The sequence below is a fragment of the Syzygium oleosum genome, unplaced genomic scaffold (assembly GCF_021117445.2).
Source record: "Syzygium oleosum isolate NSW1041296 unplaced genomic scaffold, Sole_v2.1 Sole_v2.28, whole genome shotgun sequence".
NCBI classification, from domain to species: Eukaryota; Viridiplantae; Streptophyta; class Magnoliopsida; order Myrtales; family Myrtaceae; genus Syzygium; species Syzygium oleosum.
In genome coordinates, this window is record NW_026607512.1 from 2,341,691 (window position 1) to 2,412,277 (window position 70,587).

General features: G+C 40.4%; 4 protein-coding genes and 1 long non-coding RNA gene across 10 annotated transcripts; 2 read left to right on the top strand and 3 right to left on the bottom strand.

The window, feature by feature from the left end:
- The first annotated feature begins 4,327 nt into the window (after positions 1 to 4,327).
- Positions 4,328 to 6,863, top strand: LOC115675299 (ribosome production factor 2 homolog). Its single transcript, XM_030597903.2, has 7 exons — positions 4,328 to 4,395; positions 4,485 to 4,559; positions 4,729 to 4,932; positions 5,573 to 5,818; positions 5,901 to 6,143; positions 6,240 to 6,305; positions 6,539 to 6,863. Exons 2-7 carry the CDS (start codon positions 4,491 to 4,493, stop codon positions 6,656 to 6,658), a joined length of 948 nt encoding a protein of 315 aa, XP_030453763.1. The 5' UTR covers positions 4,328 to 4,395; positions 4,485 to 4,490; the 3' UTR covers positions 6,659 to 6,863.
- Positions 6,864 to 12,131: 5,268 nt separating this feature from the next.
- Positions 12,132 to 16,976, bottom strand: LOC115675298 (heat stress transcription factor A-3). Of its 5 annotated transcripts, none has more exons than XR_008814649.1 (4): positions 15,941 to 16,973; positions 13,931 to 15,058; positions 13,597 to 13,667; positions 12,132 to 12,379 (listed from the first exon to the last, which is right to left on the bottom strand). XR_008814649.1 is itself a non-coding variant. In XM_056303680.1 (4 exons), the coding sequence occupies exons 1-3, from the start codon at positions 16,550 to 16,552 to the stop codon at positions 13,611 to 13,613; spliced, it is 1,542 nt and encodes a 513-aa protein (XP_056159655.1). In that variant the 5' UTR covers positions 16,553 to 16,973; the 3' UTR covers positions 12,132 to 12,379; positions 13,597 to 13,610. The 5 variants fall into 5 exon arrangements, 3 of the variants coding, with proteins under 3 accessions (XP_056159655.1, XP_056159654.1, XP_030453761.1); XR_008814648.1 differs by having other exon boundaries at positions 13,578 to 13,667; XM_056303680.1 differs by having other exon boundaries at positions 14,186 to 15,058.
- Positions 16,977 to 22,654: 5,678 nt separating this feature from the next.
- On the top strand, positions 22,655 to 23,823 carry LOC130135177 (uncharacterized). Its single transcript, XR_008814655.1, has 3 exons — positions 22,655 to 22,945; positions 23,022 to 23,551; positions 23,666 to 23,823. It is a non-coding gene; the product is annotated as an uncharacterized LOC130135177 (long non-coding RNA).
- Positions 23,824 to 23,981: 158 nt separating this feature from the next.
- LOC115665143 (protein ROS1A) lies at positions 23,982 to 36,720 on the bottom strand. 2 transcript variants are annotated; one of them, XM_056303696.1, is made up of 21 exons: positions 36,560 to 36,720; positions 36,028 to 36,124; positions 35,363 to 35,936; positions 32,785 to 34,437; positions 32,287 to 32,685; positions 31,526 to 31,616; positions 30,050 to 31,436; positions 29,891 to 29,970; positions 29,574 to 29,658; positions 29,408 to 29,499; positions 29,264 to 29,332; positions 29,137 to 29,173; positions 28,935 to 29,017; positions 28,105 to 28,548; positions 27,709 to 27,745; positions 27,574 to 27,631; positions 27,286 to 27,425; positions 27,128 to 27,193; positions 26,936 to 27,050; positions 26,824 to 26,862; positions 23,982 to 24,515 (listed from the first exon to the last, which is right to left on the bottom strand). In XM_056303696.1, exons 3-21 carry the CDS (start codon positions 35,919 to 35,921, stop codon positions 24,394 to 24,396), a joined length of 5,556 nt encoding a protein of 1,851 aa, XP_056159671.1. In that variant the 5' UTR covers positions 35,922 to 35,936; positions 36,028 to 36,124; positions 36,560 to 36,720; the 3' UTR covers positions 23,982 to 24,393. The 2 variants fall into 2 exon arrangements, with proteins under 2 accessions (XP_056159671.1, XP_056159670.1); XM_056303695.1 differs by lacking the exon at positions 36,560 to 36,720 and having other exon boundaries at positions 36,028 to 36,319.
- Positions 36,721 to 58,277: 21,557 nt separating this feature from the next.
- Positions 58,278 to 66,382, bottom strand: LOC115675266 (delta(14)-sterol reductase-like). The gene is made up of 7 exons (XM_056303571.1): positions 66,234 to 66,382; positions 64,627 to 64,674; positions 61,809 to 61,929; positions 61,673 to 61,719; positions 58,989 to 59,136; positions 58,807 to 58,880; positions 58,278 to 58,714 (listed from the first exon to the last, which is right to left on the bottom strand). The coding sequence occupies exons 1-7, from the start codon at positions 66,380 to 66,382 to the stop codon at positions 58,558 to 58,560; spliced, it is 744 nt and encodes a 247-aa protein (XP_056159546.1). The 3' UTR covers positions 58,278 to 58,557.
- Between the last annotated feature and the right edge of the window lie 4,205 nt (positions 66,383 to 70,587).

Here is a 70,587-nt window from a genome sequence, read left to right on the forward strand (position 1 = left end):
TATTTGGAGATTGTTCTTTACTTGTAGTTTGTTAAGATGTCATTTTTCAATTATGGAGGACAAACTTAACATGGTCTCCATAAAGAAAAAATTGATCCTGTTTTGGGCGCATGATTGTCTCCTTTTTTTGTCATTTCTTTTCTTGTCGATTCTTAAGACTAATTCAAGTTCTTGCTAAAGACTACATTTGAATGATTCTTGACTTTTATTTGTATGGATTGCTAGGTATTATAATAGCCGAGTACTTCAGAAATATGGGCTACAATGTCAGTATGGCGGCATATTCAACATCTCGTTGGGCAGAAGCACTTCGTGAAATCTCTGGACGATTGGTGGGTATTTCTTCATTAGCTTCAGGAAAGCACCATTTTCTGAAAGCTGCAGATGTTGTTGGCAAGCCTTCCTGTCCATTGTTACGATGGTTTTCTTTTTTCCAAACAGTTTCTGAACTTGTGATGGCTTTGTCATCTAATATGATACTCTCAAATCCCCCGCGGTGTCCAGCCCGGCAACTACTTCTCCCTCTCACCGGCACGGCTTGCTGAAGAGCAATTGTTTATTTTCCCTGCAGAAGTACGGATCTGTGCTTAAATAGCAATTACTGCCATTCTTAGTCTCCACAATGTATGATCGCATCGAGCTTGGGGCTGTTGTGCCTTGCAGAGAGTTGTTATTCAAAGCGTATGAGCCCGATGTTGTCGAGCGGCTCAGTCCTTTAAAGCACAATTCTGTTTTGGTTCTTTTTTGTGCAATAATTTTGGATGCAATCCTGTCCCCGGTCTTTTGTATTACGAAATAGTTTTCCTCTTTTGAGCAAAGTTGATAATCGCAAACCCAGAGTCTGCTGCAACAAAACTTTCCGGCTAATCATGTCAGTTATGGTTCTCCCCCCAATTATTTTTCAGGGGTGAATGATGTTATTTAGTGTTACGAACTACATAGGAATAGAATTCCTCTTATGTTCCGAAGTTCCAATTGCTTTTGGTCAATGTCTTTGTTGGGCATAATGAGGAAGGAAAATTTGGTTAGAAGAGAAGAAAATGCTACCGACATATTATATCGAAGAATGACAGATCTGCTGAAACAAGTGATGCAGATCCGAACGCGCACGAGTTTCACAAATCTAAAGGCGATTGTTCGATTTTAAGCGCTTGATTGCAATGCAGTTGCGATGATAGGGTGCACATAGATCATATGGGTCCCTTGTAGAAGAAAAAGTTTGGATGTGCAAATGATAGAAATGTTTAGGTTATGGCATTATCTTTTTGTGAAAATGCCATTTCATGATTAGACCACAAATTTGTGAAGATGGCAGTAACATGGGCATATTTCTTTTGAAATTCACCCAAAATTTACTCTCGACCCTCAAATTAGTGCATCCATCGCCCATAATTTGAACAATAATAATGCCAAAAAAAATAAAGCATTTTCACAATAAAATAATGCCATTGTGTCCATTAGAGCCGTTACAACGTAATGTTTTGACCACGTACTTGTCTCTGGACAAGTAGTCCTAATAAAATAACAAAAAATAGACAAACAAAAAGTAGCAAGACATTCACTTTCTCATTAGTGTTCTTGAGTTAATCTTTCAAATGCTCAAGCAAATGCTTAATGTTTCTCACGTCATCTTCAAGTATTGCAGGCGAAGCCTTTATGATAGAATAAAGCACATTGCTTATAGGCAAACACCAAGAAAAGAAATCACATGTTTTATCCTCACAATTATAGTAGAGCTTGTGTTTGTTTCTTGAAGATTCCGATATTCTCACGGCAGCACGCTTACCACACTTACACAATTTATTTTTAAAGGTCAATCCGCTCTAGTTACTCTCATTCACACTCGATGAAGACACCATATATCTGCAAGATAACAATTTTATTTCTCATACAAGTGAAAATACTAAACAAGAAATAAATCTAGCCACTCCAACACCATATATCAAGACAATATGAGTTTCCTATCCAACAAAAGACCCAAAATGGGAATCTGATTTAGGTACACAGTGAACGGGGACAGCCACACATCAACATTTATTTTCTTTTTTATTTCTAGATATCCTTAAAGGCAACAACCTACTTTTAGCACCTCATGGGGGCATCACAGCACCGAAGCACTACCATTCTCATTAACTCGATTTCAATCTCTTGTAATTCAGTCCATTGGATGAGATATAACAAGACATACACGAAAGACATTATGCCAACAAAGCAAAAACTCACTAATGAATAGATGGTTCGACAATGATTCGTAATTTATGTGGAGAATAGGACATGCTTTCGGTCTAGCAATGTCAAAACCTCAACCATTCTTTTTTTTTTCGGATAGAAAGATGTCATAACCTCGGTCATACCTAGCTCGGTCATACATGCTTTCGGTCTAGCACTACTCTATCCATTCATATGTGATGCAGTACCATTCATTCTAAGAAGCTCAAACACTCAACAGCGAGTTATGATTCATGCGATGCAGCACACCATCCATTTCGATGCCACCAGATAAAGTACAGCACACAATTCATTCTGATGTATCGAGTTACACTAACACTACCCTGTCCATTCGGTCTAGCAATGTCAAAACCTCAAACACTGAACAGATTTGGCTTAGGCATTTTTTCAAATACAGGGTGAGCAGCGAGCTAAGGAACAAATATCGACCCATTCGGATGTCAAGCTCACACCAAGAAATTAACAAGTAGTAACAAAATCAGGTCTGGCACGAGAAAGAAATCAAATGGAGTAAATATTCACCTCTCTCGAGGTTGGCGGAGGCGAGGGCGTGCGGCAACGTGCTTTGTTGACGACGGCGAGAACCGTAGGGCGTTGAGGCGAAGGGTAGGGCGGAGGCTAGGGCGAGGCGTCGGCGCGGAGGTGACAGACCGCACTCGTCGGAGGCAGCGAACCTCGCTCGTGGGAGGCGACGGCTCATGGGAGGCGACGGACCTAGCTCGTAGGCAACGGCGGACCTCGCTCATGGGAGGCGATGGACCTCACTCATCGGCGTCGGCGTCGGCGGAGATGACGCCCACAGAGCAAGTCCAGGCGGAGGTAAAGGGCGTCAACGCCTAGGACAGCGGCTAGGGCATCGACGTTGGGCTTTGTCGTCGGGCTTCATCGTTGGCGTCGACGGCTAGGGCAACGGCTAGGGTGTCGGCGTCGGCTAGGATGGAGGCCTCGGCGTCGGAGGCTAGGGCGAGGCGTCGGCGACGAGGCAACGGACCTCGCTCGTCGGAGGCGGCAGACCTCGCTCGTCGGAGGCATCATCGGCATCGGCATCGGCATCGGCATCGGCATCGGCGTCGGCTAGGGCGTCGCGTCGGCTAGGGCGTCGCGTCGGTGTCGAGGTCGGTGACAAAGTGCAGAGAGAGACTCAAATCTAGAAATTGGGTGGGGAGCGCAAAGGGGAGAGAGAGAGGGCCCTTGCTTTTTTTCAAAAATTCTCAGTTGTCTCGTGGAGCATGACACGGTGGGCCCTCTCACAACACGTGTCGCGACCTCAACGACTCGGATCATTCCACGCTGGAATCACATAGGTATGTAATATTTTCTCCCAAGTTTGAGGTTTTTTTTTTTATAAAGAAATTCTAACATTTAAGTCTAGTTTAATGAATTGTCCGGTCATCATTGACGTGGACGGAACGTGGACATGATGTTGATGTGGTCGTCCACGTCAGCATTGCCATTTTCAATTTTAACTAAAAGACTAATTTGGATGACAAAACACTTCGTTTATGGATCAAAATGGACAAAAAAGAATAGAGGGAGGAGATTTTTTTTATTTTTGGTCAAAAAAGGGAGGAGATTGAACAAATTGAAAATACATGAGGATTAACATTGCCGTTATCTATTATTTACAAATCTCGAGAGAGTAAAAAAAAATAAGAAATGAACCATTAAAGTTCGCGAGCCGTATAAGTTATGCCGTGTTTAAGTGGAAATATTTGAGGTTCGTTTCTTTAATGAGATTTGGAAATTTATAATGAGAAATATTTTTGAGAAAAAAAATTCAGAAAACTAAAGAAAAAGATCCGAGCTAACGTTCGAATTGGTCCGGACTGAACCGAGTAATTTCGGTCCGAGCCTCTTTTATTCTTCTTTTTCTGGGCCGCACTCCAGACGAAGCCGAGAAAAACCAACAGGCCGGACCGAGAAAGCCCTCTGTGCCCGTCCAGCCCAGTGGGCCATAATGGGCCGGGCCTAGACACGACCGAACAGGCCCATCGAGTCGGGTCCCCAACCGGGTTTGATTACCCGTTTCCCGGATCCACACCATCTTCTTCCTCCACGATTGGCAAAACCCTAGCAAAAGCAGGCGCTGTCTCTGCAACTTCTGCTTGCTGCTTGCTTCTTGCTTCTGCTTCTTCCCGTGCTTCTTCTTCTTCCTTATTGTCGCAGGTACGTACAAGCTCGTCTTCTTCCTTGTCTTCTCCCCCCATGTTAAACGTGACGAAGGGCTTGACGGAGCTTGCGGTCTCATTTCGCAGGTAACCATGATGAGGATAAAGACCCCGAAGAAGGGAAGAATCAGGCGAGAGCTCGAGAAGCGCGCTCCGAAGCTCGTGAGTCCCCCCCCCCCCCCACCTGAGCAGCAGCTCTTCCTCTCGTTCTCGGGTTTCTTTCGTTCATCAAAAGATATAAAAAAAAACCCATAAAGTTCGGATTTTTTCTTTACTATGTTTCGTGGGTGCGAACTGAACGACAAGTTTTTGTTGGGTGACGATGTCGTAGGTTGAAACTGGGAAGAAGACGCTGATATTGCAAGGCACGAAGACCAGCGGGTTGCTGAACACTGTGCTGACCGAAATCTACCACCTGAAGAGGGAGAGCTCGGTGAGGTACACCCGAAGGAACGACAACGTTAGGCCGTTCGAGAGCGGCGGGGAGACTTCCCTGGAGTTCTTCTCTCAGAAGACCGATTGCGGCATGTTTGTGGTGAGTTTGGACTCTGGCGCTTGGGGTTCAAATTGTTTGGTTTCTGTTCTTTTTGTCTAGCCGAATCGAAGCGCAAAGTGCTTGGCTATTCGAGCTTCGCGCCTGCGCTCGATGGATTGTGCTGGTTTTGTAGTACTAATTAGCGGTTTATGCGGAGATTTCGGGAGTTGATGAATGTTTCTCCATTGCCTTTTAAACACTATAAGTTGCTTCCTTGAATATAGGCTCTGCAGCTTCCTTTCTTTCGATCGGACATCACAGCCTGCCTTACCTTTTTAATTGCTTGTTTTATTTGTGTAATAGCGAGTCTGATTCAGTCCACATCAGCTTGATGAAGCGCCAAAGTTGCTGATCGATCTTAGCTAGTTGTCTCACCTGTTGACTGCGCATTGTTGCTTTGTCGAACAAGACGCACCTAATGTCTGCAATGTATCTGGGATTTCTCAGTATTTCAATCGGGCTTGGCCATTTCTGATTTTTTTACTAGCTGGTATTAGGAAGTTCAGATGCTTTATGCATCTGGTATGGAATTAAGAGTGGGCTTAGCTCTGTTCTGGAAAAGAGACTACTATAGACTGATCATCCGTCTGAAAGATATGTTTTCGGCCTGATGGTGTTTAGTGGCTTTCTTTGACCGCAGTTTGGCTCTCACTCCAAGAAGCGGCCAGACAATCTCATTCTAGGGCGAATGTATGATCATCACATCTATGACCTTGTTGAAGTTGGGGTTGAAAATTTCAAATCTATGGAGTCTTTTGTATATGATAAGAAGCTGGCTCCGAAGATGGGTTCTAAACCTTTTATTGCATTTATTGGAGAAGGATTTGAGAGCGTTGAAGAATTGAAGCATTTGAAGGAAGTTCTACTTGATCTGTTTCGAGGAGAGGTGGCTCTAATATCTTTGGAGTTTTTTCTTTCTAAATTCAGTAGAGATGTCGTCAATGAGATTTACCATGTTAATTATGCAGGTTGTGGAGAATTTGAATCTTGCCGGCGTAGACCGTGCTTATGTTTGCACAGCTCTATCTTCTAATCGGGTCTTTTTCACGCATTGTGCTTTGCGACTTAAGAAGTCTGGCACAATCGTTCCAAGGATGGAACTGGTGGAAGTTGGTCCCTCGATGGACTTGGTATTACGTAGGCATCGGCCTCCTAATGACAGTTTAAGAAAGGAGGCCATGAAAACAGCTGCAGACAAGCCTAAAAAGAAGGTTGGCTAATCACATGTTCTTCTCGAGTTTTATCTCCTTTATTATTTTCTAGAGGAATGAACCGACATGATGATATTGAATGTACAATCTTTGCAGGAAAAGAATGTTAGCCGGGATGTTATACAAGGGAAGATCGGGAAGGTTTATATTCCTGATCAACAGGTGAGTGCTTCTATCATATTATTGAGTTTTATAATGGTCTTATGGAACTGCCATGCTATATTACCCCCACGCATCCCCACTCTTTCCTGTATTCCTCCCTTATGCTCAATGTAAAAGAAGAAACGGAAGTAGAACAAAGAGGAAGGGCTAGAAAAAACAAAGTTTAGGGCACATAGACATCCCTCACTTTCCTGTTGTGATATATTTGTGTTTGTAAATATGTTTTTTTGTAGCTTGGAGACATGAATCTGCCTAATAAAGCAAAAGGAGTGAAGAGAGAGCGCCGCGAAGCAAAAATGAACAAACAAGCGAATGGACACGCATCAAAAAAGCAGAAGGGAGGTTCTGACTAATTTGTTTTGCTTTTTCGTCTTTAGTTGCCTTCCTTGTGTCGATCATTTTTGTTCTAGTCCCGTGCCATTAAAAGAGGCGCCTGCAATTTTGTTCTCTGTATTTGATGATTATCAGCTTTGCTCAGGTAAATGAGTTATGTCAATCGAATCCTCCTGTCAGCCTGACCAGATTCTTTTTCTACGCTTATACAATACATTTCTTTTTCATGGCGCTTCATGTGCCTTCAGCAAATTCCTTTATCCACTCAAGCGAAGAGAGGTAGGTGGCAGGCCCTTTACCTTTATGTTTACTTCATCTCCCAAAATGGGATGCATGTTTTTTCATCCTCCATGTTAGTAGATTGGGTATTAGCGACTGTAGTCAGTTCTACATTTCCTAGCCCTGAGTCACTGGTAATGTATGGCAAGGTGCTCAATGCAAGTACATGAGGTTGCATTTGGGACTCAGACACGAATTTTTCTTCTTCGGGTGGTAGCAGTAGATGTCGTTGCATGAATCCTTCGACCAGGAGGCTAGTTCATCTCTTGGTGTGAGATGCCTTTGTATGCACGGAGCAGGTGATCTCGATTAATAGCTTGCTCATGCCCTGTTGCCGTTTTTGCGAGCAGCCATGCCAGTGGCAAACAGACAAACGCAATTGAGCCTGAAAAATTTGGGTTACTGCAACTTGTCTTCATCCTGAAGTTCCAAGAAAAGATCATGCCATATACTTTCCAGAGATGGGCGCTTTCACCATTTTTTGCATTGCTTTAGCTGGGAAAATTTCCGAAGGGTTTCGGGGGTAGGGGTTTAGGGTTTAGAATTTATGTTACGCTGAGCTTGTTTTCTAAAATAGCCTTTTTCTATTTTTGTTCCCGAGAACAAAAAATTAGATTTTTTTTCTTTTGATTATATTTTAAATATATTCCCTGGCCACTGATCTATTCCGGGGAATAGAAAAAATTAACTGATGTAGACAAACGAATTTCAGTTTTTTTCTTTTTCTGTTCCAAAGAACGAAAGAATAAAAAACAGAAAAATAGAAATGTTATCAAACCAAACCTTAAGATAAAAGACTCTGCGCTCCATTGGTACCTTGGCTAAGCTATTCCTATATGCATAGAATCCTAAAACGGTCATCTTCTCTTCTCGGCTAGTGAGCTCGTAGTATATCTCGAATCTGTTCATTTTGTTTGTTGCTTTGAACCAAGCGACAAATACACATGCATGTGAGGGAGAATTATCAAAAAAGTCATAAACCTAATATAATTGTGCCAATTTAATCGTCAACCTTTTTTTAGCCAATTGAGTCATAAATATTTTGCATTTGTGCCAATTCAGTCCATCCGGCCATGGCTTTACCCTCGCTGACCCTTACCTCGTATTGGCCTCCGAGGTCCGATGATCAGGAAAGGAAAAAAAAAAGAAAGAAAAGAAAAAAAAGGAAAAAAAGAATAAATAAAAAATTTGAAAAAAATACTGAATATTATTTAAAATTACCCATGTCAGCCGGCTGTCCCATGTAGGACGACTGACGTCCATGTCGGTGATTTTCCAGTCAAAATTAGCTAGATGAAGACAAAAAGTTTATGACTCAATTGGTAAAAAAATGGTTTATGACTGAATTGACACAATTGCAATAGGTTTATGATTTTTTTGGTAATTTTCCCTAATGTGAGTGTTCATGTAATGGCAAATGCATATATAAGCTAATCGTGTCTTTCTTTCTTTCTAGATCAAATATATGGACTAGATCATTGATGGTGATTTGTGATATGTACAATTTTGTATCCCATTGAGAAATGAGATACTCTAAAGGGTAATGATATTTCCACAATCAAACTGTCTTGTTCACAACTTTTTCAAAGTCAATATTATAATTGATGTAATTTATCCTTAAACATGTCGATGCCTGCATGTTCTGTCCCTCTAATCTCCCTTGTATCTTTGTCTTCCTCAGGAAGAAGGACTACCCTCTGTGTGTTTTACATTTAAGGAATACCGAAATCCGTATGAAGTCTCAGATGAAGCAGTTTTTCCTCTTGCTTAGGAGATGCAGGATAATGATATTTCCACGATCAAAATATCTTGTTCACAACTTTTTCAAAGTCAATATTATGGTTGGTGTTATTTACCCTTAAAGCTCCACAATCTCCAATGAAGATTCTTTGATAGTATGACAGAAATAACATATAATAATTAGACAACAATCAATAAAGTCCAAGTGTTTTTTTTTCTACTTATTATAAATTATTGGTTATTAATTATATTATATTATAGTTTTAAGAAACATGTCTATCTATATCAATATCATAGGTGATTTTTATTTTAATTTTTTTCAATCGAAAGCTTATTTTTGTAGTTACATTTCATATCTATAATAAACTTTTCAAAATAAACTATAAACTCCCAACTAATATATATGTTTCAATAAAATTTTAATAAACTTATTCATTAAAATAAAGTGAATATATTTATTGAGTTCAATTTATTCACTTACTGAAATAACATATGATAATTTTATGCAATTATATGTTTTAGATTTTTTTTCATTTCTTCGTTTTAAATTAGTAAGATATCCCATTTTAATAATTTTATTTTTATTTTGACAAGATTTTTTATTTGGAATGTAATTGTTAAGTGCAACCTATTCACATAATCAAATAAAGTGCATTAAAACTACAAATGATTTATCTTATGAGAAGATTAGTTTTTATGTTGTTTGAATTTTCGTTCAATTTACTAAATTACATTTTTTTATTTGTTCAAAAATTAATTTTATTATAGTATTTTAAATAAAGTGAAATTTAATTATATTACGTGAAACTTACTCATGTCATGAAGTAAGGTGTATTAGTAAACAAATGAATAAGGTATAATTGAAACTACAAAATGAGACCTCTCATTGTAATTTCAATATAACTCCTTAATTTTATTATGATAAACTATTTTTCTCATTCCCAATAGACAAATATGGCCTTAGTTCCTTAGAAAAGCTCGTTGTCATTACTAATTTGTACATATGTTTTTGGCATTACTTAATTTAAGTGTCCGAGTCAGCTTTTGCGCACTTCAACAAGTCCATCTCCCCCAACATCGATCTGGTACTTTCAAGTTTTTACTCCTAAAATGCTGCCAATAAGACTTGAACCCTAGACCAAAAGGGAATGAGCCAAGTCTTTACAATCTTAATCAACACCTTGTTGGTTATACCGTGCTTTAAGAATAAGAGTAAGCATGTCTTAGTGTGTATTATGGGGCGTAGATTGGTATCAAAGCTTTATTTATATATTCTGTTATATGTCAAATACTGGGATAAGAACGTCATAAGTGAGTGTCATAACTTTGTAATTGATCACGTGAGTGCCTTGATTTTTTAAAGAAGACTCACTTGAATGATATAATTTTTCAATTAGATCACTTAAGTGGTATAATTCTTAAAAAGTGTTCACTGCAGGTGTCATGTCACGAATTACCAACACTTGTAGTGAATGCTTTTTGAAAGTACACCCAAGACCACATGACTAAATAAATTCTAGAAAGTTTGGACTTACAATAATACAAAACACCTTGGACAGGGTAATACGATGGCATGTACACGGCTTACAAAATTAAGTTCTAATAAATCAGTGAAAGAGCCAAAAATATAACAGAGGGGGTGAAATTTTTTATGTACTTGACTTTCAAGTTTGGCTTAATATTAGTTGTTATTACGTAGGAAAGAACATCGGATGATAAATCAATACACAAAAGTGTAACAACAGGTAGTTTTGTGTTTTTGACTGACATTAAAATACGAAAGAGCATTATTGGAATAATTTTAGTTAACGAGTTCTTTTAAGTTTATTTCATGAATTTTCATCGTGTTCAAAGACATTAAAAATTCGTTACTACAACATTAGTAATTCACTTAAAATATGAAAAATTAATTCCATCAAATTTCGGAAGTTCTTATTTGCATAAACCATAAGTAAATCATATTGATAAAAAAACACGTTTATCTCTTTGCTTTCTGGCAAAATCACTTTTTATATTCTGGCCGAACATTTATAAGTCATATGACTACTATTTTCATTTCTTTCCATCACTTATTCTCGAGTGATTTTACAGTATGAAAAGTACATTCATGGATGCACTCAGAATTTTGCGAATCTAGCCTATTGACCATGAATGTCCACCTAAGAAAATAATAGCGTAAATTCAAGTTTACTTTTTTCAGTAATTTCGAATTCTACACTTAAATATATGAATGCTTTTGCGTGTTAGCTCAGATTGCTATAGTATGCTTCGGATTATTACATGCTAATTCCCGCACATATGTAGTTAATAATATCGACTTCCTTTATAATGTCTGGGAGCCAAGAGAAATCTGCGATAATGCGCAAGGATTCGAAAAATAATTTCTCGTAGCTAGGGTTCACAAAACTCACAAAAGAGGATCGTATGCCAAATATCTGGATTGAAATGTTATTATTCCTGCATAAATGTGATCATATGCCTTATTTTGCCTGTGTTTGTCAGTCTCTAACAAAATATAATCAATTAAAGAAACCCAATCTTATTATATCGAAACTAACTTTAATAACATGAACTGTAGACATGAATGTAAACTACCTGCCATTACGATAATATTAATCCATAGGTAGACAGGACTTTATACTTCGTGAGACCGACTCATCTTCTCGTAACCATGCTTCACTTGGCTACACTTTTACGGGTATGGTTGATTTGGTTTTAGTTGGTTTTAAGTGTTTCGGGTGAGTGCGAAAATTTAGGATTTGGAGATGGGCATTTTCGAAAAAAAAAATCACATTTTTATAACTAAGGATACAAGGATGATTGCTATGTAAGTAAAAAGTAGTCTTCAAAGTGTATTTGATTTTTTTCATGAATAGAGGTACGTAAGTAGTCAATGGGTGAAATGCGAGGTATTCTTTTCGATATTTTCCTAATAAAAAAGTGTAGCTACCGATCAGACGTGACGCACTTCATAAAATGAAAATGGATTTAAATAGATTTTATTAGTAGATATAACCAAACATTGCTTTTACTTAAGAAACGTTTAAAAAAGAAAGACACAAATTAAATAATTTCATTGTTTGTAGGGAATGGATTCTTCTATCTATTTCACGTGTTAGCATAGGTGGAAGTTGAGGCAATTTTAGTTCAAATTTCTTACAAGAACATCACACCTTCTTACTTCCTATTTATACAAATTTCCCAACTTAAAAATCACTTTTTTGTATTGTTATTGTCCCAACGTGCTACCTCGCCATGTTCCAAACACTGCTATGAAAACTGCTAAGAATGGTGGCGTTTGACCCCTGCGAAAGATGGGGCTATTCTGTATTTTCTTCGATCGTATCTGAGTTGTCAAATACGCGAGCCTGAGACCCACCTGATCTAATAGCACTCCAAGATGAGATTAGGAGTAACTCGCTACCATCAGCCTCAATAGCTTCATAACTGGCTTGAGAATCAACTACCAGTGGATCAGTAAGAGGGTAAGTCCAAATAAATTTATATCGAATATAGTGAGTATGCAGACTGCTTTTTTTCGCTCTCTGTCGAGCTACACAAAAATATGCATCTAAACAATGGTGGGCATGTAAACTGCAAAGTGCCATACTCAAAGGTGGACCAAATAGGTATGATCTTCATTGATGCAGCTGCACTTACGCCGTAACACATGATTCTGATCAGGAAATTTGTCTAGATTGAAAGATCATCTTCATCAGAACCTGCACAAAGAGAATACAAGCTTGCTTACATAAGCTCGGAAAACGAGTTCACTGGAAGAAAAAATCACAGGGAGCATGGAGACTTCTGTTAGTTCGTATGTTAGTAGGGAATTTATAAAAAAGAAGAAGAATGCAGAACGAAGCGCTTTCTTGCCAAAATAATTCAAGAAAAACACAGCATATAAAAATAATTACCTCTAATAGTAACACTGCGAGACGATAAAAGTCAAATGAAAGTTACAAACTAGCTTCAGAAGCCAACCTTCCTTTTCATTCCATGTGACCATCCTAGCAGTAAACAAACTTTCTCAAACAAACTTTCAATAGTTCCCAAGTAAAGAAATGTTCCTACGACGGTTTCCTCTGTTGTGGGTCCAACATAGTCATGTTCGAATTACAAGAGTAGACTCTGAAAGTTTGATTTGCAGTTAGCAGGTCATCATAGCAAGTTGGGGCACAACAGAATCACTTCTTTATATATGTTAACCTCACAAAAATCTGTATGTAGGATCTTGGTTTGAATATCATATTATGTCATTGCCAACCAAATAACCAACTAATACTCCCTTTGAATTGGCTAGAATTGTACCTTCAGATGGATTTTTGTGAGCTAATGGATTCATTTGACATAGTTGGATATATATAAGTCTGCAACCTTTCGAAGAGCTATTTATTCAGTTTGTCGCCTCTCAGATTCCCTCAAGCCAACTTCCATTCAGTCAGTTTCGATGACGTATCAGCTAATGTGACTTCTTGGTTACTACAGCCTATCTAGTCTCCATCAAGTTGAGGAATATTTGTTCAGATAACACAGACTATTAGCCAAGCCAGCATTCTCTTGTGTGTCTGAACAATTCTCTGTTTGGTTGGCTAATCTCAGTATCTCCCTATGAGGTCTTCCATCTCATTTCAGTTGCCTATCCAGTAAAAAGTATTTCAGATATGAAACGGGGCTCTTTCAATCACCATAATCAACTATTGCAGTGTTTAGATACGGTTAGAACTGGAAAGAGCAATCACCTCTCGTGTCATATGAAAGTACCATGAACACTTGTATCCAAGTGCCCAGTTGATAAAATTGCCTCAATGATCAAATTTCAGTGGGTAAAAAAGGGGTGCTAGTATGTCACATCACCACGAAAGACTGATCTTGTAAATTGGGGCAAAGGATCAAGTGGCGTGAAGAAGATCAACTCACCAAGTTCATGAACCATTACCGTGCAGTCCAGGTTCAGAAAAAGCAACCAAACTCCTGCGGAAGTGTCCATCTCCATCCAAGTTCAGGTACCTGCAATTTTCACAACTTAGAAGAAAAGGACATTGTGAGCTAAAGAAAGCCCTGCAACTCTAGTGCAGCTCATAAGGACATAAACTTATGTAAGAGAATCGGCTGAACCAGAAACCTTGCAGAGAACCAAGACTCGAATCAAGAAAGAATGGAAGCTTTTACTAATCAATAAGTGTCTATACTTTTCATCTAGGAACATAGTAGCCATCAACTAACAATTACTAAAATCCATTTAGTCATCAATTGGCAACATAAAGTGCAACCTATGGATCCATTTTATTATGTATATCATCTTTATGCTGGCCAGCTCGACCCTCACGCTCGTCATAGGTTGATTCATCGGCCGGCCACTTATCAATGTCTGAACGCCCAGAAGCTTGCATTGATCCTAAATCCCATGTATCAGATAGCCCACCAGTAACTCCCACTTCCAGTGCATCATATTGAGCAAGATTACCCCATACCACACCGCTAGAACTAGACATACCAGCACTCACGTCAAAACCCATGCCCCATACCTCCTCTTGCTTAATCATGCTTTCGAACCCCGATGAGAAATCTGGAAACTTCTTCCTCTCTGCCAAATCCTCTGGGAAAGAGACAAAGTACTGAGGAGTGAACTCTTGCCCTGGGCTCTCAATGACACTCTTCCCCTTGAATTGAAGATCAGCTCCCAAGCTTGATGACCCCTCTCTGAGAAGATCCGGAGTTTTGAGATAGCCGTGTCCAGATGCTATATCACGCGGCGCCGATGTTTCTCTTGACATGACATCCTCAACTTGAAGCGGAATGTTCTCTTCACCTAAACCTGTGCCAGTTGAAACTTCAGGGAGATGTTTAGGGTTTTCGACAGGAATAGGATTCAAAGTAGGAAATCCGGAAGATGCATCAAGAGTCCCCGTATCATGTCTGTACTTGACTATCTGCCCTTCCGTGGAGGGAACTGCTTCAACATCCTCTGGCTGGTGATGCTTGAGAAACTTCCTCCTCACCCTCGAAGGACCGATTTCTCTCTGTTCCTTCTTTTCCCTCAAGTGCGCTACAAAGGAGGGGTTTTGAAGCAATTTTGCCATGAACGAAACCATTTGCTTTTGTCTTTGCTCAGCAGCTTGAAGTCTCTGATTTACTGCTTCTGCATGATGAGCTGTTCCACGGTGCTGCTGCTGCAGTTCAACTACCTCCTGCATCAACATACTCTTCTCCTTCCTTAACATCTCCACTTCAACTTCCAACCCAGGTTTCGCTGCTTCACTGGAAGGTCCAAAGTAGCTTCCAATCTGCTGTGTCTGGAGCGACTTGCGTCTTTGAATGTTCTTTAGAAGTTGCCTCTTCCCTCTCTGAAAAGCTTCATTAGCAAACTCCCATCTATCAGTGTCAATCTTGCGGAAACCCTGAACACATTATATGAAAATTCAAGAATGAATAGGGAATGGAATGTGTAAAAATAACCAAAGGACCAAAAGGAGGAATTATAGTCTGTAAGTCTAGCATGCATCATTCATGCACACAAGCCGAAATGAACAGCCTTCCTAAACAGGAGAAGCTGCACTACGGTACATAGAAAATTTTTTAGCTGCATAAGGAATAAAATGTAACACATCATGGGAACCTATACATTGACCGATTACCAACAATATACCAAAACCTGAGAATTTCTACCTGCAGGAGATGAATGAAATCCCAGTTTCAGAGAAAACTTGCAGGAGACATTCTTTCATCAGGAGTAGCAAGACAGAAAACCAACCTCAAAACTTAAGGATGAGCGAAGAAAGAAGCTTCTTGCATAGTTTCATGTCTAGAAGCACCTAAAACTAGCACCTAAAACTAGCAGCAAACCTAAGGGGGGAAGTCTGAAGGAAATACCATCAAACAAAACAGCATGTGGGAAGCATTACAAGAATTGCTAAAAATCGAAAAGATGCGGAATAAGTTAACATAATCTATAAGAAAAGAACTAGCATCCAGACGATTAAAGAATTAGAAACATATGTAAACAAATTACTCATTAATTTTAAAGTCATTTACAAGCTCTCATTAGAGATTACACCATCAAGAATGCCTCCATTATACAGTAGAACTACAACTACGTCAATACGCGCCGAACCTGATTTACAACAAAGTCGAGCAGGAAACAAAGGAAAAGGCACAGCGGTGCAGCAAAAGATGAACAAGAAATACATCAAAATACAAAAGCTAAAAAAGGCAGAGGCAAAAAAAGCATTTACAAAGAGAGAACGGCAGCCAAGAGAGGCCGTGTTCCAGCAAATACCCACATAAGTATTTAGCTGCCGAACAAAACTGGAAAAATTGTTGTGCTTGAAATTCCGTGGGAGTATAATCCTGGCAAATTCGACGGGGTCCCACACCACAAAGCTCTCGCCGCTCGACCCCCATGATATAATCGGATCCAACGATCGGTCATCGACCAAATCGAAGGTCTTCGAAAGAAACGGCGGGAGTGGAGTACCCTGCAGGCACTCCAGAGGCTGAGGAGCACCGACAGCAGTCTCCATGTCACCGCCTCTCACCGGAAATCCCGCCTCCTCTGTTTCTGCTGCACTAGTACTAAAAGGAGGCCCGACAGGGGTTGTTTCAAAAACAGGTTCCGGTTTTGACTCGAACAAGTCGAATGACGAGGACGGGTTCAGAGGAGAGAATGCCTCGAACTCCATGAGAGGCGAAAGAGAACCCGAGAAGCCGACGTTCTCCATATCGAAGAACGACCCAGAAGGCAATGCCTCCGAACCCATCACGGACGGCAGCGTTTCGGACTCCAACGCAGCCGACGACGATGACCCAGCACCAGCAGGAGCCTTGCCTTCACCTCCTCCTCGCCCAGAAGAACCAGGAGGAGGTTCCGGGCATCGCTCGTCCTCTGGGTCCATCGATTCTTTCGCCTTTGTCAGCGAGAAGCACGAGACAGAGAAAGAGAGACACACACTGAGCGACCAAATGTGTGCGACGACGGAGAGACGAAAGTGGTCGGCGAGCGGAGCGTGCAGGGGAGCTTATATGGGTATGGGGGGCACATGCCGACAAGGTGCTCGGGCAAAATCCAAGGAGAGAAACAGTAAGGCGGTGAAGGGAAGCTGCGCTCCATGTGACGGCAGGGGAGGGGGTTGGTGGTGGGGCTACGGTGGCGCGTGTTGCGTTTGCTTCGAATTGATTAGAGAGAGGGAGGGATAGAGGGGGCACCGACCTTGACCTGAACCTGGGGAGAGCTTCCAGGTAGTTACGCCCGTTAGGATTTTGTGTTATCTTTGTCTCTCTGTTCGTGTCCTGCGTGTCTTTTCTTGTGTGGTGTCGGAGCGAGGTGGGTGCAAGAGAACCAGTTGGTGCAAGAGAACCAGTTGGGGCCTAAAGAAGATATTTTTGTCCAGTTGGGTTTTTTCTTTACTATTATTTTTATCTCTCTTTTCCTTTTTTTTGGGATGGTGCTGAGATTGCGATTCATAGTGACAGGTGTTCCTCATATATTAGTTAAATCCAATTAAAAAATAAGAATTAATATCACGAAAAATCTCAAATTGATATACTTGTGATAAATTTACCCCAAACTAATTTTTTGACTATTAGAAACTCCAAACTGGTACACCCATGATAAATTTACTCTAAACTAATTTTTTGACCACCAAAAATCTCAAAACTGGTACATTTATGACAAATTTACCCTCCATTAAATTGGATTAATACCTACACCTGCTGTTAAAACTCCAAACTAGTACACCTATCAACTGTTACGTGTCATCCGACTAGAAAATTTGACTTTAAAATTTAATGGAAACTAGAATAGGGTAAAATTGTCACGGGTGCACCAGTTTGGGAGTTCTTTATGGTCAAAAAAATTAGTTTAGAGTAAATTTATCACAAATGTACCAGTTTGGAGTTTTTCGTGGTATTGACCATAAAAATAAATATATTTTTAATTAATTTTAGAATAAACTTATTACACATTTTCATAATACCATAAAAAAATCTCAAACTCTTTATCCATGCCGCATTTCTCTTGAACTAACTTTTCTATCATAAAAAAAAAACTCTAAACCGATACACGTATTTTTTGTCACAGAAATCCCAAATCAGTACGCTAGCACCACATTTACCCCCAAATTTATTTCAAGGTCATACAAAATCCCAAATCACCAAAATCTTAAATCGAGAAATATCAATTTTTCCCTAAGGGCTCTCTCGGGTTTGTTTGGTGCAATATGGTATGGATATTATCAGTTTGAGATTTTTTTGTAACACGAAAATTAATTCGAGAGGTACATGCGGAACAAAAATGATAATGTAAGATTTTTCGTGATATTATTTTTTTTATTAACGTCAGAAAATATCAATTCAAAGCGTGTTCACATTGCCTTATTATGATTAGTGAAAATTGCTTAGCGAGCAAGGCAGCGGACCGGCCAATGAGAGAGGAGGCAATTTCTAAGTTGGAAAAGTCTGATGGGAAAGCGGGTCAGACATTACTTGATTACCACTACTCAGCCAATCGGGGCGCGGTCTTGTACGCGGACTTGCGTCAGCAACAAACCGATATTTTCTTGTCACCCTATTAGGAGCAAAGTGACCACATTTCATTCTTTTTCTAATCTAATAAAAAGATCGGGAGAGAAAGGGTCGGCAACCCTCCCCTTCCGATCAGGAAAGGATTCAGGCTCCGTTCATTTCGCGAAAACTGAAATGATTTTGAAATTTTATTTTTTTAATGTGACAGCTCGTGTCGGTTAAAATAATTAATCAATTAAAAGAATTTTTAATATTGACGACAATTTTATATTTATACATTTTCGTGGGCAAGAAAAAAATGCTTGTCACCCTATTAGGAGCAAAGTTACCACATTTCATTCTTTTTCTAATCTAACAAAAAGATCGGGAGAGAAAGGGTCGGCAACCCTCCCCTTCCGATCAGGAAAGGATTCAGGCTCCGTTCATTTCGCGAAAGCTGAAATGATTTTGAAATTTTATTTTTTTAATGTGACAGCTCGTGTCGGTTGAAATAATTAATCAATTAAAAGAATTTTTAATATTGACGACAATTTTATATTTATACATTTTCGTGGGCAAGAAAAAAATTCTTGTCACCCTATTAGGAGCAAAGTTACCACATTTCATTCTTTACCTAATCTAACAAAAAGATCGGGAGAGAAAGGGCCGGCAACCCTCCCCTTCCGATCAGGAAAGGATTCAGGCTCCGTTCATTTCGCGAAAGCTGAAATGATTTTGAAATTTTATTTTTTTAATGTGACAGCTCGTGTTGGTTGAAATAATTAATCAATTAAAAGAATTTTTAATATTGACGACAATTTTATATTTATACATTTTCGTGGGCAAGAAAAAAATTCTTGTCACCCTATTAGGAGCAAAGTTACCACATTTCATTCTTTACCTAATCTAATAAAAAGATTGGGAGAGAAAGGGCCGGTAACCCTCTTCTTCCGATTAGGAAAGGATTCAAGCTCCGTTCATTTCACGAAAACTGAAATAATTTTGAAATTTTTGTTTCCTGAATGTGACAGCTCGTGTTGGTTGAAATAATTAATCAATTAAAAGAATTTTTCATATCGACGACAATTTTATATTTATACATTTTCGTGGGCAAGAAAAAAATATTTTTCAAATTATTAATTTTTCGCGAAACAAATGCACCATGAGTATTCAAAAGAATATCCGGGATGGTGAACCTCTTCAATGACTTCACGCAAGAAAATTCAATCATAATATATTATGGATTTTCATTGCTGGTTCGCGATATATTACTGTTTACTCTCTATAATTTCGGTTACAACGATTGCAATAGCCATTAACAATGGGGTCATGTAACACCTATTATGGCGATGGCATTACTTATTCTCAAAATACTCAGACTTTTTTCCTCTATCGATGTTAGATAATGTTGATTGTAGTTACGAAAAAAAACTAATACTCTAGTTAAGATTATTATGTTAGTTTACCACTGACATACTTCGTACAATATCATTAGTTAATCTTGGATAATTATCTAAATGTAAGTACATATAAAATATGATTGATTTTATAACAAACATGACGATGCGTAAATTGCCAATATATATGTTAAGAATCTAAACAATAAACTATAATATTTTCGTAATAGGTAAATCTATATCGTGTCAAGTTTTATCCGTAATTCCAAAATTAGCATGATTATCAATTAATTAATCGAATCTCGAACATGATCATCTAAATTTGGTTAATTAATCAGAATCTTCCTATTAATTAATAATCATCCTAATTATAATTTTTATTAGTATTGGTTATAAAAAATACAATCTCGAAAACTTTATATATAAACATTAGTTTTATGTATTATTTAAAGATATAATGACACCAATTCTATGTTTACTTACCCGAAAACCAATATCGCCTGTGTACTTTTTTTCCATTTAAGATTGTCCTTGTATTTTTCAAAATGGTGCATAGTTAGTCCTTTGGATACATACTTTTCCCTTTTTTGATTCTTAATTTCATTATAATATTTCAAGATTTATTTGATATTTCGAGAGCAATTTGTTAAATCAAGATATTGGTATGTTTAAAATTGTAAAAATTTTATACTATGCCTAATATACAGTATTTGTTATTTATTTTTTAAAGTCTACTTTAACTTGCGATGGAACATATTTATTTAAAAGGGTTAATACCACGAAAAACTCAAAACTGGTGCACATGTGACAAATTTACCATAAACTAATTTTTTAACCACAAAAAAACCTAAATTAGTACACTTGTGATAAATTTAGCTCAAACTAATTTTTTAACCACCAAAAACCCAAAACTGGTACATTTGTGACAAGTTTACTTTCCGTTAAATTTGATTAATACCACGAAAAATCATAAATTGGTAAATCTGTGACAAACAGAGAGATAAAACCTTAAACTAATATACCTGTCAACTGCCACGTGTCATCCAACTCAACAATTTGATGGTAAAATTTAATGGATCTAATAGAGGGTAAATTTGTCACATGTGTACCGGTTTGAGTTTTTTGTGGTATTATCCTATTTAAAAATTTAGTTTCAACACGTGTTCTTTCAATACAAGGTAAATCTAATTTGGAAAAATAGTTATGAGAGAGATCTTTTTTGAGAATTACTTTTCTGGAGAGATCCGTATTTGAAAAGGGGCTGCTCAACTTCAACGTACCCATCCATCATAGAAAGGGAAAGACGTCAATGGTGTAAAGATAAATCTTCGTAAAGCATGATTCCCTCATTGAATCACTAAGGCCGCGCATTTACAACGATTTCCGCGCTCGAAGCATTCTCGCTCGAAATGATTCTTTTTATTCTCGTGCCGGAATTGATTCCGAGCATTTTAAGGCGTTTGTTAACGGCCCAAAATTCCATCCCTGGAATAAAAAAAGAACAGAAATGCGTTTGGTAACGCCACAAAATTTCTTTTTATTAATAATATTTTTAAATATTTTAATATTTCTTTCTTTTTTTTTCTTTTCTTTTTTTCTTTTCCTCCTTCTTGGCCATAGCCTGCTCACCGGCCATGACCGGTAAAATATTTTTTTATTAATAATATTTTTATTAAAAGTATTTTTTCTTTTTTTTGGCCATGGCCTGGTCGCCGGCCATGACCGGTAAAATATTTTTTTTTATTAATAATATTTTTATTAAAAATATATATTTTTATTTTTTTTTGCCATGGCCTGTAAAATTTTTTTTTATTAATAATATTTTTTATTAAAAATATACATTTTTATTTTTTTGGGCCATGGCCTGGTCGCCGGCCATGGCCGGTAAAATATTTTTTTATTAATAATATTTTTATTTAAAAAAAAAATATATTTTTTTTGCCATGGCCTGGTCGCCGGCCATGGCTGGTAAAATATTTTTTTTATTAAAAATATATATATATTTTTTGGCCATGGCCTGATCGCCGGCCATGGCCTGTAAAATATTTTTTTTATTAAAAATATACATTTTTATTTTTTTTGGCCACGGCCTGGTCGCTGGCCATGGCCGGTAAATTTTTTTTTTATTAATAATATTTTTTATTAAAATATTTTTATTAAAAATATATATTTTTTCTTTTTTTGCCATGGCCTGGTTACCGGCCATGGCAGGTAAAATATTTTTTTTATTAATAATTTTTTTTATTAAAATATTTTTATTTAAATTTTTTTTCTTTTTTATGGCCATGGCCTGGTCGCCAGCCATGGCCGGTAAAATATTTTTTATTAATAATATTTTTTATTAAAATATTTTATTCTCGTCAGATCCAGCGAGGGCGGTCCTCGGGTCGGACATTAGAAGCTAAATTAAAAACCAAGAAAAGGAAGAAGAAAAAAAAATTGATTCTCAAAATTGTTTCCAAAATCAAGAAGCTACTTTTTTTTTATTCTTGATTCTGCTCCAAAACTGATTCTGGGAACAATTTTTGATAAAATTGTGCCCATAATCAAAAAATTAAACAAACGCATTTCTGTTCCCAAACTGATTCTGGGAACAAAAGAATAGAATCAAACACTGTTTGGCAAGTTGTCATGCGCAGCCTAAACGTGCATCTGCTTCACGGAAAAGAAAAAGATCCGGGAAATATTTTCCGAAAAATAATTGATCATATCGTTTAAAAAAAATTAGCCAACGTAAAGTACTTTCATCATATCTAACTATTTTTGCGGTTGATAAAAATAATAATTTTTTCCTGAAAAATGTTTTCCAAATTTTGAGTTTCGTCAAGCAAGGGCACCTTAATTTATAAATAATTATTTTATTCGAGAGGCGGCAATTTCAAAGTCCATTTCTCCCTCTTTCAATATGCCTATTTCCCGCTAAAGAAAAATATAACCAAAAAAAAAAAAAAAAATCGGGACGCCGTATTTAAAGCCCCGGATCCCATTTCGCGCCATTTCGTGCGCCCTCCCGCCCCGTCCGCGGAAAACCAAAAAAATCGCGAGGGAAAAAACTCTCCCTCTCTCCAGCGAGCCTCTCTCCTCGGAAGAGACGAAGAACGATCGGAAAAAATGGAGAGAGAAGATCACGGAGAGAAGCGCGTCCTCCCTCCCTCCTCCGGCGTCTCTCCGTCGCCTCCTTCGGGCGGCGCGCGAATTCCTCGTATCCGCCGGCGCGTCGATCCGGGCTTCCGGAGATCCCCGGTAAGCTTCCGAAATCCGCTATCCCCGCACGCTCGCGCTCTGACTGTTCGTCCGATCGTCGGGTCGAACCTCGGGCGATCCGGTCCGCGTCGAGATTCGGAGCTTAATGGCGAAACCGAGATTTGCATCCGATGCTCGGATTGTGCGGTTCGTTCGCTCTTCTTCCCATCTTCTTCCAGCTTGTTTCGCCTCGTCGTTCGGCTGATTTCCTGCCGTTCTGCAGTGTCCCGCGGCCATGGCTACATGTCGGATCGATCCATTATGCATAAGATCTGCCGGTACTCCTCTCGCTGTTCGATCTGTAGTAGAATCTGGCATTTTTCTCCAGCTCAATTGGTTGGATGAAGATAGTTCATCCAGATTGTTTAGAGGCCAGATGGACCATTCATCCGTATTGAGATAGTTCGGGCTGGCTTGGATTTTCTTAATCCGTCTTCGCGGGGCAGACATTGCGCCGCGTCTTAACGTTTTTCTTCGGTAACTTAAGTACATTGCCCGCATGTCGACAGCGAGATTCTATTCTGGTGCTGATGTTTTTCTCCTCCTCGCAGATCATTTGCATCTGCAATCGCTGGCTGTACCGGGTCTTCCTCGCCGTCTCATATTCTCGAGGGCATTCGACGAAAGGCACACGAGAAGATCTAGTTTTCTGATGGAGAGACAATCCTAGACTTCTAAGACATTTGGTATATCATGGGCCTAATGACTCCTAGTAGTTGTGCAATGCCAGTGGGGGTGAATGGTGAAGGCAAGGTCGCGTGCTCCAAGCTTTTGCAAAACTCGTGTGCTCTCCGTGACATCCTACTTTATGTCAGTGTAGGAAATGTAGGGTCACGAGTGTTAATTTGGTGTTTGTTTCGATCGCAGAGGTTTCCGAATGGATCAGGTCGTGGTGATCGTGGTTTTGTTCTTGAAGTACACAGCACAAGTGCATACGACAATGATGCAACATGGGCTTAATTTGCAAGCGCGCATCCTGGGCGAGGCTTTTGCTAGACGGAAATTGAAGGCGAAGAGGTAAGTGACGAATTTCTTACCACTTTCTTTTGCACCGCGTTTGAGCCATACTAGGCCTTTTCACCCCCACAAATTGTCCCCTTGCGTACCTGTTTGAAGGGTCTATGCTGCTATTTTTTTTTTTCTTTCGCCATCTTTGCGATAATGTGCGATGAGTAAAAGAGGGTTCATGTGAAGAGTATGAAGAGATGTGTGATTATGCAATACTTCCTAAATGGTCCTCACAACTCTTGAAAGTACTAGCTGCTAGCTTCTCTCTCGAGCTTTATGCTTCTGTACACTGTTGCTGAAATTCTATAGCTTAAACCGTCTCTCCGCTTTTGCATAAAGCCCTGTGAAAAATCTTTCCATAGTTCAAAGCTTCCAGAGTTGTATACTGACATGAAAGAATGGCTCAAACCCGAGCACGAGATGAGTAGCTACAACAACCTTGTTAATCCCTAAAATCTCTGCTTCGTGGAACTTCTGGCCATGGTCCATGCAGTTGCCTGGAATTTGCTATCCAAGGCATGGTTCCTCAAATGCTTCGCCTAACATGGTTATTGATCTGGTCTTGCCGGCACCCAACATAGTGTGCATTATTGACCATCATCCTTCTTACCTTTTGTCTTAGGTAACTTACTAGCCGGAAAGTGTAGCCTGGCCATCAATGGACGGGGTGCCCGTGTTTTCCTATCAAATCCCCTCACACAAACAAATCCTGCAAATTGCAACTTCCTTGTCAGCACAGTGAGTAATTGCTCCTTTAGCATTTTCTTCCAATGCACATGATAGCATGGGAGATGCTAATAGAACAAGATGTCTATACCTACTTAGTATTATGTCAGTATGCACTATTAGCCTTGGGATATATTACGAAGTAAAGAATCTCTGGTCTAGACAGCTACAACCCCTTAGGATACATTATTTTTTTTGGAGTGGAGGAACTTTGTTCTCCATTCAATTTGTTTGAGGACATGAGAGCTCATGTCATTCTTGATATATCCAGTTTTAAAGAGGTATTCATTGCCGGACATGCTTGACATTCCCGAGTTGATTCAGCTCATGTTATTCTCAACTTTTTCCACTTATAGAGGTGATCACTTTGTCAGCCCTACTACTGGATATTATCGTGACTCTGCATTGCATCATGTCTCAATGTTGACTTTCTTCTTGTATGTCCTTTATTGGCTACGTAAGAAACATTAAATAGATACTAAACCTATGTAGACCTAGATTCTCTGGAAGAGAGACACTTGGAAATAAAAGGAATTAGAAAGGTTTTGACAGACTGAATGTTTCACGAATCCTTCAGAAGGCTTCAGGAAGGCCTTGGTGAAGATACTGCTAATCTCAAATGGGCCAGTTGATCGTGTATATGACTCCATTTCACAGGCAATGCATGATTTGAAAGGATGAGAACTCGAGTTGTCACATGTACTAACTGTTATATAGACAATGATGACATTTTTTTCTTAGGAGTTGCCATGAGTTGTTTATTGGATGTCTTAAAGCATCTAAAATATTGAAGCTGGGAATAAGTTCCAAGGCAGCTTACTAAGTGAAGGTATCCTATAATGGAGGCACAAGTAGATATGAGTGCAAAAATGGAGATGTAGGGTGAGTGGGGAATTGGAAGTTTAGGCTCCGTTCGTTTGGCGGAAAATATTCTCCTTTTGGAAAATATTTTTCCGGAAGTCATTTTCCTGGAAAATGTTTTCCCGGAACATAATTTTCCAGGTGTTCGGCGATCAATATGAAAAAGTTTCGGAAAATATTTTTCGCCGCGGACCCGGCGGCGATCGCAGCGGCGGCGACCGCGGCGGCGGCCGGCGGTGGCGGCGGTGGGGACCGGGCGGCGGCGGCAGACGGCGGCGGCCAACGTCCGGCGTTCGGCGGCGGCGGCGCGGCCGGCGCACCGACGGCCAACGTCCGGCGTCCGGCGGCGGCGGGGCGATATGAAAAAGTTTCGGAAAATATTTTTCGCGGCCGGCAGAAGGGCGGCGGCTCCGGCGCGGCGGCAACCACACGCAGGGACCGGCGGCGGCGGCGGCGGCAGCAGCAGCAGGGCGGCGGCGCAGGCAGCGGCGGGCAGCAGGCAGCGGCGGCGGCGGATGGCGAGGGCGGAGCAGGAGGCGCAGCGGCGCGGCCGGCTACCGGAGGCGGCGAGCGGCGGCGGTTGGCGACCGACGGCTTAACGTCCGACGGCGGCGGCGGCGGGCGGCCGGCGACCGACGGCCAACGTCCGACGTCCGGCGGCGGTGCCAGCCGACCGGCGCGGCGGCGGCTTCGGCGGCGACCGGTGGCGGCGGTGGAGGCCGGCGACCCGCGGCGACGGCCGGCGACCTTAGTGAAGAAGAAGAAGAAGAAGCTCCGGAAAATGATTTCCGCTTTTGAAGAAGCGGAAGTCATTTTCCGTAGACTTAGGCTATTTTGTGAGGGGGGGAAGGAAAATATTTTCCCACGGAAAACGTTTTCCGCCCCCCGAACACCGGAAAACCCGAAAAATATTTTCCGGGAGAATATTTTCCGCCAAACGAACGGAGCCTTAGTGGATGGCAGTCCTAACCCTAATTAGGATCAGGTCTTCCAATCACTCGAAGTCATAATTTACGGTGTGGATGTAGACTCATCTATGATAATGATCGAATAATTCTTTTAATTAGAGACTATAGAGATGATGATGCATATTGTCGCCTTTCACCTATTATAGTAGAAATAGAAAATATTATGAGCTAGCCGTCGGAAACCATAGCTAGTTATGCTTTGGCTTCATTAGTCAGAGGCTATTCAGAGTCTTGTGGGTCCTGCTGCTAATTGCCGTACGTAAAAATGACTTCTTTTGTCTACTGATTTCAGATGCCTTTTAAATTGAAGTAAAAATAGGCATACGTTTTTCTTGCTAGTTTGAGAGTTCTGCATATTCATTAAAAATCTGAGAAAACAGTTAATCGTGAAGAAAAGGAAAAAAGTTTAAATTTAATTTTTAGCGCAATAATTGTTAAAAAGAGAAGTGGTCGTTTACATACCTCTCCAGAAGCATTGTTGAATGCCTTCTGTTGACAAACCTATAACACAAAAATTAGCTTTTAGAAGCCATTAAGACATCGTGGTACTCAGCAATTGTTTTTCATTCTTTACCCTTGAATATTGTTGGTATAGAAGTTCCAAAGTACACAGTCCTCCTTTGAAGTTTCCACAACAAACTCCTAGGAACATCTATAGGATTTATACTCGTCTCATGGTCAGCAAATACCTGCATTATAGCAGTCACTGTTAGCATGATCTTAAGGGAGGGTATTCAAACTTGTAGACAATCAGAGCATAATCAACCTCGTTAACTTGAAAATATGTGCCATTTAGCGGAAAACTCCCCCTCATTGCTGTACGGCATGGAATCTGCTTAATCATGTGTACTCCAATCAGATGGATTTTATTACTTGAGATACTGCTATGTACAGGATAGATATTGAGATTATGGATATTCTAACCAGAAATGTCCCACGAACAGTCTGCGAATTTGCTTCTCTTATACTGTTACACGAGACACAAGTTATTTCGTTGCAAAGTGTGCCAAATTCTTGGGAATTGCACCTATGCTCAGGTGGTTGAACAGAAGAAGCCGTTTCACCTGATTATGAAACCATTTCAAACACCCATAGAAATACACTGGAGTCAACTTGGCCCAAAATTTTCCATTTTCATTGTTGATATCACTGCAAACAGCCACCAATGTCATGAACTTGCACTCTTTAAGCTTGTTTATGTTCTTTACTCACCTGGTGTCCATATTGCGAGGAGGTATTTGGACGGATCATCCGCTTCTAGCTTGTCCAGCTGCATATGGGAAAATGGCATTAACACAAAGTGAATGTACATTGTCATAGTTCCAAGAAGATGCAATGTTAACTGACCCCATTCATAAGAGGGTGTCCCTCTGGTATTTCATACCTGCAAGATAGTAAACAAAAACTATAAGATTGCGCAGAACCATTCGACTCCTATGCACATTTTACTAGATGTAATGATAAATTGAGACATTTCTTTCATTTGATTCTAAGGCTATCCTCATCAAACTCTTGGTTTCTCTTATTGTTCGGTGTCCTTGGCTGGTCTAGGTCTCATGAAATAGAATATCTGACAATTATTTGAAATAATTTGAATTAAATTGGAAGGATTATAGGGCAGAAATAGAAAATGCAAGTATTCATTGTCTGCTAAAATGTCTCGCCACCTGGAAAAGTATTATGAAATTCAAAGAATGAGAATCATACGTGAGTAACTTGAGTGGTCAAGAAGGTTGGACTTACACTAGGTGCTCCGTCCGTAGCCGGCTCACATTTTTAAGTTTAGGCACAGGAATGGAGGCAGCTTCGGGGGTTAAAGCAACTAAAGCTTTTGACATGTCATCTTCTTGAAGGTCCATGTTGTGCTGCATGTACTTCTGTAAATTCTGAGTGAACTCTTCCATGTTAAGTTTGATTGTAGGAATTTCGTTGAAATCATCTGAAAACATATCCTCCATGTCATTTTCTGCTATCTGAGTGCAGTCTGGTTCTGGGGTTGCAGGTTCCTCTATAATAGGTTGACAGTTACTTGCTCCAGGTCTTGCTTCTAGTTGCTGTTCTTCTAAGTTCTCCTTCGCCAGTGGTAAAGACAGAGGCAATGTCTCGCCAATGTTTTGGCTGGCTATGTTTCTTACCATTGCATTCACTATGCTCTTTTCCTCTGGCCCGGGTAGAGCAAGCCTTGCACTGCACAAGATATGAGTGCTGAATATATGGAAAAACATGTGCTCTTGTCTGGTAGTATTTGCGGTACTTTGATAATGATATTCACACTACCTATTGCTATTGAAGTATCGCTATCACAATGAAAGGAAAACGATAATTGGTCGTCATCTAATTAGAATTGGATGTGGAAAGTTCAAGTTCCATTTTCTAGATCTGGTATCTTCCTTACAGACGAACTAAGCAGGTACATATATTGCTGGTACTGTTTGCCTAGGCGATACTCTTCAGCTTTAATTTTTATGCATAAAAAACTCAGTTGTTTTGGAAGTAGTGGTCCTGTTTGTGTGGAACTTCAATGTGGTTGTGTTCACTCAGGACAGGAACATAATTGTTGGAGAGGTCGATACCTCGCAAAAGCACTTGCAAAGTGTCTGCATTCTCCTCTCATAGGGCAGGCATTGCAATTTGGTTTGCTTTTTGTGCAGAAGACCTGCATTAAATTCACATCTGCTGATCACTCTCAACTGCCGCGAGTACTGTAAGTGAATACTTTATCTGTAGTGACCAAAAAGGGGGGAAAAAAACCTCTGGAACTGAATAATATCATACCTTTCCAAATGTTATCATCTGGTAATGCAGCTCATACCTGCATGCAAAGATTTTGTTACTTAACTGATTGTCGAAAATTCAATCTAGAGTAGGTACTGTGCACCAAATTAGAAAATAGCATCCTTACAAAGTTCTCTGATCGAGCTTGCACAATCTTGGCCATAGATATTGTTGAATAGATTCTAAGACAGGATAGCTGTACAAACCCAAAGATTAGTACGTTCACTGCAGGTTTGTTGAATCAGTTAATAAGTGGCTGGATGATACTTACAGTTCCAAAAGATGCAATTGAAGTGACTCGGGCAATGGTTGAAGTGGTACCCATCCAAGCCTTACAGCTATACGTCCAACATTTGTGTCTACCTGTTCACAATGGCAGCTAGCTGACATTATCTGTCAAAACAGTGACGATGTATCTGGTTATGCCTTCAACTTACTGGAAAAGCAAGGTGGTGGAGCGTTAAAAGCCGCACACACTCGACGCTCTTCAACCCCAAGCCTCTCATGCTCAGCAGATATTCTCTACAAAATCCAGCCTGACGTGAGGATTGAGGACAGTTTCATCTATATACTGACTGGAGAACTGACAATGCCTTATCTCAGAATACTCTATAATAGCAATTATTGGGCAACACACATGAAACTCACTTTTGAGAGGAAAAATATCAGCATTTGACTTCGATAGAAAGACACTTGTCAACGAATGCATTTTTCCATAATGTGCAAATGAAATCAGAAGTGTTTTAGACCATACTTTGCTTTGTCGGGTGGAACATCCCTGAGCCATTCTAGATCAATGCTTCCGTGTTCTCTTGCAAGCCGATTGAGGAAATCCTGCACATTGCCAGGCTCATGATATTATATTAAGCCTCCATGTAACTAATGGTAATTTCACTAATGGGTTGTGCAGTACCTTGATTCTTCCTGCAAGTACGTTATTCATTCCTCGCTCCTTGATGGCATCAGCAATTTCATTGACATCTGCACATCTGACAGCTTCCCAGTCCACAGAGTCCATTGTGTTTGGCGTTCTTACTCTTTTCCTTCCATTGGATTCTGCCTGTCTTCTTAAGCTATCCCAGTCAAAATCTTCTTTTTTCTCCTTACCAGCACCTCGACTCTTTCCTTTTGAATTTGTTTTATTAGTCTTGTTTGACTTGTCAGTTAGTGAAAGACCATGCTTAGAAGGGTGTGTATCTGCAGATTCATGATCAGCGCATTTTGAAATGTCCCTTGTGCCAGTGCTTTCTTTTTCCCCTGAAAATTCTGAGAAGTACACATCTGTCTGTATTTTACTGGTTTCCCCTTGACACGCTGCTTCGGGTACTATCTCACGGTCCATAGCAGGCCTGTTTTCAGAGATTTCACCTCCTAGACAGCTGTTGCATGGTTGATTATTCTTAATTGAATGCTCACGCGTTTCTTCACAAATCTCTGTCATCTTACTGTCTGTTATAGCGAAACTTATTGCTGCTTCATCCCTGATAATTTGCTCATTCTCATTCTTGAAACTCCCACCAGAGTTGGTTTCTTGTATGAAATTTTTTGGGCATTCAACTTCTGAAAATGCCAGACAGCTGGTGAAACCTGAGGTAGATATTCTACATGAAGTGTCTGCTTGCAGCGTTTCCTCACCATCCTCCTTCTCACTGGATTTGTTTATTACGTTCTCCATATTCTCGTTTACTGACGCATCTTCAATTTCACGAACAGAAACCTCTGGTGGAACATTTGAGCCAGCCATATCCAATAGCTGCATAAATGACTGTAAACCATCCAAGCTGTCAGTTTTGGAAAAAGTATTTATCAAAACATCTGAACTAGATCCTGTCCTTTCAGCAGCCTGAGCTGGCGGTGAGTCCACAGAACTTTGAGATGATATTACCGAATTTGGAGATGAACTTTCTGCTTTCCCATCTCCTTTGATATGACCCTCATCTATTTGGGTTATTGCAGCAGTTGAAGTATCTTCAATGAAAGGAGATAACTTCTCTGAAACACTTGTACTTGAATTTGACATCTGGCATTTTGGCTCATCTGCTAAGCTAATGCAACAAGCTTTAACTCCGACAGAATTATTGCTGTTGACAACCTCTTTTATTTCATTCTTCTCATATTCATTGTCAGTGATCGAGCTCTGGCCACACGCTGTTTCATTGGGACCTTTTTCACTCGAGGGGTACTCCATCTCCAAGATGTCTGTGTCTGGTTCATCGATAATTATTGCAATTCCTTCATCAGAGCACATTTCGGGGATTCGTTTTTGGGGAAAACGAGATGCCAGTGACATGAATGCCGAACTGCAAAAGCAAGATAATGGGAAGAGAGAATCCTTTTCAGTGAAAGGTAGGAAGATCTCTAGTATATTGTATCAGAAATGCCAATTTACCTAGACAGATGGTCTGATACATTTTGAGTTAGAAAAACTCCCACAACTGAATCAACCACTGATCCTTTCCATGGAGAAAAACGTCTATCACCTGCAGAAATGCATCATGGTTATCTTCTTTAAGCAGTTGGTGAAGTCGATAAGTAATGGCTGAGACATGTCACATAAGTGCGGTGAAGTTCTTGAATGACATGTTTTGGTATCAGCACTTTGAATTTTGTATGGCCTTAGTGAATAATTGTTAAAATTGCTTTAAGGGGAACCTTTTAACCATGGGTATTGCTGCACCGCTTCTATTCCTTGACAGGTAACTGTGATTTCTACAGTCAGCACTCGTGCTTTAACAGCTTTATAAAAGGTTTTGTGATTTCTCTGATAACCTCTCAAATTATCCCACTTAGTCATTAAGCAAAGGGTTTGGTAAGGTATTGTTATCAGTTAATCTGAAAGGTCATTGGAGATATTTCTTGGCGCTTTTGAAGTTTAGCAAGTCATAGACCTTGTACATGTTAATGACATGGCTTAGGTCTACACGCAATGAGGGGATCCAGGAGGATTAAGTTCTCTTTGTGCTCTAACGTGAATAGTGCTCTCTGTCTCTCTCTGAAAAGGCAGTCGGGGAAATAGATTAGTTGGGCTGTGATGAGGAACAACTTAATCAGCTATCTTAATTTGGTAGTACCGTAGACTAGATCATAATCCACCCAACGGGCAAATTGATTTTGGGAGTCGCATGGAGCCTTGGAATATAGATGACATACCTTGAACAAGATGCATACGTGCAATAAATGAGTCTGCACGCCCTCGGAAGACTCTCCGTTCTTCCTCCCACCATCTTGCCTTCTCTTCATCTGTTCCATCAATACCTTCACTATTTATATTTTCCAAAAGAAGCTTCCACACTCGGCTGGTTTCTTCATCAAGGTCAACTTTTGGTCGTGGGCGTCGTTTCTTCGGTGGACCAAATGAATTGTCGAAAGGCACGACAGTTCCGCCCCTCTTATAGAGAACAAGTGCATTGTGCTCATGATTCGTCATTTCATAAGATGCTAATGCATTTTGAATTCCATCGGTCTCTCTGTTGATATCTAGGTTCTCAAATTGTTTGATGATCGCATCTAAAGAGGTCATCTGTCTCCACAATAACTCTGTTTGAGCCCCTGCAATAAAACAAGAATTCAATTAGTCTATAGATTAGGTTCTCTCAAACATGATTGGACCAACCAACCCAAAGGACCGGTCACTTTTTGCTTAGGTACCTGATGATCTGTTTAAAGTGCTTTGGTTATTGTGCATGACAAGTGGTCCATGCAGCTGCAATGCACCACCATAGGCCGAAGTAACCAGAGAAAGTCTCTTCTTAGTCCGTTTCTTTCTTGACAGTGTCGATTGTATCTCCTCAAGCAGGGCTTCTATGCAAGAGTGCGGTTTCTGTGAGAAGCCATATTCTGCTTGTCTGTGGGAATCATCTGGTAGGAGTCTGATTAATGAGGCAAAATCTCGTACCCGAGTTGGAGCCCTGGATCTCTTTTTGGTCGTCTTGTTTCTTTGATTAAATTCCAGGAGACATCCGACAGTGTGGTGCCTATTGTCGAGTTCTGCTCCAAACTCTCGAGTTGTAGCTGGATAGAAGGAATTAGGTTGGGGTGGACTGTTCCAGTCAGTAACTTTAGCTGCAGAAGCGTGGGTTGTCCCCGTATTTTGCTGCACCTTCTCTGTTCTCTTCCTCTTATGTATGACTGGAAAGTGGACCCAAGACGTTGTCATGTATGCTTGTAAGCTATTGTATTGGGCTCCGAGAAAATTTGTGCTGCCGAACTTTGCAAGTTCACAAGTATCTAATTTTTGCTTACATTGTGCTTCGTATTCCTCGACCAACAAAGTCGTGCTCTTGCTGCCGTAGGGAGCCTCCTGACCTTTTCCCCATGCTTCAGGATTGGCTCTCGGGATAACTTGTGCAATGGTTTCACATCCATTGTTAGTGTTCAATTGGCCTTTTTTGTCAAGGATCTTCCTTGTATAACCAGCATCCGAGCGTTCTGGATTATGGTTATTTTGGACAAAACTCATCTCTCCCATGATGCCCTGTTCTGGTGTCGAAATGTAGCATTTCTTCGTTGGGTCTGTGCTGCAGTCAAGTTCGCTTTTGTTTCTGTTTTCCAGAAAGACCTCAAATTCTTGGGCAAGCTGCTCGGCTAGGTTCGGCTGAACTCTCCTAGTTTGTTGGAAATCCTGTGCTGGTGAATCTGAAATGGACGCTGATGCATGAAGTGTCTTTTCCATCGGCTGTTCTTCGTTGTCAAAGTTCAAGGCCCTCCTGCAGGATTTTTTGGGCGGTTGGCGTACTTTTAGATCAATGGAGGAGTCCTCAGCCCCTTCCGTGGGTAAAGCTTGTGGTTTCTCAACTCCTTTTCTCCTCACATATTTTCTCTTAACCCTGGTCTTCCCCCCATCAGCGGGCTTTGGAGCTGTTGACCTCGGAGCCCTTTTCGGCTTTCCCTCTTTCACCACCTTCGGCCTGTGTTTTTTCCTTCTCGTCTTCTGTTGCGGAGTTTTGTTCAAGCCTATCATCTGGGCGTCTCCCTTCTCAGGGTCGTGATTCTCCATCAATGTGGAAACAACATTAGACGGTGACCCCATTCCAGACTCTTTGAGCTCTTTATCTTGTTGACTGATCTCGGGTGCGAAAGTCTTGGTGGCATCTCTGTCCACCTCCATGATGTTACGCTCAAGCCTCCGCCTTTCATATGTGCATATGTTGGGCACTTGAGAAGCAATTTTCTTCTCTGCTCCAACAGCCTTTTCTGGGGTAATTGGCGCGAAATGAAGAATGCCTTTCGACATTGCATCTTCGGCCATCGAGGGTGGCAAGTTCAGGTCATATGCGCGTAGCTGAGCATTCGCAAGCTTGTCTGCACGACACGCCGTTGCATTAGTTTCAGATTGAGCAGCCAATGCAGATGATGCAATCAGACTAATATTCAAGCGCATGTAGTCAAATCTTGGTTTAGGTTCTGAAAATGCGAGCAGTAAAGAATTAGATTGTAGTTGTGATATGTCTTCAGTACTGCACGACTCATATTTTCGCGTTCTATTATTCATCGCCGTGCTAACTACTTATCTCTACTTTCTCAAATCCGACATCCTTGTACTCGGTCAAGAAGAACCACTCACTCAACAGTTTCTTTGCATCAGCTCTTGTCACTCATATTTTAGCTTGAAAGTGTTTTTCACTGTACCATGAACTGGTGCAACAAGAATAAATTGGACGTTAAGAAGTATGGCGTGGTTATAGGTGTATCAGAAAGGACCCAAAAGTTAAGCATGGCTCAGTTATAGCATTTTAGTGGGATTAGCCATAGGATGACGTGATATTAAGGTAATTGTTAAACAACGGAAAAGTTAAATTTCAATTAATTATTATATACTTTTTTAATTGATAATGGCTTTGAGTCTGGGGGACCCTGTCTTGGTGGGCCCTCATGATATTTAATATCGAATACCTAAAAATTATGTAAAATTCTAAAAAGTTTCGCGTTATCGAATATTTGACCATGACTCACTTGGTCAAGTGATGACGTGGTGTTGACCGATCAAGTCAAATTTCGATTGATCATAAAAAAATATATATATAAAAAAAAATCTCGACGGGCTAAGGATCCACGTGCACTAATGCATGTGGATCCGGGCGCCGACGTGGATCCACATGATTCGACGGGCTTTCTCGGTTACACTGAAATATATATGAAGTTATGACGACGTGTCATGTCGTGTCAGTTTAAGGTAGTTAGAAAAAGATGCGGACGCAAGTCCCAAAGAAGATCAGTCCGAACTCACCCGGATAACTTGGCCAGTGATTTCCATCGACCCATGGACGGTGCGGAGGATCGGGCTCGGCGACCCTGCGGTCCGCCGGGCTCGGAGACGGCCACCGACCGTCTCTGTGCGGATCGGAGAAGGAGATGAAAGAACTCTTCGGGTGTTCATCCGGCGGCCCTCCCATGGCCGCAGCGTCTACCAGAGCCAACAGGCCCCGGAAGTGACCGCTCTCCACCCCGACACCAGCCGAGACCGAAAGATTCGGCCACATCCTGGCGGTCTCGTCCTGGCCGAAGAAGCCGGCGGCCGCCAGATCCTCGAGGCCTCCCTTCATCATCTCCGCGCCGCCGCCGCGACCCGGATTGCCGGACGGAGCGACCCCGTCAGCCCGCCAAATCGGGGCGAACCCGGGTGGGAATTCGTCCGATTCCGACGAGTCCCCGCCGTTCGCCTCGGTTCCTCGCGCCTCCGAGCAGATTGGCCCCGGCCGGGGCAAAATGGGCTTCCCCGGGGTCGCCGGGATCCACGAGCTCTGAGCTCGGACCTCCTTGTCGCCGCCGCCGCCCGCGTCTTCCATGCCGTCTCAAAATTTCTGCAGTCAAATTCAGCTTCTCGGGAACAGAGCAACTAAGCTGCAGAATTCACAGAGGCCCATGAAGGGGGTAAGGAGCAAGATCACGAACCGAGCAAAAGGGGAGCTGATCTGCTTCTCACGGTCAAAGGGTTAGCAGCTCCAGAACCAACCTCCTCGAGATCAAAAAGAGCCCCCTGAAGAAAAATCTCAAGAGGAAACGAAATGGGACGTCAACGATTCCGGCGAAGAACAACGCCGCCGGGAGCAGCAACCGGCGAAGAAGGGAGGGGGGCGAGAGAGCGCCATGGGAGCTGAGATTTTTGCAGCTTGAAGAAGAAGAAGAAGAAGAAGCCTCCCCCCTCTCTCTCTCTGTCTCTGTCTCTCTGTCTCTCTCTCTCTCTCTAATTTCGAGTAGGTGAGGAGAAACAGAAAAATCCCCCACGTATTTCTCCAACCCCCCGCTCCTCAGAAAATGCCACTTTATCCTCTACTGTTGCTACATTTTACTCGTGACCCCCCTCCCATACCCCCCCCCCAAAAAAAAAAACAAAGAATTACCCCCCCAAAAAAAAAACGAAAATTTCTTTCTTTTTTGTGGGAAAAAGAAGAGGGGAAAAAATCACGACTTACTGGGAAAAGACTCAGTAAATGCAGGAGATCGGGAGCGCTCGGAGTGGAAGAGAAGCGAAGCGTCCCTCGCACGACCAACAAGAAGGAGGCGGCAGCAGCAGCAGCAGCGGAAGCGGAAGCAGGAGGAGGAGAAGAAACCGAACCCAGGAAAGAAAAGAAGCTGTTATTTTATTAGGTGGGGCTCTTTAAAGCGATAACTCCCCTTCCTTCCTTCCTTCTTTTTCCCCCCCGTCCAACCAAAAAAGTATAAAAATAAAAAAAATAAAATAAAGGGGGGGTTAAGGAAGGAACTCGCGTTAATCAGTATTTACGCAATTGGGATTAAATAATTTCGCGGTAATTAGCGGGTGTAATTATGGAATTAGATTAGGGAGATGGGGGGCTTGGCCCCCCGTGAGGGGAGAGGGGTGGCTCGCGTCCCTCGCGTCTCCCCGCTGCTTCGACCACGTTGGCCTCCCGAGCTCAACACTTGTCCTCTCCCGCCTGACACTTGTCCCTCCCTCCCCTCCTCCCTCCCCCTCCGTTATTAATTGCTCCCGTTCGCCCACGACCGGTCAACCCGCCCTCCCCTCCCTTGGGGGCCTGACCTTTTTGATGCCGGATTAGTGAAATTGTTGCTTGCCCGCTTTTGCGGCGGAGCGCTGTTTTTTTTTTGTGTGATTTGGGATGGACTCTGATGAAAAGTTCACCCGAGAGACACGTCGGATGGAATGATAAGCGTGTTTGTTTTTCTCGATTGAAAATTAGGTTGAATAATGACCGATGGTCGAATCGATGAACGACGACGACGGCGGAGGAGGAGGAGGAGGACGATTTTGCTTAAATTAATTAAATAAGGGTAGTAGGAGAAGACCGTCCACAAGATGAATATTCCCCCTTTTGGCCAATTTACCGCGGGAGAGAGTGAGGTTGCGTTCATGATCTTGTAATTTGAAGCATATAGCGAAGATTGACCGGGCTAGTCCATGTCAGTTTGGTCATTAATATGTTGAGATGCATGTGTAAGTTATGTTAGAAAAAGTTCAACATTGGACAATTGATGTGGTATGGTGCAGTTAATATATTTAAGTTGGCAATATGTTGATGTAGATTAGTGAGATACGCGTGTGGGGATTGTTAAAAAAAAGTTTTATATCGGAAAATTGATGTAGTATGCAGCAGTTAATATATCATGGTTGGCCCATGAATTTGTTACTATACTTGGGAGGAGACTTGGGGTTTTTTGAAATGCAAGTAGTGTTTAGTAAATTATAATTTAAATATGCATTGAAAAACAACTTTAGTTTAAATGGTGTTTGAATCATACTTTGTAAAACACTTTTGCTTTTTTTTATTTTAAAAAAAAAAACCTCAAAACCGACGAAGGACTTAGCTGCCAACAGGTGATCGGCGAAACTTTGGCGATGCCAAATCTAGCTGTTAGCTTCGCCTGAGGCCATTCGACCTCAGGCGACTGTCACATGGGTTGCGCGATCCCAAGTGGGAGGCATGAGGTTTGGCGACCTCAGACGAGGCTCCTAGCGCCATATCTGGCTCAACGATAGCCAAATTTGGCCTCGTCGGCGATGTCACGTGAGGTAGGGATAGTTCTAAATTTATAAAATTTAGCAAAGGGCAAAGTTGAAAAAAATGTATTTGCATCTCGTAAATGCTTAAAGCTCAAAGCAGCATCGGACTTACCTTAAGCTTAAGGCCTTTGGTGATGCAATTGCATTTTTCCAAAGCTCTCCAAAAAATTCGCAAACGCCGTTTACATTTGCCCATATGACTTTGGCAATGTGTTGCCAACGCTACCTTGTTCCTGAGGTAGGGGGAGAGGGAACGGAAAAGAGAGAAGGGCAAAAATGGAAAGAGAAAAAGTTCAAATAATATAAGGGGGGAAAAAGAAAAAAAGGAAGACAAGTTTGGAACGTCTAATATCACATGTAATGAGGTGCCAGCCTCTCAATGGGATAATTTCAAAATATTAACTTACCCCCTAATTTTGTCAAATCCCAATCCTCATTATAGAAAGATATAAACCGAAATTAGGGGTGATTGGTTTTAGAGTGGGCCGATTCTTATCTTGGAATCGGATCGGACGGTTCTCAGGTGTGTTTCGGAACCAGTGTTCAATAACTACACAAAAAGGGGATCTAAACTAATTACTAGAATCAAAAGTGATGGCCGAAGGAACAAATGAGATCCATAGTTCCCTTACCCCGAAGGCAAGGCCGCAACTGCAAGGGTGGGCTTGAACCGAGGTTGCGAGCAATATCAAGGGAGGACCAGAGATCATGGAGATCGAGAGTCGCGATTGCAATGCTGTGATGGAGGGTTGGTGGCGAGACTGCAACTGGCGAGGCAGCGGGTGATTGTGATGAGGCGACCGAGAGAGAGCAGAGAACGAGAGGAAGGGAATCGTGAGTGCAAGAGAAGAGGAGGCTAGGGTTTTTTGGTTTCTTAGTCACTTCATGAGGTTACTCTTTTGGTTTGGAAAGAAGAGCAGAAAAAATAGGGTATATCAGTTCGTTCCGGGAGGGTGGATTCACACCTGGAATCGAGAACCGGACCGATATTCACCGGTTTGATTCCTGGTTCGAGCGGCTCCTTTTTCTCACCCCTAATCAAAATAATTTGATTGTTTGAAAGAAACGGCTTTGACGGGGCTCATGTTTTGTTAGAAGAGGTCTAACAGCTCATGCTTACATTAAACAAAAAGGGATAATTTTACAAAAAGAAAAATTCTAATATTTTCTTGTGGGATACCGATACTCCAAATTTTTTTTTGTGTCACTAATACCCTAAACTTATACCAGTGACTCAAAAATACCTTCCATTAAACTTCAGTCCTCAATGGCTGCTAAAAATCCGGCATGGTAGCATTCATGGACAACGTTAGGCAAACAGATCCGATGTGATAATGGATGCACGCTGCTAAGTCCACCAAGAGCTTTTCCACGTTGAGTTTTCAACGGCCGTGCATGCTGTCTTGTCGAATTTTTAATGGCCATACAAATGGAATGCACTTTTGGGTTATTTAGGGTACGTTTGGTAATTATTTTATTTTCAAAAACAATTTTTGTTCAGAAATAATTTTTTTATTCTGTTCTCGAAAATAATTTCTAAGCATTTGAAGGCGTTTGATAACGGCTCAAAATTTCCATTCCTGGAATAAAAAAAGAACAGAAATGCGTTTGGTAACTACACAAAATTTCTTTTTATTAATAATATTTTAATATTTCTTTTTTTTTCTTCTTCTCCTTCTTGGCCATGGTTAGCGACCGACCACAGGCCAGGATCGGTGAGGGCGAGGGCCGCCCTCGTCTAGACCGCGAGGGTCCAGCCCTCGCCCTCGTTGACCCTGGCCTATGACCGGCCACCGGCCAGGAAAGAAGAAGAGCAGGAAAGAAAAAAAAATCTCTTCTATTTCTGATTCTTGTTCCCAGAATCAAGAATCAACCTTTTTTTTATATTATTGATTCTGTTCCAAAACTGATTCTGGAAATAAATTTGTGACCGAAAACAAAAAATTTACCAAACGGATTTTTATTCTTTTTTTGTTTCCGAGAACGAAAGAATATAATCGGTCACTATTTAACGAGTTACAAAATACACCCTTATATATATTTGGGGTACTGGTGAAACGAACAGTAATTTGGGGTATAATGATTCTTGATGGGAATTTCCAAAATAAAAAAAAATTGCTTGGGCAAAGGCGAGTCAACAGTGCCCACGACCCATCAATAGGGTTTCATGCCTCACATAAAACTTGTATTCATTCGCTCCATCAGTTATATACTCGCGGCATGACTGCTTCATGCTATCTCTGAATCTGCTTCTTGAGCAGTTGCTGAAAAGACCCTTTCTAAGAAAAAGCATAAATAATATAAAAATTGAAAATAAATTTCTATTATCTGGCTTACCAATTCAAGAACGGACTTCCTACGTGAATTAGTCGCACAACATAAATTTAGTTGCCTAAACCACTAGGTGTAGACAATTTCATGCTTAGATTAACTCCTCGGATTTTGACTCGCGTCTTCCACGTTAACGAAAGATTTAGTAAGTTCAAGACTTATCTCATCTTAACCGAGCTTCCTCTTCGTAAGAAAACGACCACAAATAATCCTTTTAATTTTGTCATGTAGAGATGATTATGTACCTTCGCAAAGCTACGGTTGCTCCTACTTTGCCAGGTTGTTCTATTAGAACTACACCAGTACACGAGCAATTCACGACCGGAACAACGCATCTATGGCATGTTGTGCGAACCAAATCGAGAATGGTTTCTCTAATCGGCTATCAAAATTTCAAATCCTACTCTGTCGCGACCAAGGGCGCATGTCCAAGGGATCTGCGCTGGCGTCGGCCATCGCCTTTTCTCCTGATCGTTAGGTGATCTGTTGCGATCTATTTAGGTCTGGCCAGATCGTTAACTCGTACTTCTCCTCTACTTAAAAACGCTCAGCACTCGACGTTGCATCCGATGCATGATGATATTGTTTGAGCTAAACCCAAAATGCGAAGGCACGTGATGCGATGCGAACGAGTCTCACGCACGCATTGTAACGCTATCTCGCCGTGACCGGATTTTAAGGAAACCGCTTTGCACCCGAGAGACTTCACCGTCACCCCCTTCGCATTTCCCCATTTCTATTCTTATTATATTCGTGTTGCTTTTCCTTGGTTAATCGGCTGAATTGTCCGTACTGATTTGTCGGTCGCTTCAGGCTCGTGACTCTCGAGCTCGAAGGGGGAATCTTCTTTGTCTTTGCCTCTTTTCTGGCCCTTCTCTCTCTTTCTATCACCCATGTCAGATAGAGCAAGGCCTCCAGCATGACCCCGTTGCTCAAATACTACAACTTTCTTACTTTATTTGAAATTTACGACATACAAGGTCGGCATAAATGAATTTTTGAAAACACAATTATTCATCTTTTGATTTTGAAGAAACCATGCTCCAAAAGGCAAATGCACCTAGTTTCAGTGGGTAACTCATCATAGCAAGAGTCCACAATTAGGCACTGAATTCGATATTTTACGGTAGTTCGGGGGATCTTCCTTGTGTTTATTCTTAAAAAGTATAAAGTCTAAGTTCCAGATAAAAACCTTTTCACATGACATGCGGAGACAAATAACCTACTAATGGACATTGGGTGACTTCGAGATGATATTTGGTTATGAGCCACGACAAGACTCTGTTTGTTTTGTGGAAAATATTTTTTTGGCGTTTGGATCGCTTAATCAAATGAGCTAACGAAAAATCTTTTCCTAGTCAATGAGACGCCAGGCCCAGTATATCAATGCTGGGCCCTGGACCTTGGCGCCTATGTCGGGACCTCAGCTCCTGAGCCCAAAGTCCATCAAGGCCGAGCTTGGGACTCTTGTGCCCATTCTCAGATCCTCGGCGCCCACGCCCCGGTCCATTAACGCCGGGCCCAAGCCCGGGTCCATCGAGTCCATGCATGGGACTTCGGTCGCCCATCCTCGGGTCCATAGAGCCCGGGCCCTTGACCCCGGCGCCTGGGACTAGGTCCCTAATGCTTGAACCCAAGTCCATGGAGGCTAGGCCCTGGACCTCGATGATTGTTCCCAGGTCCATCGAGCCCCGGACATCCGTGTCTGCGTCCAAATTCCCAAAGCCCAGACCCAGGTCCATGTGCCTAGGTCCCCAGCAATGCGCTCGGGTCAATGGAGGTCGGGCTTGGGACTCGGTACTGGTGTTGGTGCCTGTGCCAGGGACGCCGAGTCTTCGGGTCCATCAAGGCTAAGCCTGGGATCGGGACTCCGGCAGTACGGATTGAGTCCCTAGTGCTTGTGTAACGCCCCAGGGTCCGCCACTGTACACATATTGTCCGTTTTGGGCCCTTACGGTTTTGTTCCTTTAGGCTTCGCCCAGAAAATGCGTATGTATAGATAGAGAACCCCGAACCTTATAAGCCGGTCCGAGATTCTCCTTAGGCGATGTGCGACAAGAGAGGTTCCCCTCCTTTCCCTGCACACGTCCGAGGATCGAGGCGCGGACGCACCGCCATCGCTCCTCTCCGCACACCGCCGCCTGGGCTGTCACACTCTCCACCCCTTACGGACACAGCGCCCTTGCTGTGGCCCTATACACTGTCACACTCTCCACCCCTTACGGATACAGCGCCCTCGCTGTGGCCCTATACGCTGTCGGGAGTCGGCTCTGATACCACCTGTAACGCCCCGGATCTATACTGTGTAATATTGTCCGCTTTGGGCCTACTGACTCTCACGGCTTTAAAACGTGTTACACGGATATGGAACTCCAAGCCTTATAAGCCAGTCCAGGACTCCCCTCTAGGTGATTTGGGACAAGAGAGGCTCCCCCTCCCTTCCATGCGCATGTTCAAGGACTGAGGTGTGGACGCATCGCCATCCCTCCTCCTCACACACCGTTGCCTGGGCCGTCACACTCTCCACCTCCTACAGGCACAACGCCCTCGTTGTGGCCTCACACGCGGTCAAGAGTCGGCTCTGATACCACCTGTAATGCCCCGGGGTCCGCCACATACACATATTATCCACTTTGGGCCCTACTAGGCCCTCACGGTTTTGTTCCTCTGGGCTTCGTCCAGAAGACGCGTATGTACAAATAGAGAATCCGGAACGTTATAAGCCAGTCCATGACTCCCCCCTAGGCGATGTGAGACAAGAGAGGCTCCTCTCCCTTCCTTGCGCACGTCCGAGGATCGAGGCACGGACGCGCCGCCATCCCTCCTCCCCGCGCACCGCCGTCTAGGCCATCACAGCCCGGGCTCGGGTCCATAGAGGCCTAGCTCCGAATCCTAGTGCCCGTGCTGGGACCTTGTTACCGAGGACTCAAGCTCCGGTGTCGGGGACCCAGGCCCGGCCTCAATGGACCTTTACCCCGCCTTGATGGACCCGGATTAAGTAAAGCATCATTCTTATTAAAATTAAAATCAAAACAATCTATCATTTCGTTTATCCAACACTAATGAAGATTTTTACATCTCTAATTACTATTCGAAATTACCGAAATGAAAATTAGCCTTAAATCAATTTTCCTTTGATGACATACGTCTTTTCTATCTAAGTGAATAGTTTTGCTAACTTCACAGAGGATAGGTAGGAAATCAATGATCTATCGATTTATCTAACCAAGATATGCTCTTTATTTATTGTAATAATTTTTTTTCTCATAAAGCACAAATTTTGAGAACTTTCTTGCATATGGTAATTTTCTTTCAAGCATGGTTTTTTTTTTTTATGTGTGGTGATAAATCCATCAAGTACTTTACAACATGTTTTGCTTTTCCCAACTTTTTTTTCTTTAACCAATAAAATATGTGCTAAGCGATAACATAATTTCCATGTTATTTGATATATAGACAACCATATCTACTCTAATAATTTTTAAACAGGCATTGACACTTAGGGTGCGAATGGTAACCATTCTGCTCCAAAAATCAAATTCTTGCCAGAAATTGATTTCTGGAGGAGAAATCTGTTTGATAAAACATGACTAATTCTGCTCCAGAAATTGATTTATGGAACAGAAATCTATTTTGATTTGTTGATTTTTTTTGCACCTAAAAAAATTAAAATTTTACTCAAAGTGGGTGGCCACATGTATTATAAGCCATTTTGTAAAGTTTTGAAATTTTTGATTTTTTTTAATTTTTTTTGGGCACCTAAAAAAATTTAAATTTCACTCAAAGTGGGTGGCCACAGGTATTCTAAGCCATTTTGTGAAGTTTTGAATAATTTTATCTTTTTATTTTTTTGGGCACCTCAAAAAATTTAAATTTTACTCAAAGTGGGTGGCTACAGATATTCTAAGCCATTCTGCGAAGTTTTGAAATTTTTTATTTTTTTTATTTTTTTGGGCACCTCAAAAAATTTAAATTTCACTCAAAGTGGGTGGCCACAGGTATTTTAAGCCATTTTGTGAAGTTTTGAAAATTTTTATTTTTTTTGGGCACCTCAAAAAATTTAAATTTCACTCAAAGTAGGTGGCCACAGGTATTTTAAGCCATTTTGTGAAGTTTTGAAATTTTTGATTTTTTTGGGCACCTCAAAATATTTAAATTTCACTAAAAGTGGGTGGCCACATGTGTTTTAAGCTATTCTGTGAAGTTTTGAAATTTTTGATTTTTTAAAAAAAAATTCACCAAATTTCATATTTTCCCGAAATCTGACTTTTTTTTATTTTCTGGAAATTTTTATGAATTTTTTGAAAAAAAAATTATGAGAAAATAGGGAGAATGCATTTCGGAATCAAGAAGCTACAAAAAGTAGCTTCTCTTTTTCTTGCCAAAAACTCATTCCGGAATAAAAAATGCATTCTGGAATCAAGAATGCATTCTGGAATCAAGTATTTTTAACAAACGCATTTTTATTCCAGAATGCAAAAATCGCTCCGGAATGCATTCCGGAAATTTTTTAACAAACGCCATTCTGTTCCGGAATGCATTCCATGCGCACACTTAGTTGCTACTTGATCAAAGAATTTTTATTTTTGGTGGGAAATCCAATTTCATGGGTTTTTTTTTTCCCTATATTGTCACGTTAGGCCCACGCGCACACACTGCCACACGCAAGCCACACGCAAAAGACCTCGAGAGTAACCAAAATGTTTTACTCGCTCCTTGAGTGGAGTCAAAATGTTGACTTTTCCAGAAACCGTATATTTAGATAGATGTGAGAATCAAGTTTTCCCCAAATTATCTTATCTTTTAAAAGGTTAACCCATTTGGAATGGACACATGCCAGGGCTGGGCTAGCGATTGCATTTCCCTCCCCGCCCCGTGAGGTGCAGCTCTGCCTCGCCGTCGCCGCCGCCGCCGCCTCCTTGAGCCCATGCGGAGCGTGGCAAGTCCCTTACGGGACCGCGCGAGTAAAGAACTTTCATTAACTCTTTAATATTTTATGTTAAAATATACTATCAATTGAAATTTTCATGATAACCATAAACTATGCAATATTAAACTTAGGAAAAATGATACAAACAGTCATTGAACTTTCGCCCAATATGCAATGTGGTCTCCGAACTTTTAATTTATTTAATATAGTCCCGGGACTTTTGGTACATGTTCAATTTAGTCATTGAACTATATGAAAATGTTCAATGAAGTCCTTTCATTAATTCAAGATCATATAACATTTTTATATAGTTCAGTCCAGAGACCACATTAAATATTAGGTTAAAATTCAGGAATTATATTGAATAAATTAAAAATTTAGGGACCACTTTATACATTGTGCCAAAATTTAATAATTATTTGTGTTATTATTTCTTAAATTTATTCATATCCTGTAACTAGTTATTGAGGTATCATTATCTCATGAGTTCGACTTTACTTATTTATAAATATATTGTACTTACCCTTAAATAACATGTACTTTTTACTTTTATCTAGTATTAATTTTGGCCTAATTCCAAAAAAAACCCCAAACTTTACACTTTGTCCCAATTATACCCTGAACTTTTTTTTGTCTCAAGAAAAACCTCAAACTTTTCTCCGAGTCCCAAATCTACCTACCGTTATAACTCGTCAATTAACGTCGGAAAAAAAAAAAAACAGAACCGTAGGCTGGCGTGGCCAAGCCTTCGCCGGTGGCCGCCGCCACGCCCGCCGGGAAGGAGCGGCGGCCCTCGCTGGGCCTTCCCGAAGGCCGGCGACCCTCGCCGGCCCCGGGCGAGTTGCCGGCGAGGGCCTGCAGCCCCCGATCTAGGGGACCCTCCCCCAGGCGAGGCCCAGGCGAGGGCCGCCGCTCCTTCCCGGCGGCTGTGGCGGCGGCCACCGGCGAAGGCTTGGCCACGCCGCAGCTGCTGGTTCTGTTTTTTTTTTTTTCTGACGTTAATTGGACGGAGTTATAACGGTAGGGTAGATTTGGGACTCGGAGAAAAGTTTGAGATTTTTCTTGAGACAGTTCAGGGTATAATTGGGACAAAATGTAAAGTTTGGGATTTTTTTTGGAATTAGGCCTATTAATTTTGGTGCGTATGGAACTGTAGTTTGTTGTTTTTTAACAAGGGTGGGACAAGAGCCTCGAAAATCAGAGTGAGGAGTCACATCCTTCCTGAGCAACTCTGGGGACCTAGATTCTTTCCTCCAGTCTATTAGAGATAGGTTCTGCCTTGGAGTTCTACAATTCATCATTAATTGGTCCTGCAACTTTCCGGTGATACTGGCTGTTGCTCCTGCAGTTTTTTACTTTTATCCATCCATGATATACATACACACTTATACATATACATATACATATATAGAACGGTTCGATTTTCAAATATTTGAATTACGTACAGTAATATACGAGTCAAATGCATTAAAAAAGGACCAATGTGATGCAGGATTAAAATCCATCCTAACGATGATCATACTCAATTCATAAAATATGCTCGTTAAATTTAGTTCATTAGATAAGATATACCAATGAATTCCAAAGCCGAGTTGAAATTTAAAAAGATCATTTCATAGTACCTTTATGGAGTTATGTATGCCCGTGCATTGACGGTACCTTTCTAGTTTGTGTCACGATTCTTATTGTTTTCCGTGCATGGTGATAAAAGGAGAAAAAAAAATTCTTTTAAGTAAAGGTAAACTTCGAATTGAGTTTGGTTGGACTTTGGAAATGGGATTTGGGCCTCTAAAGGCTTTCAAGAGGAAGTTAAGGTGTCTTGCAAGAAAATTTGAAAGGCCTTTCAGTCAAAGTCAGCATTTTCAAAGTTCTTTAGTTCAATGCAAGTCCTATCCAGCTTTGACTTTGATCATTTCCGGAATGCTAACGGATTTTTTTCTTCTAACTTTGTCCTCGCTGCAATTTCAGTTTTACCCTCACTCATGTCCAATTGCAGCGGGGTCAGATTTAATTGCCGACGAGCCATCGCCATATGCCCACGCTTGAGGTTGCACAACCTCAGACGAGGGCCGCATAGGGTTGCACGACCTTGGTGAGGGCTGCCGGTGCCAGATCTGGCTTGTCAGCGTTTAGCCGTTGCCTGAGCACTAACGGTTGCTGAGCTTCGATTACTTTTTTTTTTAATGGAAAATATAGCTAAAGTTTTTTTTTATAAATGTAGTTTTTTTCCAAACAACATTAAAACCAAAGTTGATTTCCAATGCACTTTTCAATTACACTTCATCAAATGCTATTTGCATTTTTGAAAACCATTTTTAACCTAAAATCATTTGCATTTCCCCAAAAGCTCTCCCAAACACACCCCGTATTCTAAGAATGCAAAGAATTCACGAAGAATTATGCAAAGAAGTTAATGTGGCAAATGTACGCTTGTTGTAGCCATGAACGTTACTTTTAGTCTCAGGCTGCGTTTGGTTGGACTTTGAAAATGGGCTTGGGGCTTTAGAGACCACAAATGCAGTGATATTTGACAATTTTTTTGAAGAGTTTTAGGGAGATGCCATCATGCCATTGCATTTCCAAAGCCCTCTAAAGTCCCTTGCTCAGGCTTGCCTTGGGCTTTCAGCATTTACAGAATGCCAAATTTAGGGTTTAATGATATTTTCTTCCATTTTGTCCTCATTAAATTAAGTAAAATCTAGTTCTACCCTTCCCTTACACACCAATCTCTCTCTCCTCCCTCTCTCCTCCAGTGTGTTGCCATGACCCTGCCATCTCTGACGAAGTGGTTTGAGATTTTTTTTTAAATAAAAGCAAAAGTGTTTTACAAGTGCAATGTTTTCTAAACAACATTTAAAAAAAGTTGTTTTCCAATACACTTTTAAATCATACTTTATAAACCACTATTTGTATTCCGATAAAACCCGTTATCTTAAAGTGCTTTACATTTCCCCAAAAGCTGAATCTTACGCAGCCTACTAAGGTTACTTTAGTTGCCTTTGCATAGCTATGCCAAAGGACTTTGAGCCCTGGTAAAATGTTGAGGTGTTTGGCAATAAAAGTGCAAAGGCCTTTGAACCAAAACTAGCATTTCTGAATTATCTTAGGCTTTCGACCAAAAACAAGTTATCCATAGGCTATGTTTGATCTCTGAGCTTGGATTGGTATATGATAAGATAATGTCGGATTAGAAATCTTCCAAATACTTTTCGGATTGTAAAAAGTTGCATCATATGTTTGGTGCAACCTTTAAGACATAGGATTAAAAATATTTGGAAATCCCGTTTGCCAATTTAATCTCCCACGGGCAAGATCTTGCCTCTAACTTCCTCACTAGCATCGTTAAAGCGGCTCTCTTTAGCTCCCTCTGGTTTATTCCTTCGCCGTTAGCTTTGCCAGATTTACTGTCGTCTCCACCTCTAGGCCATAGTCCTCGCTCACTTCACCATGTCAGAGGCAATTAAGGCTCTACCAAAGACGAGCCTCAGGTTGCGAAGGCATCGCAGAGCAACCGGGGGAGGCAACGAGCACTTTTGATCAAATAGATGAGGTAGCAACAGTTGCTGATGTAGAGGAGAAGGGTGTGACAGGGTGGCGGATATTGTGCGCGAAGCTCGAATGGCACTTGACGTCGAAGGTGATGATTTGGGGTAGTTTGTGGGGGGGGGGGGCGGGGGTGTGGGTGGGGGAAGGAATTGGAGAAATATCTACTAGTGGATGACGCTGGGGCAACAAGTGACAAGGGCAGACACGCCTCTGTTGTGGACGACGACTGAAGGATCTTGCCTTATATGAGGGCATTCGAGTTCTTCAGTGGTGATAGTTATGTCATGTATAACTTCTCCTTTGCACCCTCGATTGTCGGAGCACAATCGGTTGGTCGGTGATGACGATGACGATCGACGGTGGTCAAAGATGACAGTGATCGCACGGTGATTAGAAGCAACGGTGATTGACTATTGTGGTAGTGGTCGGAGGGCGGCGAAGCAATATCGGATGCATCACTACATCACTAGTCGATGGAAGATAACGGAGTTCGTTAAGTTGTTTATTAATTTTTTTTTTATCTAATTTGAATTTATCCCATCTACTGCCCCCAGATTTCTTAGCCATCATTTTATTTGGGTTTATTTGGCCTGAGGACGTCACCAAACACCAAATAGGATAATTGGTTATCCTATCTGGACTCAAATCCCTACTACCAAATGCAGTCTTAACCCCATGCAAGTCCCATTGACATTTAGAATTTTTGGAATTCTACTTTCAGGGTCATAAGAATTTTTTTTCTTCCAACTTTTCCCACACTGACGTTTTCGCATTCCAATCTTATCCTCATGAAACAGTATTCACCCTTTTTGAAATTGATGTTGTAGATCTGGGTTGTTGTTTTGAAGCGTTACCGAAGGTTGCACGAGTCCAACTGACTGTTGCCAACAGTCATGGAGGGTGGTTCAGGGCCACAGGTTTGTAAGGCAAGATCCGGAGGGTTGCAGTTTAGGTGAGATCTAGCGAGGGTCGACGAGGCCCCTAAGGGTTGTCAAGGTCGAGGGTCGTCGTGTCGAGCGTCACCAAGGCTAGGGCTTGCCAAGTCAAGGGTCGTCCAAGCCTCTGTCTCCAGATCTATATCGCCTGAGGTCACGCGACAGGCGGCTGCCAAAGCTTTTAACCTTCTCTTTGCTGTTGAGGGTCCTCGAACCTCTATCTCCAGATCTATGTCGCCTTAGGTCGCGCGATCTCGGTGAGGAGCTGCTTCGGAGCTTTCATCTGTCCCAATGGTTGTCGAGGGTTGCCTGAGTTCACCCATTCTTCTATTTTTTTTAAAATTTTTTTAACGAAAGTCCTTTACAAGGTTTGAGTGTTTACCGAACACTATTTTCATTTATCTAAAACCCATTAATTTAAAGTCCTTTGCATTTTTGTAAAGATTTTTGTGCAAATACTCTCCCAAACGAACCCGTAGACCCTAACTCTTTGATGGTAAGTTTTCAATTGAAAGTTCTTGGAATGCTTAAGGTTCCGGGGATTGAAAGTTTCTTGAAGTAGGCTAATAAAGAATGGAGAGAGAGTCCATCATTACGACTATTAGGAAGGCCAGACGACCATGGCGATGAAGAAATGACTTTTGCCTTTTCCCCAACTAACATTCAAAGATTGGAGAGCAACCGGGTTAAGTGGATAAAGACTAGCTTTGCATTTCTTTTATTTTATTTTTTCCCACGTCTTTACTCATAGGAAAATAAAACCTTCTTATTTCCAGACTCTCCATATATATTTTTCGTTATTCGATAAGTTTTTTGTCCCCTAAAATGCTTTTGCTAGCCTAATCAAGATATCTTAACAAGTTTATTGGTTTCTTATAATTTTGTTTTATAATTTACAGTTATCCCAAAAACATTGATTTAGATAATTCGTTGCCCTACTATAAGAGTGCACAATCGTTGAATTAATGAAAAAATAAATTATATGGTCTTTAGATTATGTTGATCATATTCATCTTGATAGTTGATCACATGGGACTCCCGGATCAACAATCCAGATGATCTCATTAGCCCCCATCGCTTACACATCGTGTAATACCAGCTCAATACCAGCTCGGGTGAATCACCATACTAGTCAAGCACGTCAATGTAACGTAACTTATTGTTTAACCTATCTTTCACGTTCTCAGAGAATCTAAACTGTATCTGACAATACTCCAATAAAGAAAAGCAAACAAGGAGCATCAAATACTTCGCAGAAGACTTTGAAAAGTGTTCAGCACGCTCGGAAAATGAGGTTTTCCATCTTTCGAAGGGCATTTGAGTGCGGTTCAAGCAAACCTTCCACACTAATGACTCCACTTGCAGGTCAACCAAATGAAATAAAGAATGCTAGACCACCACCACTTTGAGGTTTACTTGGTTCACTTTCCTCATTAGCTTGAAGGGCATAGGACATTCTATTGATGTAGAAAATACTGGTTGAAGTATTGTTTCACATCATTTCATAACGGGTTCTAAATGTCTTTATATTCATGTGGTCTCTCTCTACCTATTAGTTTAAGTTTTTGTGTTAAACTTCCTAATATGGTACCAGAGTTAATGCAATCTCTTTCACGAATGTGAAATTTTAGCAAATTTTATGTGCTGATCGTAATCCAATTTATATGTGAGAGGAGGTGTTGAAGTATTGTCCCACATCGCTTGAAAACGGATCCTAAATGCTCTTTATATTCATGTGGTATTTCTTCACCTATTAGCTTAATTTTTTTGGTTGGACTTTCTAACATTGCTGATAATGATGCAAAAGATACAAGAAATGAAAATGATATTTCCACAGCCAGATAAGATCATGCTCTAAGGGTAAATGGTCGCACTGCCACACGAGCCCTTTACTTGAGTTGTTCTCCTCTTTGCTTGGTTCTCCGAATTAGGATTGTCCAGATCTGTTTAGGTATGTTTTCACAAAGAAAGTTTAATCTCTATTACTATATAAAGTAAAGAGGACTTCGTAATTTAATCTACATCATCTACAGCGTGACCTGCTTTTGCCAAGCACTAAGCAGGTCTTCCAGACTTTTTCATGAATTTTTGCTGAATAATCTGTCACCTTCCACAAATAGTTAATTCGAATTCGAAGCAATTCCACGTTCTCATGTTCTATAAACTGTTCACCTTCTATTGTTCCATCCAAACTTTAATGAACTGTTGTTGTCTAGTTGTTCACATTTTGCAAAGGTTTTTCCAGATTTAGACACATTCATGTTCAATAGCTTGTCCTCCTTTTGTGGAACCAAAGCCTTTCCATGCATTTAGATGTCCTGTTGTCGACACCTATGGCATATGATTTGTGTATATAAAAGTTGTTCTTCACATTCAAATGCACACTTTAGTAATTATTTTGTCATTTTCAAAATATCATAAGAGATATTCTCAACGGCCCGTTAATCACCTCTACCTATGAGTTATGTTTGCACTTGCATGGGTGTTAGTAAATATTGTTTGGTTGTTTAGTTGCTTCTACGCTTCATAATAGTATACATTTATTAACATGGAGACAATTAATTGATATCATATTAAATTGGGGGAAATTACAAAAATAGCCTAAACCTATTGTAATTATGCCAATTCAATTCTAAACCTTTCAATTATGTCAATTAAGTCCTAAACCTTTTTGACAATTTATCGATTTTGTCATTTTGGCCTATTTTGGCCAAAAATTGCTGACGTGGATGTCGGCCATCCTAAGTGTCATTGTCGATACTAACGTGGACAATTTTTACAATTTTAAAAAAAATTGAATTTTTAAATATTTTTATTTTATTTTTCCTTTTCTTTCTTTTTCTTTTTCCTTCTTCCACCGCCGGTTGTTGGGCCTTGGCGATGGCCGGTGACCAGCCACAGGCGAGGTGGAGCCTCACTCAAGGCTGGTGAGGCTCAAGCTTGTTGGGATCTAGTGCTGCTCGAGCTCATCGGCCCTTTCTTGTGGCTGGTCATTGGCCGTTGCTGAGGCAACCGGCGGAGGTAGAATGGAATAAAATAAACCAAAAAATTTTAAAAAAGAAGAAGGATTGGACCTGACTACACACCACAAAAATAGAAGCCTCATGGGCTTGACTTTAGGAGGGCCGCCCAATACTTAAGTCAAGATGAGGAATAAAGAGTTGAAAGAGAAAACTTTGAAAGAGAATCTTCTTAGAAAAGAGAGCCAAAAGGCAAAAAATATGAGCCTTAACTTTAAGTTCAGTATCATTACCTTTTTATACCACTGTTAATGTGCTCACCAAATAGGGTTAAGAAACCCTTGGTGGGCCTTGTCCTCTTAAGGCCTTGAGGGTCAAAGTATTGCCGGACACTTGATGAGAAAGCCGGCGAGGCTAACTCGTGGGTGTTGTACGGTGGCTATTGCCGTCTGCAGCCCCTAAGATCCGGGTAAGGTGTGCATAGGCCCCCAAGCCTAGCGTGTGTCAAGCCATTCATGATCGCATATTCCTCTCGGAGACATTTTTTTTTGGGCCGTGTTCTTAATGGGGCTACTAGATTGGATATGAGCCCATCAGGAAAAAGTGAATTTTTTTGGCCACAACAAATCCTTAACCTAGTGGTAACAATTAGCTTGCCAACCATGATGTTTAACACTCACTGAGCACGCGGTCCAGTGGTAAGGAATTTGGGTGGGGGTGGGGATGTTTAGTTTTAGGTATGGGATTCGACTTCACGTCTTACAAAGAAGTATAGCAAATGTCTGAGAGAGAGAGAGAGAGAGAGAGAGAGAAGAGAGAGAGAGAGAGAGAGAGAGAGAGAGAGAGAGAGAGAGAGAGAGAGAGAGAGAGAGATGAGAGTCCTAGAACTTGTTATGACAATGCAATTGAATCCTAAAACTTATAAAAAGTACAATTAAGTCTATCAGTTAACTCCGTCTAGTTTGGCAAATGGAAAATGCTAAAGTGGTTAAAATGATGTCGTTTTGGTCCAAATTCGAATTTTTAATAGAAATTTTATTTAAATTAATTTAAATAATAATTAATTTTTAAAAAAATAAAAAAGGAAACTAGGGGAGGACTAAATGGTGGGGCGGAGGTGGCGAGGGTGTTTTGACTTCTTTTCCTTTTTTTTTAAATTTAATTTAAATAAAATTGTTTAAAAAATCATATTTGAATCAAAACGACATCGTTTTAGCCTCATTCTTCTTGTTTTAGTCATGTCAGTGCCACGCAAGAGAGAAAAAAATAATAAAAATGGTTAATACCATGAAAAACCCCAAACTGGTACACCTATGATAAATTTGCCCCAAGCTATTTTTTTGATCACAAAAAACCTCAAACTGATACACTTGTGATAAATTTTATCCCGAACTATTTTTTTGACCACAAAAAACCTCACATTGGTACACTTGTGATAATTTTACCCCGAATTAATTTTTTGATCACCAAAACCCCAAACTGGTAGACCCGTGATAAATTTACTCTCCGTTAATTTTCGTTAAATTTTACTGTCAAATTGCTAAGTTTAATGACGCATGGTAGTTGACGAGTGTACCAGTTTGGGGTTTTACTCCTCTGTTTGTCATGAGTTTATCAATTTGTGGTTTTTCGTGATATTAATCCAATTTAACGGACACTAACGGAGGGTAAATTTGTCACAAATGTACCAGTTTGGGATTTTTAGTAGTCAAAAAATTAATTCGGGGTAAAATTGTCACATATGTACTAGTTTTGGGTTTTTGGTGGTCAAAAAATTAGTTCGGGGGAAAATTGTCACAGGTGTATTAGTGTGAGATTTTTTATGGTAAAAAAAGTAGTCAAAAAAATAGTTCGGGGCAAATTTGTCATATGCGTACTAGTTTGGGGATTTTTGTGGTTAAAAAATTAGGTTGGGGTAAAATTGTCACAGGTATACCAGTTTGAGATTTTTCGTGGTATTAATCCTAATAAAAAAAGCCTCGTCAGCATCTTCTGTTAATCAAATTGGATGGAATTAACGGAAAAACTTGATTGCACCAATTTGACAAATTTTAGAACTTGATTACAGTTTTACTAAGTTTATGATTCAATTGCACTTTCATAACAAGTTTTAGAACTTCCAATGTATTTATCCCAAAAGAAAAACCATTGTATTTAGCACGAGCATTTGAATTTCAAGGTGCAAATAACCTCACTACTCATATGAATACTTCTTCTCCCTGGTCAAGACCGTCCAATGTTCAAACATAGCATCATGCTCCAAGTGGAAACGAGCACACCGCACCACCAAGTTCTTTACTTGAGTTGTTTCCTTCTTGGGCTCGGTTCGCGCAAGTAGAGTCGTCCAGATATGTCTAGGTATAATTTGTGAAGAGAACCTCGTACTTTTAAGGGATATCAATTAATTTTTTCCTCAAATATTCTCATTTACTTATTTTACAAAAATTATATCTATAGGTAAGTGCATAAGTCGACAATGCTATCTTATCTCTCATGCACTTTTATATTGAAATTTGAATATTTTTTATCCTACAACAATATTCCTACGTTAAAAAACTTCAATCTCACTTCTATCCATACAATTTCTTCTAATCGTGCATTTTTTTTTATCAATGAATCACATATTTCGTAATAAAGTGGTTTATACTTATTCTTGCAATATTGAATTTCTTACATATACGCGATAGACGTGTACATTTGCTAGTACTTTTACAAAGAAGATGCCCTAGCTGTTTACACAAAAAAAATGACCAACTTTTAGTTATTATAGACATGTGATAGACTTAGTTAATGGGAGCAGAGTTTAGTCATTTATGAACAGAATTATCTGTGACTTGAAGAGAATCGACAACTTGCCAGTGATGAAATCAAGGACACACAACGTGAAGTTATCGATGAGAACCTTGAAGTTGATCGACGGAGTTATCGATATCGACAATGAGCAGTTGACACGAAGATAATCATCGGGTGTATATTTTGCCGTTATTTTAGGATTGTTGTAGATAAGTATTAAGATAATAGGAGATCGTAGGGTAACTTACTGTGGATAATGTAACCTAACAACTAGGAAGTTATTTTTTTTTAGTAAGCGTTTGTTACCTCCAATTATAACCTCCCATTGTTGTTTGTTGGCTTTAGATAACCGTATCGTACTATTTGTAAAGCCCTAGAACAAATAAACAAAACCTGTTATCTTTCAATTCTTGTATCCTACTTGTAGTTTTTAGATATTTCATTGTCAATCAAGTTCTGACGTTGTATCTTTATATCATCGGACTTTATCATCAATTAAATTTCGACAATGTTTTGTATAATTTGATGTTGATTAAATTCCATTGAAGCACATCTACTTGTCTTCTTGTGCTCCATTGATAAGACTTTTGTCTGGAAGCGCCATAGAATCTGTCTCCTCATAATAAAACCCAAAAAAAGAATTCAGTGAAAGGTATTTTGTCATCGATTATATTCCGGCGAAATAACAGCATGTGTTTAAAATGAAAATTTTGTAAAAAAAAAGAGAACGACTAAAAAAATGATTTCACAATGGAAATCTGCGCCTAAGTCATCTTTACCAAATATTATAAGTAGATCGTTGGAGTCGAGATTTTTTTTAAGGTAAACAAAGGCTTTTATACAAAAACAACTTCTAACAGAGCAAGTTCAGTTATTACAAGCACTCAAACTACTAGTGACAAAGATGGGTACGACGAAAGTTCTTGCTAACCTCACTTTCTAATCAGCTTTTTACCGGCCCACGGCGTTTCTTGGCTAAATTTTCTAGGAAAAGGAGAAAGAAAAGAGAAAGAAAGTTAAAGTAAAGGTACCTCTCATGGTGGTTGAAGTCTATCAGTCATTATGTCACTCCTCTGGGAAAACCTCAGAAGCAATGGGGACCCCAATCTCTTATTTATGATCAGTATTGGGAGGAGAAAGCTACCCCATATTTTAAATCCACTACCAACCAAACCAGGCAACCCCTTTCTCAAGAAGGGGACAAGTGAATGAGAGTTACAAGATCTGGTAAAAAAAATTTCTTGAAAAAAGAAGAAGAGAGAGAGAGAGAGAGAGAGAGAGAGAGAGAGAGAGAGAGAGAGAGAGAGAGAGAGAGAGAGAGAGAGAGAGAGAGAGAGAGAGAGAGAGAGAGTGATACTAGAAATAATTATGCACTTAAGTTTATATTAACATATAGTTTTGGAGGAGAGTAAAAGAGTTTGTAAGCAAGATGAAGAGTAAAATGATCTGGGCGGTGATGCGATGCCTTGACCGGGGCACCTAATAACTTTTCGAGCACGACATTCAAACGCTCGAGATGTCCTCTCTTCTCTCTCTCTATGTGTGGATTTACAGGTGCATGAATGAATATAGTCTTATCAACGAGTGTTCCAAAAACACCGAATAAGTCGACGACGTGTGTTGAATCATTGGACTCAAGCTCGACCTTTAGGGAAAAAAAGAACCCGAAAAACCATGAAGATTTTCGCTCGTGATTGGTTCTATCCATCATCAGCCGGGACCTTCCCATAACAAGCCTAGGCATGGTACCCTTCTGTCCATACCCTGCGTGGTGAATGATGCCCGTCAATGATAAAAGCCTACACAAGCGGAAAGCATGCTGGTCCTCTTTTTTCTGAATGATAAAGACGAGGCACCATCCACCAAAGCAAAAGAAGAAGACTCCAAGGGGAGAGAGAGATGGGACCACCAAGACCTCTCTACTTATTAATATTAATATTAATATTATTGCAATTATCATTATTTGTTATTATTTTGTCTCTTCTTTTGACTCTGCGCAACCCAAAGTAATTCCACTCACCTACCGCCACCGCAAGCAAATTCACACCGCCCGACAACCTTATCAAGAAAAGGGCGTTTGGTTGGGGTTAGCTTGGATTTCAGGTTAACTCCCTTTTCTTGACGTGAATTATTGGTTGGAGATGAGCGCACTTGCATGCTCATCGCTTTCACTTTATTGCGTCGGGTACTCGGCATCCCATGTGATTGATCCTGAAGGAGCTGTTTCGTTTGCTATTTTCGCGGCTGCTGGTCCTCGTTTGCAAGGATTTGTTCCTTGCAGATTCAATCTACCTATATCAAAATTGATCTTATAGCCAATGGATCGACGTACGGCGTGATCGAGACGGGGTAATGCCGTGCTTGGAGGGGGGACTTTGACCCAAATCCTGTTTGTGGCGACACGGTATTGCGTAGAGGCCCTAGTAATCGACCAAACTAAGCAAGAGGATGCTTATTTGTGCACAACAAAGGCCCAGGAGGTTTCTGCCGAGAGGGACTTGGCGAGCAAACAACGCCATTCTCATAGGTGGGTTGTAATGGGCATCGAATCAACACTAGTCTGTAATCGGCACCGCAAGGTTGGATGAGCTTACTAAGAGTAATGGCAAGCGACAAAAGGACTTCATTGTACATTGACGAGTTGAGAGTACTCAACATTAATTCGATGAAGAAAAGATCAAATCGCGTAACAGAAAAATCAAATCTGGGCCGATCCCCAGAAAGTTCATCATGAAAAAGAACACCAGTCTACCAGGGTTTACCAAAGTTTCTCTTTGTAAAATAAAAAAAGAACCAAAGAAAATGTAACACCAGTCTACCAAGAAATTACAACTCGTAAGATGAAGGAAACAAGTATAGAGAACGAATGACCACTAAATCTCCCACTCAGGGATTTTTCTTGTGAAAGGTTCACGATCTATCATTACTAGATGAACTACTGTACATCTAATAAATGTAGGGGCATATCCTCCAAGGAACTAGTCCACGGTATCCTGCCCAAATTTCTCTGTACTTTTCTGCACAACGAGCTTCGTCTCTTCTCTCTCTCCATATCTGCAGATTCAGGAAATAGATTGTTGGGTAGAAATGAGGAACTGGTGAACTGCGAAAACGAAGCAGCTGTTAAAAACTGCGACCTACTTAATCATGGCATGCATAGCAAGTCATAATAGAGTCGGGTGAAGTCAAATTCACCTGAGTCCACATGGCAAACTGAAGGACAGTGCCAGCAGCAAGTCGCCAAGGTAGTTGCAGTGCCTCGCAATTCCCCCTCAATCAAAGGATACACGAAGTTGAAATTTGCAAGAGTAGCGGGGAAAGCAAAGTGAATTTTTTTGGGGACCTGAATCAGAGGAACGTAAGACTCCTTTCATTTACCGCGCTTTGGGATTCCTTTTGAACACATGCTTTTGCTTGTTAGCTTCTCGGAACACCGTATATCTACGTAGTTTTTTAGGCAAAGGAAATGAGTCCTTAGTAAAGGTGGCACGAACTAGTAATAAGTTCATTGGCAAAAGGCTATAATTTCAATGAAGCCTACCCAAATAGACATACGAAACAATTAGCAATGGCAGCAGTTGTTGTTAGCTCTATGTTATTCCTCGAAAGCCACGAACCCTGTATCAGAGATGACAATTACTCATACAGGCATAAAACAATCCCTCAAATAATCTTCAGAACTGCATGTTAATGTAATATGTGGTTCCAAATGACCCTTATAGATGCAATCTTCTATTGAGGCTGCACAACAATTAACATAGTGAGATGTGGACATTTATCTTTCAAAGGCAATCAATATTTGTATGCTAAGGTAACTTTTGTAATCCTTCTAAGAGAACTAGAAGTGAACTATTATAAAACAGAGATATGTTGCATGAACTGTCAATAATTCACGGAGCACCAAAAGAACAAGTGATACTAATCACAACATCTAGAGATTTAGGTTTTGTTTGTTTCGTGAAAAATATTTTCCTCATTTTGAGGCGTTTGGTTCGCTTAGGAAAATGAGTCAATGGAAAATGTTTTCCTAGTCAAAGGAAACATAAGCTTAAATTTAGGAAAATAATTTCCTCTTTAAAAAATCAAAAATTATTTTCCAAAATATGACCATGTATCAATGCTTTTAGACCCACAACTCCACGTTTGGGAATCGAAATTCCAACGCTGGTTCTCGGCGTTTAGGATCAGGTCTTTAACGCTTGGGACTGGGTTCATCGAGGCCAGGGCTGGGACCCTGGTGCTTGTGCCTAGATTCCCGGCGCCCACTTTCGGGTCCATTGAGGCCGGGCTCGAAACTTCGGTGCCCGTGCCCGATGCCTGGCACTCGGGCTGGGTTCACAAAGGTCGAACACGGGATCCCAGTACTTGAGGTAACACCCGGGCCTGGGTCCACAAAGGCCATGCCTGGGTCCATTGAGGCCGGGCTCGGATCTCGGTGCCCGCACTAAGGTACATCGAGGCCATGCCTGAGACACAGGTGCCTGTGCCTCGATCCCCGGCACCTGGGTCAGGGGCTATTGAGACCGAACCTAAGACTCACGTGCCTGTATCCGGTTCATTAGCTGCATATATGCAAGTTACTAGCACCCAAATAGCGTATGTTTATTTAGGAAAATCAAATCAAATGTTCCATACCAAACGATGACAAATATTTTCTAATTAATCTTCAGGTTTAAGCAAAATACCGGAAAATATTGTCATTTTTTTGGAAAATGACTTCTTGAAAAACATTTTTAAGAAAATGTCACATATTCCATGAAATAAATGAAACCTTAGAATAGGTATATTTGCTAGGCATGAATGGAGCTTATCATAAACTTAATTGGCTAGCCTATGATGCTAGATAATCATTGCGCATTAATGGTCAATCTAAGTATCGGATTAAGAATGAAAGCTCATTAGCCACCCGCCCACGGAAAAAACACAAACAAGGTGCTCTCCCCTCCCTGTGCGGTAGGCTGCAAGTGGAAAGTAGAGAAAAAGTAGGTTCATGAATTTTGTGATAATGTGACGGTTGACAGCTAAAAAAAAAAAAGAGACAGATATGATAACCAAACTTTTGTTTCAAAGCTGAAGGACTCTTGTATCGCTAGCAAAATCAGCGGTAGAGTGTTTCCTTCGCATATGAATATTTTTCAGGGGAAGGACTTCACAATTGCATAACTTTCATACTACGCTCATTTTGGTTGCATGATTTTTTAATCGCTTATTTAAGTGCCATAACTTCTTAATTAATCATTTGAGTGCCATAAGTTTTAAAAAACCGTTCCCCATAAGTGCTGTAGGTTTTAATGCCATGTCGGATTTTCGATTAGAGTAATTGACGACGTAACTAGTGTGAATGTTTATAAAAGGTATTGGTATTAAACTGAGCGCTGCATGAGAATTGTGACAATTGTGGTGTCCTTTGCCCGATATTTTCACGGAGCAACATCCTTTCTCTTTTTGGGCCAGCGTTTAGAGGTTTTGGGAGAGAGGGACAGGCGGGAGGGCATGATTACCAACATCAATGCAGCATTATGTGTCACTATATAAGGAACCTAAATCTTTCCAACGTCCACATTGCTCCGTTAATGTTTTTATCCCTTTTAAAGCATTATAATCAAATCCATACATTATCTCTTTACAATATACGCTAGCAATGTCGGACAATGCAAACTATGGTCGAACTTTCCCGTCGGTCCATTTAGATGTCACCTCTAAAATTTGGACGAAAGTTCGAAGTTAACAGGTTTCATGGCCCAAGCCCAGCAAACTAAAGGTTGAAAGAACACCATGGCCCCAATGAAGAGATTTGAGCAGCAGAACTGTTCGCTAAACAACAGCAGTGCATACGGCCGGCCAGCTCATACGTGAGCACGGCGGCGTTTCCTAAGTCATCTGCCGAGACGCATTATTAGCGCAGAGTACAGTCGAGTAGAGTCGTAAGTGAAGATAAAAGCTCCTAGATTTTAGCAGCAAATTAGTTACTTAAAAAAAGAAAGAACCAGGTTTAACGACTCGGAGAAAACTTGGGTGTGCAAGATTAAGCACTTCAGAGACAGACAAGTTATGCACTTACGTGGAAGTCATATACTCCTCGTAAACAAAGTAGTCCAGGATATATAACTGGATAAAAGAGAAAAAAGAATTATTAGACGAAGGAATTCGTAAAACTGAGTTTTTTAAAAACTGCTAAGGAGATTATCATAAATTACCGCGCAGAATAGTTGATAAAGGATCATTGATAGGCTCAAGTTGCCATCTTGGACACTTCTAGCTAGAACCGACAAGTTGAGAAGAAGCCAGCCCATTAAACCTGCTCGTACAAAGAAAAACCTACAGAAAAATTTTATAAGTTTAAGCTAAAATGGTAGTAGTGTTGGAAAGATCAACAGCGTACAGATCACGTTAAAGTGAGATTAAATTTCAACAACCGTATATATCATGTTGGTGACATAAAAAATTGCCAAGTTTGTGATTGTCAACTCGGCTAAGAAAGACCGATCGAGATGCAATGGAGGCAAAAATTTGCCAAGTGTTGAAGGCTCTCAATCGGTAAATATAGTTAGTCGACAAAAGCGAGTGGTATAGCCGACTAAAGATATGACAGGAAATAACTAAGTCCCAGAGCATAGGTGTCGGCAAATAAAGTTTGGTTTCATCAACAAAAAGGCTTCGACTAACACGACTCATGATGAATAGGATGCAAAGCAGTTATCTAAGTGATGGAGCCGATAATCTTGGACTTGATTTTCATGAGTGCATTGATATATCTATAAGGAAGTGAAACCAACATGATGATCAAGTAACGGATGCCTTACATCTCGTAGTTTACTAATGATAGAAGCCCAGAAAAGTGGGTGATTGTAACCGTCGAGTTGTGGAGCAAGGAGCTTTGAGAGTAATTAGTGATGCTGGACGTGAAGAGTGGAGAGGTAATAACCATTGAAGTAGTGGTGTCGATCAATCGTTTGTAAATACAAGTTACTGAATTTTAGGAGTCACTTGGGATGTACTTGTTTCCTTGTTGTTAATTGTCAATAGTAGCTATAAGTATTGGAATTGTAACCCATGCAAAGAATCGCCAATCAATTGATGAATACCAATTGTTCAACTATACTTGCAGTTTATCTTTCCATTGTACATGGCTAAACACAATTGTCTTCGGGTTTCCGTACATTTAATTTTCTAGTCAATTGCATTTTCTATCCAAGAATCATCAAATGACTCTTCCCATCCTTCGTCGATTTTTACATTGATCCGTACTTTGAAAGGTTTTTTATTGACACTTATTGAGGAAACACATGTTAAAGTGAGATTTATTTCAAAGTAAGATCCACACAAACCCCCATGCCATATCGTGTTATTAAAAAGAATAAACTCGTGGAATTAACAGCCTAAGGATGGTCGAGTGCGAGACACTATTTGCACCAAAAAATGAGCAAGTCATCGATATGGATAAGCATGTGACTAGAGCGTGAACATCATTTAGCACATGACCCATCATCAACAATTGCAAGGATTGATGTCAATACTAGTGTACATCAATGACCACTGTTGATTGGTTGTCGATATATGACGGCGTACGGTTAACGGTAGCCGACAAAAATAAGGAGGACAATAGATTACCAATTAAAGCATAGAGAGAGAGAGAGAGAGAGAGAGAGAGAGAGAGAGAGAGAGAGAGAGAGAGAGAGAGAGAGAGAGAGAGAGAGAGAGAGAGAGAGAGAGAGAGAGAGAGAGAGAGAGAGAGAGTTGGATGCATGAAAGGCACCAAAAAGCAGTCACGAATTTGAAATCATTGGAGAATCAAGCTGTGGAGGTCATGGAGCGACTAGCATGCGATTTTAAAGGAACAACCGCTTGAAAGCGAGATTTTAAAGGAACAACCGCTTGAAAGCGAGATCATGGCAGCATGACGATATGGATACAAAACTTGCAGAGATGGAGTGACTCACTATCGACAATTGGAAGGATCGGTGTCAATACTAGTGTCCATTAATGACCACTGCCGATTGGTTGTCGATATACAACGGCGTACGGTTAACGCTAGCTGACAAGCATAAGGAGGACAATATATTACCAATTAAAGCGGAGAGAGAGAGAGAGAGAGAGAGAGAGAGAGAGAGAGAGAGAGAGAGAGAGAGAGAGAGAGAGAGAGAGAGAGAGATGCGTGAAGGGCATCGCAAAGTAGTTACAGATTTGAAATCATTGGAGAATCAAGCAGTGGAGGTCAGTGAGCAACTGGCATTCAATTTTAAAGGAACAACTGCTTGAGACATCATGACAATATGGATACAAAACTTTTGGAGATGGAGGAACATGGCTACAACCACTATAGAACTGCTCAGAGATGGTGATGGTCTTACTACTATAAATACCACCAATTGCCTACTAACCCTAGCACAAATCAAATAAAAAGGCAATCTTTTAATTATTTTTACTTTCGTGTATCGTATTTTTAGTTTCCAGATTAAGTGTCGTCGATTAAATTTCGACATGTTTCTTAGCTGTAGTTTTCAAAATTCTGGCATGTATCTCTATCTTGAATTTTGCGTGGTTGATTAAATTCTGGTATAGCATCTAACCTTTGTCGTCTATTAAATTATGGTATGGTTTATTTAAGTTCAGCTCCGTTATAGTGGCTGTACTTCCCAAGTCTATCATCAATTAAATTTCGATACGATTTGTGTTTGTATATTTCAGTTTGAAGTAAAATTGTCAGTTTCCTTATTTATCTGCGATATTCCTTATTCAGAGTCACCAAAGTACTTGTCTCTCTTAATTAAAAATCGCAAAAAATGACTTTTGGAAAAATATGCTTCGTCGCCGGAAAAATTTCGACCAAACAGGCACACGGCAATGCTAAACCTCAATGCTGAACCTCACAGACTTATGAAAGGTAACACGTGGTCTGCAAAACAGTAATGATGTACTAATAAGTTAGTCCACTCACGAAATGGTGTGCATGGGCATATAGAAGTATTCTAAAAATCAGTAAAACGATGAATATGACCGGAAAAGTTCGTATACTTGAGGTCTATCATAATAAATTCAGGATTCAGCTGTACTCCAAACCACCTGTAAAGTAACAAGAAAGATCATTAGCAACATCAGATGACGACCAGTATGCTGTCCAAGAAAACATATAAGGAAATAGCCGCACACTTTACAGAAGACCAATACAGAACATATATTTTCTTCATCGAGAATACTTTTTAGGTGAAGCAATGATGCAAACCTGTGCAATTTAACATGTCATGCAAATACATGACCATGGACATAGACACAGGGCAAATGTTTGATTTTGTTCAAGGAAGATCTTGTTGGAACCAAAAGCAATATAAACTTTAGAAAATTTGGAGTAAGAGTATAGATACACACAATGGAGAGATAACTTCTTATTGAAATGCTTTTTCTTAGGCTTCACCCATACGACTCTCAACTTCAGAGCTTTATATAGAAATTGAATGCCCACACATGATTTTTGTCCTGAGCACAAATGTTAACAAAAATAGCAACAGCCCATCTAAAAGTCTTCCGCAACTCTTCTCGGAAATATACTAGCCGCCCATCTAGAAATTAGCAGCCAATGTGTTCAAAGCTTCAACAACAACAATCAATTTTATTATGCTTTTGATAGCCTCCATTAAATTGATTTTGGGATCCAACAACACCAACCGTAGTTTTTAATTTTTCGAACAGATTTCCTTTAATGGTTTCATCAAAATATTTGTAATTTGATCTGCAAAAATTAAGCTTAATCTCGCCATTTTTGACCAGTTCATGATACTTGATGTCGATGTGTTTGCTCTTACCATGAAAAACAAGAATTTTGGTTATTACAATAGATGACTTATTATCATAAGACTTCTATGTTTGTGCATCAATTCACTAAGCATCCTAGGAATCCACATTACTTGACATGCCAGTTGACATGCCGCAGAAGCAACCGCTATGTATCTTGCTTTAGCTATCAAGAGTGCAACAACTTGGTTTTTGGAGGACCAAGAAATTACTACTCTTCCAAGTCTTGGTATCACTTGCCTAATCACTGTTTGTGTACCCCACTAAGTGAAATTGTCAGTGTAAGAATATAATTCCATGATCACGAGTTCCACTGACAGTAAGATTCTTTTAACTGCCTATAAATGTGATTGGTATGGTTTCTCCATTTACTAGCTAATAATCCCCATGCCACAAGTAATATATGGCCTAGTAGAAGTCAAGTTTATTGAATTGCCAACAATGTTTTTAAAATAAGTGGGATTTACTAGTTCATCGATTCATTCTTTCTTCTATTCCAATCGTTATGCTAAATGAGTTAGAATTATCTGAGCAATTTCATCTTCAATTGTTTCAAAATATCAATAGCATATTTTTGCCATGAAATAGATATATCATCCTTTGTCTACTTTACTTCAAGGCATATAAATTGGACATCAATTCCAAATCTGTCATCTAAAACTTGTTGGTCATAGCCTCCCTGAATTCAACAAATATCTTTTCACAACTTCTTGTCAATAAAAAGGCAAATAATTATTATATCACTGTTAATGTTTGACTTGATATACGATGTACGCTCATATGGGTGCTTTTGAAAATCATGCTGTAATAGGTTTGTGTCGATTTTTGTGTACCAAGCTCGAAGTGCCTCTTTTAGCCCATACAATGCCTTATTCAGTTTGTAAATTTGATTTTCATGCTCTTTCTTCTCATAACCTTGTGGTTGCTTCACATAGAATTCCTCTTCAAGGAAACCATTGAGAAATGAATATTTCACATTCATTTGATGGATCTTCCAACGATTCTATGTTGCGAGTTCTGAATAATCTAAATGGTATCCATTCGAGCATTAGTGCTAATACTTCAAAATAATCAATACATGGCTTTTGCTTGTACCTTTTACGACTGTCTGGTGGCATAACTGTCCACTTGACCGTTGGGTTTGTACTTTGTCTAGTACACCCACTCAACACCTATGGGCTTCTTACCAGGTGGTCAAGAAATAAGCTTCAATGTGTCATTCTTTTCAATGGAGTGGATTTCTTCATTCATTGCTCGGACCCACTTCCCATCTATTATTGCTTCATTGTAAAATACAGGTCACATTATGCAAATAAACAAAAATTTATGATTGTTTTATACTAGAATGAATGATTAGGGTGACATGTTCCATTCGACCATTTTCTTTCATTTTTAGATGGAATGTGTAGGTCCATGGTGGATTTTCGATGTAATTCAAGTGGTCTTGTGCTTAAAATGTGACATGTACAAATGAGTCAAATGTTCATTTTGATGTATTCAAAGTTGTAAACCATAGGCTAGGCTTTTATGGTCTAAATAAAGCATGACAAAAGGGCATTTGCATCAAACATTGATTTCATCCCCATTTTCAAGTATATGCTCTTTTGAGGCTTAAATGGATTAAAGATGACATTTGTATCACTTTCTAAGTATGCAAATGTACTTTACCTCCACTTTACCCTAAAAGGATATATGATTGAAATGGAGGCATTAAAATTAATTGGTAATCCATGGTGATTGATAAAAACTTTCTTTTGAATGCTTTAGATCAAGCATGGGGAAATTAGATATACAAGTCATTCCAGTCCCGCGAAAGGAGCTTTTGACATGGTTGGGAAGTATGACCAAAGACAACCAGGTTTATGTCAAGGAGAGACTTGGGTACCTATTTGAGCTTATCAACCTTAAACTTCAAGTGAGTCTAATTCATGCATTAGCTCATTTTTGGGAGGTTACCACTACGGCATTTCAACTTGGAGAACACGAAATGGTGCCAACGTTAGAGGAGTATAAAGCTACCATTGGGATTTATTCAAGCCAATAATCATAGAACCCTCGATTGGATTGAAGCTTGCAAGTATTATAGCTGAATTCCTCAACTTGAAGATTTCTCAAGTGGAAAAGTTGATCAAGTTGAATACTGGAAGATTAACTTTATCCTTCCTAATGGCGAAGTACTCCAAACTGCCAAAGAAAACCAGGAATATTTCTGCGAAAGTTTTCATTCTTGCTTTCTTCAGGTTTGTCTTATTCCCTACATTAAGAACTAGGTTAAATCCTTTATTTGCAATAATTGCTAGGCAAGTTTGCTTAAAATGAGACTTCTTCAATATGCTTTTAGCGGAAACTATCATATCTTTGAACAAGTACCAAAGCCAAGAGAAAGGTGTACTCCAAGCTTCAGCCGGATTGCTTTCTAGGTGGTTCATTTCACATATTCAACCTTGGGAACGTCATATGCGCAGCCAAGAAATTTGTTCAGCCGTCAATCCTATTGAGAGGTACCTTAAAATCCAAGAAAAACTATCAAAATACTCTTTCCATGAATGGGCTAACTTCATCAGGGCATTGACTCCCGATCAATTACAATAGAGGATCAAGTGGCCAAAGATAGTCAAAGCTCGGATTACTTGTCAAGAAGGCAATTTGGTGCCATTGCTTGGTTTGAATGGTGAAACCGCCTATTGCCCATTAAGGGTTGTGCGACAATTTGGAATGATCCAACACATATCACCTAGTTGGCATCCCGACGAGTTCACATTCGCAATACCACAAGGACCCCTACCGAAAGAAGAAAGTAGAGAGATGCAAAAAGAGTTGACAAAATTGTTGATTCTCGGAAGAGATCAACTAAGCAAATGGTGGAATGGCCCGAATGCTTGAAAGGAGAGATGAAGCTCTACTTGGCGTCGAATGAGTACATTAAGTGGTTAAAGGCTAAGCGTCCAATTGACATTGAACCGTATGTGCCATTGAGCGTTTCTACTAACCTTGATGAGCCATATGTTCTCTAGTACATTGTGCCAAATACACCTGGTGTGGAGCCATATATTCCCGAAGAAGTTACGATTGACGTAGAAGAATGGGAAGCACGGGTTAAAGAATGTGATGAATATGAAAAGGTTGAAGCTACCTTAGTTAGGAAGAAGCCTAGACTTGCTTAAGCTGGTTGCCCCATTTTGATTTGAAGCATTGTAATGCAAATTTTCAAAATTGAAACAATTGCTTGATGAATAAGAGTTTGATGAGATTTTAATCACATTTTGAAAAGAAAATCACCATGGATTACGATTCTTTGAATTGTATGATTGCTTGAAAAAGACATTGATAAGGAATTTAATATAAGGCTAAGGCTTGTATAAAAATTCTTATCCTTGTTAATCACAAGAAACCATACAATCGAAAAAATATAGGATTTCATGATTGTTTCACTATGCTGACATTTGGTCTTTTTATAAAGAAGGTTTTCTAACAATGGAAAGAAAAAGATCCCGAACTCGTTTGTAAGATAAAATGGCAGAAGAGGAGACCCGTAATCAATTGGCTGAAGTTGAGAATCAAATGACCCAAATGGCTGCCATGATGGCGAAGATGAAGGCTTTCATCATTGCCGCAAGAGGATCTTATCCTGCGACTCCTAATGCTAATGCTCCAAATGTCGGAGAGAATTCTAATCAGAATCAAGGCAAGGAGCCTATTCAAAAAAATATGCCGAAGACAACACCCAAAGTGGTGAATTTAGAAGAAGATGATGTATCAAAGAAGATTCCACCTAAAGCAAAGGATGAAGAAGAGGCCAAGAGACTGGCCAAAATAGAAGAGAGTCTGGCAAGTCAAGGATATGAACTACAAAGGTTTGACAAATTCTCTCCTTATGCAATGGTAGTCGTCCCTGAGAACTATAAAGAGCCAGAGTTTGTAAGCAAATATGACGAAACTGGTTGTCCCAAAAGCCATTTGAAGTATTATCTCCGTAAGATGGCGAGGTATTCAGACAACACGCCTCTTCTCATTAGCACGTTTCAAGACAGTTTGAGAGGAGCAGCCTTGGCATGGTACACCGCTCTTGACATAGAATATTTCACAGAATGGGATCATTTGGTGGGAGAATTTCTCCGTCAATACAAATTTAATGTTGAAGTGCTCCCAACTAGGGAGGATTTTGTCAGAACGGAGAAACGAAAGAATGAAGGGTTTCGAGCTTATGCCCAGAGATGGAAGGCTGTTGCTTTGCAAGTAAAATCCGCCATAAATGAAGATGAGCTAATAGAACTCTTTCTAAAATCATTGTCATATGAGTACTACAATAAGTTACATGTGTCAGGTTGTCAAACATTTACTATGCTGGTAAAAGTTGGTGAAAGGATTGAATGGAGTTTAAAAGAAAAGAAAGCTCAAGAAACAACAACACGAAGGTCTTATCCTGTGAGGAAGGACAAAGAGCCTATTTGTGAGGTAGCCATGGTTTCTAGTCCGAACATTCATCAGACACCATTTCCAAAGCAACCCAACATGGCTTGGAAGAACACAAGGTAGTCTAAGCCAAAGAAAAAGCCCGTAAGGCAATTCACACCGTTGCCACGACTCCTGTCAAAGCTATTACCAACGCTTCTAGAAAGGCATTTGGTAGCAAAAGAGGTGCCAAGTGTCGCACTGTGCCTTTTGGGCACGCTAAGGAGGTACTTCCATTCGTCACGAATGGGAAACTGTCCCCGAATGAGCTACTAGGGTCCGATACAGATATTTCGCTCAAACGTCTCACAGACATCCCATCACTAGATAAACGGGGGCCTCTCCCAGACCATACCTCACGTGACAGCGGGTTATGATTTTTATCTTTCTATTTAATCTATGTTTTTGATTTGGAGTCGCCACTAGTCATTATTGGTAGGTTGACTAGAAACCTAATCGGGGTACGGGAGAAATACCACGATTTTGCAAATCAGAGATTCTGAATAGGGGGACTTGGTTACGCTAATGATCCCAAATCGAGATCCCTAATGCCCTTTCGGTATCTAAAACGATATGATGTGTTTAACGCGCCACATGAGTTTCCGAGGTCTATCCACTAATTCTAACCATCCTAATCGCGGGAATTCAATCAATCAATATAAGCAACACAATCAATTGGAATCAAACAAAACAATCCTAATTTGGGTCTCTAAAATGAAAATCAATTCAAAACAT

Bases quoted from the DNA above. Each gene is read 5' to 3' on its own strand.
- LOC115675299 (XM_030597903.2), top strand. From the start codon at position 4,491: ATGATGAGGATAAAGACCCCGAAGAAGGGAAGAATCAGGCGAGAGCTC. The intron at 4,933-5,572 runs GTGAGTTTGGAC...CTTTGACCGCAG, and splicing joins CCGATTGCGGCATGTTTGTG to TTTGGCTCTCACTCCAAGAA. The intron at 6,306-6,538 runs GTGAGTGCTTCT...GTTTTTTTGTAG, and splicing joins TTTATATTCCTGATCAACAG to CTTGGAGACATGAATCTGCC.
- LOC115675298 (XM_030597901.2), bottom strand. From the start codon at position 16,552: ATGGACCCAGAGGACGAGCGATGCCCGGAACCTCCTCCTGGTTCTTCT. The intron at 15,059-15,940 runs GTGGGTATTTGC...TAATGTGTTCAG, and splicing joins TTCGGCAGCTAAATACTTAT to GGTTTCCGCAAGATTGACAC.
- LOC115665143 (XM_056303696.1), bottom strand. From the start codon at position 35,921: ATGGAAGACGCGGGCGGCGGCGGCGACAAGGAGGTCCGAGCTCAGAGC. The intron at 29,333-29,407 runs GTAAGTATCATC...GGGTTTGTACAG, and splicing joins CAATTGCATCTTTTGGAACT to CTATCCTGTCTTAGAATCTA. The intron at 27,426-27,573 runs GTGAGTAAAGAA...TTTCATAATCAG, and splicing joins CCTCGCAATATGGACACCAG to GTGAAACGGCTTCTTCTGTT.
- LOC115675266 (XM_056303571.1), bottom strand. From the start codon at position 66,382: ATGAATGTGAAATATTCATTTCTCAATGGTTTCCTTGAAGAGGAATTC. The intron at 64,675-66,233 runs GTACACAAAAAT...GTTACTTTACAG, and splicing joins AAAGAGGCACTTCGAGCTTG to GTGGTTTGGAGTACAGCTGA. The intron at 61,720-61,808 runs GTAATTTATGAT...TCTTTTATCCAG, and splicing joins TTTATCAACTATTCTGCGCG to TTATATATCCTGGACTACTT.